At 39.2% G+C, this 72,089-nt stretch overlaps 2 protein-coding genes and 1 pseudogene across 2 annotated transcripts; 2 read left to right on the forward strand and 1 right to left on the reverse strand.

The window, feature by feature from the left end:
* Nucleotides 1-836: 836 nt before the first annotated feature.
* LOC137835375 (cyanidin 3-O-galactoside 2''-O-xylosyltransferase FGGT1) lies at nucleotides 837-2,705 on the forward strand. The gene has a single exon (XM_068643856.2). It carries the CDS (start codon nucleotides 1,000-1,002, stop codon nucleotides 2,425-2,427), a length of 1,428 nt encoding a protein of 475 aa, XP_068499957.1. The 5' UTR covers nucleotides 837-999; the 3' UTR covers nucleotides 2,428-2,705.
* A 26,024-nt stretch (nucleotides 2,706-28,729) lies between these two features.
* LOC137834262 (uncharacterized) lies at nucleotides 28,730-32,713 on the forward strand (annotated as a pseudogene).
* Nucleotides 32,714-42,354: 9,641 nt separating this feature from the next.
* Nucleotides 42,355-43,551, reverse strand: LOC150027559 (uncharacterized). Its single transcript, XM_090302917.1, has one exon. It carries the CDS (start codon nucleotides 43,549-43,551, stop codon nucleotides 42,355-42,357), a length of 1,197 nt encoding a protein of 398 aa, XP_090159043.1.
* Between the last annotated feature and the right edge of the window lie 28,538 nt (nucleotides 43,552-72,089).

Below are 72,089 nucleotides of genomic sequence, written 5' to 3' on the forward strand. Positions count from 1 at the left end.
TCAACCTGGATCAGGCCAAGTCAAAATACAACCCAAAATGCAATTTGGATAATCAAAAAATGTATCCAATCTATATCTAATCCATGTCCAATTAAATGGATTGGATTTAAAATCCAAAAATATTGATTTGGATTTGAGATAAATCCATTTAAATGGATTAAAATTAATATAAATTTGGATAATTATAGATTGAATTTTGTAATTTGGATTTTTGTCCACCCATACGAAATACCTCGCATTTATTAATTAGTTTTTTCTTGATAAATTTTTTTGAATTACTTTGTTTTTTACAATGCACATACCAGTACTAGCGTTATGTGCAAATTTTCTTTGAAAGTATAAAAGAAAAAAAATAACCGCTCCAAATTGTTGCTTTCTTTTAATATTTATCAATTTATCTTATAAAGAATAAAAGTAATGGAACCAATAGCGAGATCTTAAATCAGATAAAGAGTTCTTTAGCAACAAGTGTGACACTTGCCTTAATCTTAGATTGAGATATTAAGTCTGGTTTTTTAATTATGAATATTTCCATTATAATAATAAATAATTAAAAACAATATTAATAACAATAAATGAAATTATTAATAACTATAATCTTCTTTTATTTTACCACCAGTTACTTTTTAATTAAATAATTTCTCTTAATTTCTATCCTTTTTTTTGTTTCACTTGTGCGTACAAGTCAAAAGAATAAAAAAGTATGAATTTTGTGTGAAGTGAACTTGGTGCATCCATCTGATCTTCCAAAGAGCCTCTTCTAAGAAGGGTAACACAACATGGCTAGTTCTATCAAATACATTGACTATCTGTGTACGTGCTGGGTATTCTTTTCTTCGTCTCTTTCACATGAAGACACGGCACTACCAAACTAAGTACAATGATGACTTTGAGAATGTTGGTGACCTTAAATTACGAGGTATCTTTTGATATAGATTATAAATGGCCTAGCTTTCTCCACTTCATTCGAAGTGCGATCAGCAAATAACTCCAACAGCCATGGATGCTGCAAGTGCTGCTCCTTTGCATATAGCAATATTTCCTTGGTTTGCTATGGGACACCTCACCCCTAATCTTCACCTCTCCAACAAGTTAGCAGAGAGAGGCCACAGAATCTCCTTTATAGTCCCACAAAGAACACAAACCAAACTACACCACCTCAATCTCCACCCTCATCTCATCACCTTTATCCCCATCAAGCTTCCTCATGTTCATGGCCTTCCTCACCATGCTGAGACCACTTCAGACGTCCCCTTCTCTTTATTCCCACTTCTTACCACCGCCATGGATCGCACACAGAAGGACATTGAACTTCTCCTCAGGGATCTCAACCCGCAAATTGTTTTCTTCGATTTCCAACATTGGCTACCCAACTTGTCTCGGAGCCTAAGCATCAAGAGTGTCATGTACCTCATACTTCACCCATTATCCTCAGCATACCTTGTAGAAGATCCAAGACGAAGCCAAGGAAGAGAGTTAACTGAACTTGATCTAATGGAACCTCCTCCGGGGTTCCCTGATTCATGCATCAAGTTTCAGCCACATGAACTTCGGTGCCTCGTTGAAATAAGGAAATTGGAGTTTGGAAGTGGTGTTCTCCTGTACGATCGGGGATACAAAGGTTTCTGCTCGGCGGATGCAATTGGATTCAAAGGTTGCAGAGAAATTGACGGGCCATATGCTGAGTATCTTCAAACTGTGTATGGGAAGCCTGTTTTACTTTCGGGGCCACTTTTACCTGAGCCACCAAACACCACTTTAGAGGAAAAATGGGCTTCGTGGCTTGGGGGATTCAACCCGGGTTCCGTTATTTTCTGTGCTTATGGAAGCGAAAGCCCGTTACCACAAAATCAGCTCCAAGAGTTGTTGCTTGGTCTTGAATTAACAGGTTTTCCATTTCTCGCAGCACTTAAGCCCCCTGATGGATTTGAGTCTATTGAAGAAGCTCTGCCAGAAGGATTTGGAGAAAGGGTTAAAGGAAGAGGAATTGCATATGGAGGTTGGGTTCAGCAACAACTGATTTTGGGACACCCTTCTGTTGGGTGCTTCATAACACACTGTGGAGCTGCTTCTGTGACAGAAGCGCTTGTTAACAAGTGTGGGTTGGTGCTGCTACCACGGCTTGGTACTGATCATATCATGAATGCAAAGATGTTGAGTATGATCTTAAAGGTTGGAGTGCAAGTGGAGAAAGGTGAAGAAGATGGGTTGTTCACAAAAGAAAGTGTATGCAAAGCTGTGCAAACTGTTATGGAAGATGGGAATGTGGTTGGCAGAGAAGTCAGAGAAAATCATGCCAAACTCAGGAATTTCTTACTAAGTGACAATCTAGAATCGTCATGTGTTGATAGGTTCTGTCAACAACTACAAGATATTTGTTATAAGAGTCCTTATATCAACCCAACAATGAATTGCTCCTCTGCTTAGAGAACTTTCACCAACATAATTACAACTAATTCATCAAGTCTTCAGTCAATTCTCCCTTCTTATTGTTGTTTCCTTCCTTCCATTACAAGTTCACGGCCTCTCGGTTTGATGGACAAATGGAGTGTACCTACAAAATTCCCCATGATAAAGTCAGAATAAATTTTAGTCATGTAATCTCTAAAAAAAACACTTTCTTTACATATTTATGACATCTCTTATTTATAATGCAATGTATTGCGCCTCATGAATCTTATTGGAATTCTACTATTTATATTTTAATTACTAAATTCAGAACTTGTTATTACATTTTATTAATTACATAATTCAGAATTACTCTTGGACTTTGTTTATAATTATTTTGGGCCTTACTAAGATTTAGATTGAGCCTTGCTAGGGTGTTATGATCTTTGTGTACGAAGTTTTGTATCCAACAAGTTCTCTAACCGGAGTTGTTTGAGTACAAGAATATTTTTTAATGGAGGTTATTTAACGGAGGTAAGTATAATTTAGGAATTGTTTTAACAATTTTTTTTACCAAAGATTAATAATAAATTTAATTAAAGTTTGTTAAATTTTAAAGGTATATTTCAAAATTTCAAGAAAATTCTCTAAACTTTTAATTCACTTCTCATATTTTATTTCTTTTTTTTCTTCTCTTTACCCCTAAACGCTCTCATTTCCCTCTTTTTTTCTTCTCTTCCCTCTCATATATTAAATTGGCACGGGTAAAGAAATAGCGTGTGGGTCTCACTTACTGACGTGGAAATTTTTTAACAATTTGTTTGCTTCTTCATGAGTTTACTTAAAAATCTCAAGAAGTTGATAATAGCTATCACCTTTAGATGAAGAAGTTGAACTTACACTACTTGAGATAGAAGATTGTAGGCACAGATTAACCTTTGCATCTTCAAAGGAGGAGCTAGAGGAAGACACTTCATTATCCTCCCAAGCTATATAGGCTTTCTTTGTCTTGCCTCTTCTTTCTCCTTTCTTAAAATCTGTTGTCTCCTTAGCTTCACTGTTTGGACATTCTGCTTTGATATGTCCCTGCTCACCACATCCAAAGCATGTATACTTATTAGTATTGAAATCACTTAGTTTCTTGGAATTGTACCTTTTGGAAGATTGTTGTTTGTTGCTGTTCTTTATCAAGAATTTGTTAAACTTCTTTAACAGCAAGCTTAATGTATCTTCCTCACTATCACTTGAGTCTTGACACCTTCTATGTCCAGTTGTTTTTAGAGCTATGTCTTTACTGTGCTTGTCCTCATTCTCTTGGACAAACAATCAGTTCATTTATAATTCGTGCTCCCTCAGCTTACCAAATGTACCGTCCCGTATCAGGGCGTTGACTAAGTCAAAGTCAACGACTGGAAAGTCAAAGTCAACTCAAGGTGTCGCCCAGGTGTAGAGACGCCAAGAGGAAGCGTCGCCAAGATAGGACAAGGCGTCGCCAAGGCAAGGCGTCGCCTGGGTGGAGGCGTCGCCCAACCAGGGCGTAGCCAGATCAAACAGTGTAAAAGTAAGGCAATCACGGTATGGTTCCCCGATACCCATGGGTAGGAAAGACCATGGAGGGAGCGACGCCGTGGGAAAGCCTCATGACCCGATATCTCGGGAAAGTGATAAAGAGAAAAAAGAGGTGGCTTCAAGGCCATAGTGATGACCTCAGGGTAGGGCAGCCTGACTCGTGAAGTACCCCTGCCACCCCAGAGACGCTTTCGGGACATATACGACCCAAGAGGAAGGTCACGCCCGGGGTAAGCGGGTGCAGGGTACGAGAGAAAGGCAGATACGCTCTCAAAGTAAGTGGCTAGATACTTGGGGGCATGAGTTCGCACCCAAAAAGTCACCCCTAGCGCAGTAGCACTCCCAAGCAGGAGGACTCACACGTTGAGACGTCCCCAGATGGGCAGAAACGCCCCCAGATGGGGTCATGGCGTCGTGAGGCCCTCCACGTGTACGACAGCCATGCCGGAATAGAAACACCCCCTAGTCAGGTGCCAGGTAATTAAAGATATTCAATACAGTTTCCCTTTCGAGCATTCAGGTACTATTATGGCTCCCGAGCGTTTCAACGTCTTAAATGCGCTACGTTCCGTAATTAAGCGCTTTAATGATTGCGTTACGTTTGAGATTAAAAGCGCTTTAAGGCGCTTTAAATGCTGGGGCAGTTTAAATAGCGCTGGGGAATGTCGGAAAAAGGGTTGGAACCTTTGGCAAATTTACGAGAAACTCTCTGGTTGCTTGCCCGTGCTTTAAGGTTACGTACAAGTGACTGGAGAATATTTTTGCCTGAAGGAGACAACACACATACATATACACGGTTCTTTTACCACCTTCAGAGTGCCACACGCGGTGCTCAGATACGTGGGTGGACAGATTTTTGGTGTTTCTTGCTGGCTGACTTGAGCGTCGGAGTGCACACGGCCGCTAGGGCTCCTCTTTGTCCCTTTTTTTGCAGGAATCCGCGGGCAACCAGCGGGAAGGAGACCCCAGCTGACGGTTGAGGTCGTGCACGAAGACGTCCCGATCAACCGGACGGAACACCAAACAAAGAGGTTGTTGACATTGATGTTAGATCTTTTGATTCTGATATGGTAGTAACCTTTGGCTGCCATGTTCTGTTCAGACATTTGAGAATCTTTATACTTAGTTCTTCTTTCTCAAAGGTCTTCCCAAGGCTCATAAGATGATTCACAATGTAAGAGAATCTTTTCTGCACTTTAGTTATTGATTCCCCCTTCTGCATTTTGAACATTGCATACTCTTGAATGAGAGCATGCTTTCTTGCCCTCTTCACATCATGTGTTCCCTCATGTGTGACTTCAAGAATGTCCCACATTTCTTTTGTAGTTGCACATTGGGATATCCTGAAAAATTCATCACAACTCAAAGCAGAAGTTATTATATTCTTTGCAATCCAGTCAAACTTAGTTTTCTTACTCTCTGTCTCAGTCCATTCAGACCAAGGCTTATCAACAAACACATCATCTTTTTTTTTGTCCACTCTCTATAGCATCCCAAATTCCTTTATCTGTAGATTCAATAAAAAAATTCATTCTAACTTTCCAAAATTTATAGTTCACACCATTGAATAATGGTGGTCTATTGACACAAGCTCTCTCCCCAAAAGGTAACTTGTCAGCCATTAAAACAGATTTGAAAAACAGAACTTGAGAAAATTTCAAGAACCTAGCTCTTGATGCCAATTGTTAGGGTGAATTGTTTAAAGAAACTTTTTCGCGGATACTGGCTAAGAATGAAGATTAATGATGATTTAGAGATCAAAGAATCAGATCAGCCAAGAAAACAAATTTATTAAAACTGTTATCAGAAAAGCAATTGGTTGAAAATACGATTTAACCGATTGTTTATGGCAGCACAGATGAAATCACAAGTCAAACATATTTTAAATGAGTGAGAGAAAGAGAAGATCACAGAAACAATTATATTGGTTCACTCCTTACCAGAGCTACATCCAGTCCCCAGAAAACCCCTGGGTATTCCACTAGGTAACCAACAACAGATTACAACACACCACAACCACAAAGAGGTGATCTTGACCTCTCAAGAACACACACCCTCTTTGATTTCTAACACACACAGTCACAACAACTCTATGAATTTACAAATACACAGATTACAAGTATTCAAACTGAAAAACAATTACAAGAGAATATGGAACAGATTACACCTGATTACAGGAAATCACAGTTGCTCCTAATCCATTTTTTAACTAAAGCACAACTTAAGGCAATCTTGCTTTCTTGAATCCAACCTTTCACAAAAATTAATTCTGAATCACTTTTCTCTCTTTTGAAATAGGAAGGTAATCCCTGTTGAATCAAGTGTGTTCAAGCTTTGAAGAATCCAAATCCTTTGAGTTTGACGGAAGGCTTGATGTGCTTGCTGTTGCTAAGGTGTTTTAGAATAGGATATGAGGTAGATTATCTGTGTTAATCCACTCTTGATTGAATCCAAAGCTTAAGTATTCTCAAACCTTTTTAATTGAAAGTGTTTTTCAAACTAAGTGAAAAACAACCTGTTGTTTTGTCGAAACAACCAATTGTTTTATACATAGGTGTTTTGAAAAAGGTTGAAAACTGTTTTTGGTGGTTGACTTGCTGTCAAACCAAAAACAACCGATTGATTCGAGCATTCAATCGATTGTTTGTTTTGAAACCATAACAGAAAACTATTTTGTGCTTTGACTGAGCTTTAAATGATTTTATAACTGAATGCGCTCTTGTTTTAAATGCTTTGACCAATCTTTTAAAGCTATAAAGAGTTTGTTCAGATTATGTAACAAACAAAAACTGAGATTTAATCATAGAAAAAAAGATTTGAGTTTTTCACTGATTTTTCTTTTCAAGAGTTAAAGATTGCTTTGATCAAGAGAGAGTGGGATAGGATTTTCATCTTGTATTGGTTTCAGATCATTCTGTAACAAGTGTAATCCTTCTGTACTTTGTGTAAACTCTGGTGTGTGAAGCCGAGAAGTGTTGTGTGCTCTTGAGGTTGTCAAGATCAACATTCTTGGTGGTGTATGTGCTGAGCCAAAGGAAGTGTGTGTCTTGAGGGGATCAAGGTCACGTCTTTGGTGGTGTGTGTAAGTAATCTAGGTTTGATTGCTTAGTGGATTCCCCCAGTGGTTTCTGGGAAGACTGGATGTAGCTCTTGGTTTAAGAGTGAACCAGTATAAACTGTGTGTGCAATCTCTCTATCCCTTAAACTCTTTAATTCCAGTTTATATTTGTTAACTAGTATAAACAACCGATTGTTTCTGCGAAACAATCGATTGTTTTTCTGGTGTTGTGCTAAATTGCTTTGTGTTTTGGGCAAACTGAATTCTGAATCAAGTTTTCTTAAAGGAATTTCATTCTAGACTAAAAAGTTTGCGAAAACCCTCTTTAAACCATTCACCCCCCCTCTAGGTTAAAGCCATACATTCTAACAATCCCAACTTTATAGCTCATTAAACTAGTCATTTTAATCAGTTAAGCATGAACCAAAACAGTTTGTAAATAACTGAAAACAGATATAACAAATTTATGAAAAGCTGTTAAGAAATTCAAAAATCAATCGGTTGAAATGTCGATTTTAACCGGTTGAATTGGTTTGACAGTTAAGCCAACCAAAACCAAAACAGTTCAAAAACCCTTCACAAAGGCTGAGGGAAAAACAACCGATTAAAGAGAAATCAAAAGGTTGTTTTGCACTTAGCTTTGAAAAACATTTTTCTTTTTAAAACAAGATTAATTCAATTGTGAATTTGATTAAGAGTGGAATTAGAAAATTCTAAACTGCCTAGAACTAAACCTTAAACACAGCAACAAAGTCTTCAAGCTATCTTCATGGATTTGGAGGCATCACCGCTTCATTTTCAACATTAGAGCTTCATCAAAATCTTCTAGAAACTAGGGTAAATAAGGCAAAGGGCCGGTCATGGAAGTGTTTCTTGAAGCTAGGTTGAGATGGGTTTGGTACAAGCCCAAATTATGTTAAGTACACTCTAATCTATTGAAATCAAAAGTAGGGAAAATAGCTGGTGCTCAGGTCTAATTATGTGGGCTCGGCTCCTGGTCATCCTTCTGGAAGGTTAGGCTAGCTCATTGGTTGCTCTATCACTCAGGGTTCCATCTTCATTGACATTAATGAGGACCAAGGAGAGAGGGCGCCTACTACCCAAGCCCAACCCATGACCTCATCACCCACCATACCTCAGAGGATTACTAGGAGTAGAGCACAAACTTTGGGTGCTGAGCATCAGTTGGTTTCCTTTTTTGTAATTTCTGTAGAGTAGGTCTATATAGCATAAATAAGAGGTGAAGTTATAAGAATGGGCCTATGAGAAGTCCATTAGGGTAGGAAGGAAACCCTAGCTTCTAGAATGTTATGTGTGGTGCGACATTGACCAAAGTCTACCCTAAAAAACACACCACTTTTTCCCTTTCCCCTTCTACCCTCATTCCTTGTTTTCCAAGGCTCCTCTTCTTATAAATAGGAGGTCTCCCTCTTTGTATTTACAAGTTGAAATTAGTAGAAGAAGAATTACTCTGCACAATTTGTGTGAGGTGTTAGTGAGGTTTGAATCCCTCTTAGCATTTAGGTCTTATCTTGTGAGTATTGAGAGCTCTCAAGTGGCGGTTGTCTTCACTTATCTTGGAAGCCAATCACACTTCAAGTGGCATGTTCCATTTCTCAAATCCATCACATGAGCTTTTTCCTTCCTTCATCTATTCTTCCATTGTCATTTCATTTTTACTCTTTGTATCATGTTCTTGTTTGGTTTTCCTTGTTTCCATTCGACAATTCTATTTTGGTTTCTTTTCTTTGTTCTTTAATTCTGCACCTTCTAGCATCATTTTCACCTTATAATTGTCTTTTCCTTTTGCCTTTGTGAAATGAACCTTCACATCTACTTAACCTCTTGGTTAAGTTAATGTCCAGTGGGGATTTTCCTAAGGTTTTCACTCTTAAATTCCTAAAATCTCAATCTAAGTAAAGTGTCACACCATAAAAATAAACAATCCTAAACTCAACTCACATCATGTGTTATCAGAGCTTAGGTTCTTATGCTTAATTTGCTTGAGTTGATTTGGCAAGTTTACAATTTCTTTACATTCTAGCACCTTTAATTCTTGTATTTAAATTCAAGTACCTTTACTTTCTTGTCTTTAAATTCAAGTACCTTTAAATTCTTGTCATTATTTTCTTGCTTTTTATTTTCCAACACTTTAATTCTTGCAAAATATTTTTTCGGCCATTTTTAATATTCATAGCATTTTTCGTTTTGAATATGTTTCTTGTTATGTCTTTTATTGATCTTGCCTTTTACTTTGAGTCTTATGTTCATTAGTGTTCTAGGAGTCCTTGTTTTGATTCTACTTACTTGCTTTTAATTTTGAAGTTTGAAAGTAATTAGAAACTTGTTTTTAGTAAGAGTAGATTTAAAGTTCCAAACACATGATTTCAAGTGCTCAATTATCTTGAATCCAACCAATTTTTATTTTTTTTTTGTGAAAATTGAAATTCTTGGAAATTATGCATGATGCAAACTATGGTCATTTCTTTCCATAGGTCACCATTAGTATACAAAAAAAAAAAAAAAACAGCAAAGATATTTCAAAGCAAAACGCATCTCTAGGTCTCAATTGCAAAGAAAATCATTTTCCAAATATGGATTCAAATTGATTGGCAAATTGTTTTCAACCTTGTGGAATTTTTTATCCTTTTTCTTTAACAATTTCTAAAGAAAAAATTTCATAGTTAGAAGTTTAGTAAGTATCTTAGAGTCTTTTTGTGTGCCTTTTCTTGTTTGTCTTCCTTTTTCAAGTTTTGTCATATTCTCTTTTTCAAATTTTGTTTAGCCTTTCTTTTGTTTGAGCTTTTCTTGTTTGTCTTTTCTTTCCTTCTCCTTAAAATTTTTGTGGTGATTTTCCTTTGAGATCAAGTGTTGAAGGTTTTGACCTTTTTCATTTGATAGTATCTCATCCATAAGAGAGACCTTGATAAGTGGCGCCACCTTGAATTTTTTTTGTATTCCTAACTTCTTTTTCTCTAATTGTTTTTTATTTGTGTTTTGTTGTTTTTGTGGCTCATCTTTCAAGTGGAGAATCTTCTAAACCCCAATCTCCCCAAAAGGCTTTCCTTATGGGAGAATTGGCGGCGACAAAAAGAACTATAGCACAAAAGGATGAAGAGATGAGGCAAATGGAGGAAAGACTCCAAATGCTATAAGCAGCCTATGATAGACCTCAAAGAGGAAGAAGACATAATCCTAGGCATGAATCAAGAAGTTATCATCACTATGGTAGCCATGAAGAAGAGGAGGCATGGATGATGCATCATTTTAAGGAACACAAAGTGTGGGTTGCTTATTTTAAGGAACTTGAAACCATATTAACTAAAATTAACATGCATGAAAGTGAGGAGTCCAAAATGGCTCGCTTTGTAAGTGGGTTAAGAAGAGACATACAAGATGTGTTAGAACTCTATGAGTACTCTTCTTTATAAAAGTTGGTTCACCTTGCCATCAAGGTAGAATCCCAAATTTCAAAGAAAAACTCCTTCAAATATTCTCAATGCTTCTACCACTCATCTTGGATAAACAAAAAACGTCTTCTTCAAATTTTCCCTCAAATTTTGTCAAGGAGTCCACTTACAAACCGAGGGATCGTAGACCCTCCACTTTAACCCCTAAATCCCCTACTAAAACCTGATGTGATTCCAATAGCCACATAGAACAAGATTCTTGACACTTTGAGGAATCACCTTGAGCTGGAAAATATAGAGGCACTTTCTTAGAAGTTGGATCATGGTTCTAAAATCAAGAACTCACCAATAACAAGTACCAAATCCCAAACTCATTTGGATGAACCAAATATTGTCAAATTGAATCAACAAAGGAAAATAAAAAGAAGAGACCGAACAGAAATTGAATCAAAACAAAAGTACCGAACAGAATTAAGAAACAAACAGAAAATAGGTGCTGGAAAATTAGAGGAACCGAAACAACAACAACTCAAAACTCAAGGCAACATGAACAAATTGAAGAAGAAGAAAGGAAGGAGAAGAGATTGCTCATGAAGATGGAAGATAGGTTGGATGATCACGCCACTAGAAGTATGGATGCTCCTAGATGAGTGTGCAAGCCGCCACTTGAGGAAACCATGGTCCTTCAAGATAAGACTAGAGTAGAAGCTCAAAAGTTCTCCAAATGCTCACTCCAATTTTGAGTATAGTTTCTTTAGATGAATTCAAATCTGAATTTTACAAGGAAGGCACCTCTATTTATAGCCTAAGGTGCTGAAAAATGAAAGCTAAACAATTCAAAATTCCCTCCCAAAACCATCTAGAACCGGCGCTAATTTGCAAAGCAAGGAAGGTGTGATCCTTTCCTTCACTTTGGCACCCCCTATTCTACTCCTACACCTATCTACTAATACACCCCCCTAAAGCTCCTAACTAAAGCCTAAAAGATGCTATAACAAAAGAGGTTTCTAAGGTTTCCCTCTAAGCACCTTCAACTAAAGACACTACAAAAAGAGAAAATAAATGTCCTCTAGCTCCCAAGGCTTTGAACATGCTTCTTGTAATCCTTTGAGGTGGACTTTGACCTCTATGGGCGTCCTCCATTTGTGCCTCCACCTCTTCTTGAGCTTGATGAGTGGCCTCCATGTTCTCTTGGGCTTGATCTCCATCATACTCCCCGAGTTGGAGAGAATTCGACCACGAATTCTGGAGACCTACAGAAAAAGGAGTTAGATCGCTGACATTAAAAGTATGACTACCTAAGAATGTATCAGGCATATCTAACTCATAAGCATTGTCATTAATCCTCTTGAGGACTTGGAAAGGTCCATCCCCTCGAGGCATTAGTTTGGACTTCCTTTGAGTAGGAAAACGATCCTTCCTCAAGTGAAGCCAAACCCAATCGCCCTCATCAAACAACAATGCTTTTCTCCTTTTATTGGCAAGTTCAGCATACTTGCCAACCTTCTTCTCAATTCTCTTCTTGATGTCTTTATGCAAAGTTTTCACAAAAGAAGCCTTTTCATCCCCATCTTTGCACAAGACATCTTCAAGAAGGGGAATAGGAAGAAGATCAAGAGGTGTTAGGGGATTAAACCCATAGACCACCTCAAAAGGAGAATGGGAGGTGGTAGAATTTACTACTCGGTTATATGCAAACTCAACATGGGGTAGTAAATTCTCCCACACTCTAGGATTCCCCGAAATAAAGCATCTCAATAGTTGTCCCAAAGTTCTATTCACCACCTCGGTTTGACCATCAGTTTGTGGGTGGCAAGTGGTAGAAAATAAAAGCTTAGTTCCAAGCTTGCCCCACAAGGTCTTCCAAAAGTGACTCAAGAACTTAGGATCTCTATCGGACACTATAGACCTAGGAATCCCATGCAAGCGAACCACTTCTTGGAAGAAGAGGTTTGCAATGTGGCATGCATCATCCACTTTGTGGCAAGGAATAAAGTGAGCCATCTTTGAAAAACGATCCACTACCACAAAAATGGAGTCCTTTCCCTTTGATGTCTTGGGTAAGCCTAAGATGAAATCCATAGATATATCTACCCAAGGCATTGAAGGGATAGGAAGAGGAGTATAAAGACCATGGGGATGCATTTTAGATTTAGCTTTGCGGCAAGCTATGCATTTATCACACAAACTATGAACATGTTTATGCATATGAGGCCAAAAGAAATGTTCATGCAACACATCCAAAGTTTTAGCAACCCCAAAATGTCCCATTAAGCCCCCCTCATGAGCTTCTCTAACAAGAGATAATCTAATAGAGCATTGGGGAACACAAAGACGTTTTCCCTTAAAAAGAAAGCCATCTTGAATAAAAAAATCTTTGTGTCCTCCCTTAAGACACTCTTGATAGAGGAGAGAAAAATCAAGGTCATCATGATAAAGTTCCTTAATGTGATCAAAACCAAGATATTGAGAGGTTAAAAGATTTAGCAAGGTGTATCTTCTAGAAAGAGCATCCGCCACAATATTTATTTTGCCTTGCTTGTGTTTGATCACATAAGGAAATTGCTCAATGAATTCCACCCACTTAGCATGCCTCTTGTTAAGTTTGTTTTGGCTTTTCAAATATTTAAGAGATTCATGATCACTATGTATCACAAACTCTTTGGGAAAAAGATAGTGTTGCCAAGTAAACAAAGCCCTAACAAGTGCATATAATTCCTTATCATAGGTGGAATAGTTGAGATGACTTCCCTTCAATTTCTCACTAAAATAGGCTATGGGGTGGCCCTCTTGAAGGAGAACAGCCCCAATGCCTATGCTTGAAGCATCACACTCAATCTCAAATGTCTTAGTGAAATTAGGAAGGGCCAAGATGGGAGCATTAGTCAATTTTGCTTTCAAAGTATCAAAAGCATTTTGTTGTGCTTCTCCCCAATGAAAGACCACATCCTTTTTCACTATGTCATTGAGTGGTGCGGCAATGGTACCAAAGTTTGGGACAAATCTTCTATAGAAAGAAGCAAGCCCATGAAAACTTCGGACCTCATTCAAAGATTTCGGTGTAGGCCAATTTTGAATGGCCACCACCTTTGTTTTGTCCACATGGACCCCTTTACAACTCACAACAAACCCTAGGAATTCTATATGATCAAGAGCAAACATACATTTAGCAAGGTTAGCATACAAATGTTCCTTCCTAAGGGTTTCCAAAACTTGCCTAACATGCAACCTATTGTCATTCAAAGATAAGCTATAAATGAGAATGTCATCAAAGTAAACCACAACAAACTTACCAATGAAAGGTCTAAGAACATGATGCATGAGGCGCATGAAGGTACTTGGTGCATTAGTTAAACCAAAAGGCATAACTAACCACTCATATAAACCAAAGTTGGTCTTAAAAGCCGTCTTCCATTCATCACCCGGTTTGATACGGATTTGATTGTAGCCGCTTTTAAGATCAATCTTTGAAAAGATTTTAGAACCATGTAATTCATCCAACAAATCATCTAGTCTAGGTATGGGATGCCTATACTTAATTGTTATGTTATTTATGGCTCTACAATCCGAACACATTCGCCATGTGCCATCCTTTTTTGGCACTAAGATGATAGGCATAGCACAAGGACTCATGCTATCTTGCACCCACCCTTTCTCAATCAAAGCCTCAACTTGTTGGCGAATTTCCTTGGTTTCACTTGGATTGGTCCTATATGCGGGACGATTTGGTAAAGAAGAGCCCGGTATCAAATCAATTTGGTGCTCAATCCCTCTCAAAGGTGGAAGTCCATTTGGAGGATCTTGAAACACATCTTTGAACTCTTCTACCAAATTTTCCAAGCAATGAGGACTATCAACAAGTGATTCTATGCTAAGAGTTCTAGGGATGGCTAAAAAAAGAGGATGATGAGCCACTATTTCCCTTTCAATGTCACGCCTAGACACAAGGAGTGTAGGCTTAGAACTCTTATCTTTTTTATCTTTTTCACTCTCCCTCTTTTTCTTCATGATAACTTGGTCCTCATGGACTTCTCTTGGAGAGAGAGATTTTAAAATAACCTTGTGACCATGGAATTCAAAAGATAATTTGTTGGTAAAGCCATCATGTAAAACTTTTCTATCAAATTGCCAAGGCCTTCCCAAAAGAACATGAGTGGCTTCCATGGGCACAACATCACATAATACCTCATCTTTGTATTTTCCAATAGAGAAATGGATGAGGACTTGTTTATTAACAATTATTTCTCCTACTTCACTAAGCCATTGTAACTTGTAGGGCTTTGTATGAGAGATAGTAGGCAATCCAAGCTTATCTACTACTCTTGTACTAGCCACATTTGCACAACTACCCCCATCCACTATCAAGGAACAAATGTTGTTTTGAATAAGACATCTTGTATGGAAAATATTTTCCCTTTGACTTTCATCAAAAGGTTGTGAAACTTGTCCAAGAAGTCTTCTCACAACTAACAAGTCCCCTTCAAGTGGACATTCGCTCTCTTCCCCACTAGATGTATGAGAATGCAATGAATGCTTTGGAGAATCCGAATCATGCTCACTAACTACAATGCCCTCATGCATGTACATACTTCGTTTGGAAGGACAATTTGCAGCAATATGACCATAACCCATACATTTAAAGCATTTAGTGTTAGATGTTCTAGTGGAAGACTTAGGTCTAGAGGTTGATGGCTTAGATTCCTTGGGTTTGAAAGAAGAATCTTTGGAAGGATGTTTAGAAAAAGAAGTTTTGTTTCTCCAAGACTTGGAGTAGTATCCATCATTGGAAGCATTTTTAAAAGAGTTTTTCTTAGCAAGTTGGGCTTCCACCTTCATTGCAAGATGAACTAAAGAGCCCAATGATGAATACTCTTGTAACTCAACAATGTCTTGGATATCCTTCCTAAGACCACTCACAAACCTAGCAACCATGGCTTCTTCACTTTCTTCTAATTCAATTTTAAGCACAAGCGTCTCAAGCTCCTTATAATATTCATCCACATTTAGCGTGCCTTGTTGAAACCGTTGGAGTCTCAACATGAGGTCTTTCCTAAAATGTGGGGGCACAAACCTAGCGCGCATATGATCCTTTAAAGAGTTCCAAGAGTCCACGGGAGGACCCTTGTGATAGATAATGTCCTTTACAATCCCATGCCACCATTTCATGGCATAATCACTAAACTCTAGGGTGGCTAGCTTAAGCTTATGCTCATCTTGGATCTCATGGATCTCAAATATTTGTTCACACTTAGCCTCCCAATCTAAATACACATTTGGATCACTAGAACCATTAAAACAAGGTAGTTTGACCGAAGGAAGCTTGGACTTTGCATCATGGTAGAAGCCATTGCCGTAGTGAATTCTTTCCCCTTGGTGATGATGTCTTTGTCCATGGACTTGGGGTGGAGGTCTCCTTCTCCTATGCTCATCTTCACGGCCAACATCATTTGAAGAAGCTCTTGAAGATGGTCTATGAGAATGATGTCCATCATGGATAGAAGGAGATGGTCTAGTTTGTTGGACCTCCATCTTTTGCAATTTCTCCTCCAACCTTCTAATTGTTCTTTGAGCTTCATGTAATTCACTTTCTTTGAGCTTCATGTAATTCACCAAGAATTGAAGCTTTGGAAGGAGAATTCTGCTTGTAGGATGCAGAACTTGAAAATCCAGCCATTTGTAATTAAAAACAGCAAACACACAAAACAGCAAACAAGTTAAAAAAATTAGCAAAAACAGTGAGCTTTGCAATTGAAACTGCCGAAGTGAATTTAAGGCTGAAAAAGATATCACTCTCAAAGAAATAATGTTCTTGCTCCAATCTGATCTTGAGGCTTTGGAATCCTCAAATGAAATATGTCAAAGCAAGCACACCAATCTTAAGAGCAAACCACCACAAAACCAAAGAAACAATAAAGACAAACAAGAAAAGGTATAAGCAAGGAAAAGGTAATTGCAAAAGGAATACTATATGTAAGACAAACTCAAAGAATAAGAATGAAAGACAATCAAGAAAATAAAGAACTCAATGAGAAAAGTAGGCACACAAAAGAATACCTAAGGAAAAGCACTAGAGTAGATGAAGAAAACAAAAAATTTAGCTACTGGAAATTTTTTTTTTATGCAAACTGTGTTTGATATTCACTGATTTAACTGGAACGTTGTAGAGCGAACTGGATTATGAAATTTATACCACAGAAACTTCAAGATGTTAACTCAATAATGGCACTGGAATAAATTAAAAACAGTAAGCCAATTGAGAGAAATAAATTTTTTAAAATCACTGCTAGATTACCGTATTTTTTTCGGCAGGAATGTACACTTTTTTTATTTTATTTATCATTTTTTGTGTACTTCATATTTTTGAATGACTCTTTTTTCTATTCTTTTCTAACACTTTGAATATCTCAAATCCAGAATTTCAGAATTTTACAGTACGTAAATCAGTTGCAATAAGGAAAAACAGTAAGCACTTTTTCAGAAACAGAGGAATCCTAATAGGAATAAAAAACAGGATGATGAACTAGCAAAGACATAATAGAAAATGATGTATTGGAACTTGTATAGGTCTAGAATACAAGTATGAACTCAATTCTAAAAAGAAAATGCACAAAGGATCAACATCAATTCAGAATATTATAGGACACCAAAGCAAGAAACAATCAAAACAATAAAAGTACTACTAGAAGTAATGACATATATGGAATAACATGACTAAGACAAAACTTGACATGATTCAAAAATTAAAAGACACAACACAAATTGTAACAAATGAAAGGAAGCTTAAGGTAAACTCTAGGAAGGATAATGCCATTCCAAAAGAGCAACCATACTCATAAGAATTATGAGTGCCATAAACCTTTCCACAAACACTTGGAGCAAAAGAAAAACAGCAAGAATACTCAATTACAATTCTAAAACAGAAACTTAAATTGCAAGAAATTAAAAAGAGCTCTTGAAATAAAGTGCACACAACTCAACAATTAAACAAGAATGAACCTAAGACTCATGATACCACATGATGTGATTCCAATAGCCACATAGAACAAGATTCTTGACACTTTGAGGAATCACCTTGAGCTGGAAAATATAGAGGCACTTTCTTAGAAGTTGGATCATGGTTCTAAAATCAAGAACTCACCAATAACAAGTACCAAATCCCAAACTCATTTGGATGAACCAAATATTGTCAAATTGAATCAACAAAGGAAAATAAAAAGAAGAGACCGAACAGAAATTGAATCAAAACAAAAGTACCGAACAGAATTAAGAAACAAACAGAAAATAGGTGCTGGAAAATTAGAGGAACCGAAACAACAACAACTCAAAACTCAAGGCAACATGAACAAATTGAAGAAGAAGAAAGGAAGGAGAAGAGATTGCTCATGAAGATGGAAGATAGGTTGGATGATCACGCCACTAGAAGTATGGATGCTCCTAGATGAGTGTGCAAGCCGCCACTTGAGGAAACCATGGTCCTTCAAGATAAGACTAGAGTAGAAGCTCAAAAGTTCTCCAAATGCTCACTCCAATTTTGAGTATAGTTTCTTTAGATGAATTCAAATCTGAATTTTACAAGGAAGGCACCTCTATTTATAGCCTAAGGTGCTGAAAAATGAAAGCTAAACAATTCAAAATTCCCTCCCAAAACCATCTAGAACCGGCGCTAATTTGCAAAGCAAGGAAGGTGTGATCCTTTCCTTCACTTTGGCACCCCCTATTCTACTCCTACACCTATCTACTAATACACCCCCCTAAAGCTCCTAACTAAAGCCTAAAAGATGCTATAACAAAAGAGGTTTCTAAGGTTTCCCTCTAAGCACCTTCAACTAAAGACACTACAAAAAGAGAAAATAAATGTCCTCTAGCTCCCAAGGCTTTGAACATGCTTCTTGTAATCCTTTGAGGTGGACTTTGACCTCCATGGGCGTCCTCCATTTGTGCCTCCACCTCTTCTTGAGCTTGATGAGTGGCCTCCATGTTCTCTTGGGCTTGATCTCCATCAAAACCTCAAGTAGAAAATGCTTTAAATGTTTAGGTTTTGGTCACATTGCTTCTAATTGTCCTTTCAAACGCAATATGATGGTTCATGAAAGGGTGGTCTTAAGTGACTATAGTTCCCAAAGATCTAGGTCTCTCAACCCTTTAGATCCCCAAGTGAGGAAGAGAGTGAGAGTCCATGTGAAGGCGACTTATTAGTAGTGAGACGTATGCTAGGACAAGTTTTAAAGCCCTTTGATGAAAGTCAAAGAGAAAATATTTTCCATACTAGATGTCCCATTAATGATAAGTTGTGTTCTTTAATAGTGGATGGGGGGAGTTGTGCGAATGTGGCAAGCACAAGTGATGGATTTGTGTCTTCTTCTTTGCAGTTTTTGAGTGAATTTGCGGAAGCTCCATGGATTATGGTGGAACAAGGATCTCACGTAGAGAGCTGGACTCCTTGAAGGTGCATGCTAAGTATGAAGAGTGAGTGGTGAGGCCATCTCACTTGGAAGGTGACGGTTGGAAGATTAAGAGCCTATTCCTAAGAGGTTTTAGGCAAAGAGTGAGAATGGCACAAAATTGGCAGTATTTTTCACTAATGAATTAATCTTCAATTTACATGACCCAAGCTCCTATATATATAGCAAGAGTGGGCTGAATATGAAAAGAGAATTGGAGGGAAATTCAAATGTTGGCACATGGGAAGGTGGCTCCTAAATTCAGCACATGTGAGGTAGGTTCTAGAATTCTTCCATGTGCTAGGAGTTCTAGAACCTTACGCTCCACTTAGGCTAAATGTGGGCTGGACCTAAGTTTAATTAGGCGTAGGAAACTCTAATTAAACTTAGGTTAGCATTTTAGGTACCACTTTGCATGTTTCAACAAAAATACAAAAGAATTAAACTATGTTATTTTTGACAAAATGTAAAAACTATTCTACACTAGATTTTATGACATGTAGAATGCGTCCTCTTGACCCCTCTTTGACCATAACTCTAGTGGTTGCCTCAATTTGACATTTTGGTGGCCTTTCAATGGATTGGTGTCGGGGCCTCTTCCATCATCCCCTCCCTCTTGAAAAGGATTTGTCCTTAAATCCAAGGCTTCGTACTCGTCATTAGTAGGGGGATGTATGTGGCTGGATGGTGTCCATCATCTCCTCCTTCTTGAGAAAATCTATCCTCAGATCCACAGGGTCGATCTTGGATAGCAGCCTCTTGCTTTGACAAATATGCTCGTCCTCCCGGATCAAACGTCCATCTATGGGAATCATCAAACAAAGCAAATGAGTTAGTTTGAGCAGTTGAATAAAAATCAACTTTATGAAGTTGCCATTCCTCTTGTTTTTCTATTGCTTTTGGAAACTTCTCATAATATTTCTCTATTTGTTGTTGTATTTGTTCTTGAATCCTCTCATGCATTTTTTTAACAAAGTCATCTTTTGTAACTCCTTCCTTATGCACAAAGTTATGTGGATTAGGAAGGGGTAATAAATTTAAAGGAGTAAGAGGATCAAACTCATATACAACTTCAAATGAAGAAATATTAGTAATCTTGTGAACTACTTTATTGTTTGCATAATTATCCCTAGAGTTGTGATTGTCTCTCATGATTACTCTAGGCATAGTAGAAAGAGTTATATTTTCAACTTTATTTTGGCCATTCGTTTGAGGATGATAAGAAATTGAAAAGTTCAACTTAGTTCCAAGTTTTTCCAAAAGAATCCTCAAAAAATGGTTTTCAAATTTTGGTTCTCTATCTAACACTATGCTTGGAGATAAACCATGAAGTCTTACCACTTCTCTAAAGAAGAGCTTATCTATAACCATAAAAGTAGAATCAAAACCTTTTGTTGTCCTAGGAAGTTCTAATATAAAATCTATGCTTATCTCTTCCCATGGAGCACTTGCAAAGGGTGAAGGAGCATAGAGTTCATGAGACATTGCCTTAGAGTTAGTTTTAAAATGAGAAATGCATCTAGGGTAATCTCTTTGAACATCTTTTCTCATGGGTGACCAAAAGAATTTTCCTTTTAAAAGCTCTAGAGTTTTATCAACTCTAAATTGGCCCATGAGTTCTCCTTCATGAAGAATTTCTTTTTTATGTGTGAAGGTAGTTTCGTTGGTACGACCATTGATCATGGAAATTTTAGCACTTTGCAATGGTCGTCTCAATAAGACATGACAAGTTTCTTTAGGCACTACCTCACATAAATTTTTTATCTTTGTAGATGTCTATAGATAACTTGACCTTCACTTGTTGGTGATATCTTAGCACATATTCAAAATAATCTACTACATTTTTATCTATGCAATCCTCCTTTAAGGATTATTTTTTTACTATGCTTGCAAAGGGTGTTGTAAGATATTCCTCATTCTTTGTAGATCCCTTTTCTTCTTTTTCAAACATCCCCTCACTTGACTTTTCTATTTCTTTCTTCTTTTGTTTCTCATTTTCTTCACTCTCACTAGTTTCTTTTTCTTGGCTACTATTGTTAGCATTGTTCCTTAAGATCATAGATCTTTCATTGGAACAATGAGATGCTAAATGACTCTTGCCAAGATATTCTAAACATTGAATTATTCTAGCATGAGTGTGTGAGATATGCTCAGATAGGTTTTGGGAAAGTTCTAGAGATGTTTCTTTTATATGTTCTTCCCCTCTTTGGAACTCATCCTTGTCATAAGATACAGAGTATGAGCTTTGTTTTTGACTTGATTGTTTTCTCAAAATTTGTTTTTCCACTTTAATGCTAAGTTGAATCAAGTTATTTAAATCTCTATAAGATAAAAGTTCAACTTTGTTTCTTATCTCAAGTTTGAGACCACTTAAAAACCTAGCTATGGTGGTATGGTTGTCTTTGTTAATCCTTTCCCTTTTTATATATATCGCCATCTTTTGCCAATATTTTTCTACACTTAGATTTTTTTGATGAAGTCCTTGGAGTTTGTCCATTAACTTCCTTTTGTAGGATGAGGGAATATGGCGACATCTCAAGGCTCCCCTAAGATCATTCCAATATGTAATGGGAGGGTCCTTATGGAGATGTCTCTCTCTTTTTAGGGCAATCCACCAATTCATAGCATTTCCTTGAAAACTTAAGATAGCTAAGGGTACCTATCTTTCCTCACTTACTCTATGGCAAGCAAACATTTGTTATACCTTTATTTCCCAATCTAAATAGGTTTCTACATTTTCTTTCCCATGGAAATAAGGTAGATCTACCCTAACCTCCTTAGTGCTTTCTTGTTCTTTTCTTTCTCTTCTAGTTCTCCTAGGGGGTGGTTGATAATATTCATTTATCCTAAGACTTTCTTCCCCAAAAGATTCATGATTGTGAGAACTTTCTCTTCTAGTTCTCCTAGGGGGTGGTTGATAATATTCATTTATCCTAAGACTTTCTTCCCCAAAAGATTCATGATTGTGAGAACTAGATGCATGTGAATATATTTTTTTAGATTTTTGAAAGCTTTCATCCTTTTCTTTAGCCATTTTCAACTCTTTGATTTGTGCTCTATGTTCCAATTGTCTATATGAGAGTGATTGAAAGTCCTTGGCTAATTGTTTTAAAAGAGTTTTAATGGACTTTATATCACTTTCACTAGATTTAGAAGAGCGAGTTTACATGACTAAAGCTTTGTGTTAAAAGTATTTTACCTCAAGAAAGAAAAGGAAAGTAATGAAGGTAGCTTTCCAGGAAAGAGAGGTGGATCACTAGGATCTCTTAAGTACCAAGTCTTTCCTTGCCAAAACATATCCCTCAAGACTTCACACAATTCTTTTTCTAAGTAATTTACTTAGATCACAATTAGGTATGAAAAGTCAATTTGAATGCAAAGGAAAATAATGCAAAGCAATTAAACAATGCAAAACAAGTTTAACAATACAAAACAAGTAATTAAAGCAAAGCAATTAACTAAGCACAAATTAAAGATTGCTAACTACAAAGCTTTAAACTAGACGAATCCTAAGGTGAGGCTTCTAGACACTTGGAGTCATTGAAGACACACTCACCATGTACACGTGATTAATCCACTAATTAATGAAGGTTGAATTGTAATTACAACTCAAAGAAATACAAAGAAATTGAATTACACAAAATAAAATTCAGATTTCCTAATCTATGCACTCCTTGGCTTGTGATTGATCTTCCTTGTTGTGTTCTACAAAGTGTATGTATTTGTATTTGTATTTGTATTTGCTGAAGCTTCTTGCCTTAACCTCCTATGGTTAGCCAATTAAAATCTTCAAAACAGTACCTACTAAGTAGGGATAGACTCACCACAAGGTTAATTCCACTTAACAAGCACCAATTTGAATTTTGTTCTCCAATCAATTTAGAGGTCAAGAAATGAAAGCAAGAAACAATTCAAATTTAAAAAATAGGACAACAACAAATGGATTTGATTTATAGGACACAACTAGAAGGAGTATTGAATAATATTGGACAAGCAATAAAAAAAATAGGCACTCAACAAAAGGTAGCACACAAATGGAACCTAGAGAATGGCACTAGAATTGATTAGAAAAACCAAAACAGCACTACTGGAAATTTGAGGTCGAAAAAGCGTGACTTATAAAATTTATGCTGAGTTGGCTATTTGAAATTTGATTCTAAAATTTGAACCACAAACAATTCAAGGTCTTAGCAAACTTTTGGATCTGGAATCACACCAAAACTATGCACCAAATAATTGTGATAAATTTTTCAAAATTCTTATCCAACTACAGTATCTTTTGGCATAAGGATGCACACTTTATTTGTTTTATTTATCATTTTTCTCTATTTTGTCTTTTGATCTGATTCTTTTTTCTTGATTTTCTAATACATCAAACTGTATAGATCCACATTTTCATAATTTTTATTCAACGTATTTGAAATTCATAACAAAAAACAGCCAGCACAGAATTTTAAAAACAAAGTAATCCTAATTCCAGAATTTAAAAACAGAATGAAGAACTTCAAAAACACAATGGAGTGAATGTATATGAATTTGTATGGATCTAACATACAAATATGAGCTCAAACTAAAAAGAAAAATGCACCAAAGGATAAACAAACACAGAATTATAAATCTGGACTCAAATCAAATCAAGAAACCAAAATTATCAACAAAATGAGCACTACATGGTTTTGATGACAAATTAGGAGAAACATGACTTAAACAAAACACAATTGGATTCAGAAATTAAAATGACTCAAATGAACACAATATGAACCAATTAAAATTGCAATAAAGACTCAAATAAACCAAAAACAGAACAGCAACACAAACTACATGGAATCCTACACAAAATTGCACAAGGATTGCTCAAGAACAATTGAACAAGATGCACCGATTGGAATTTCCAAACAGCACACCAATTGAAAACGAAAATTAGAAAATAGAAAAACAATATGGAGGTGATGAACAACAAGAAATCCAGAATCAAACACAAAAATTAAAATGAAAAGAAGAAGGCACAATTAGCTCTTGAAGAACCATAACTCATGATACCAAATGATGGATTTGTGTCTTCTTCTTTGCGGTTTTTGAGTGAATTTGCGGAAGCTCCATGGATTGATGGTGGGACAAGGATCTCACATAGAGAGTTGGACTCCTTGAAGGTGCATGCTAAGTATGAAGAGTGAGTGGTGAGGCCATCTCACTTGGAAGGTGACGGTTGGAAGATTAAGAGCCTATTCCTAAGAGGTTTTAGGCAAAGCGTGAGAATGGCACAAAATTGGCAGTATTTTTCACTAATGAATTAATCTTCAATTTACATGACCCAAGCTCCTATATATATAGCAAGAGTGGGATGAATATGAAAAGAGAATTGGAGGGAAATTCAAATGTTGGCACATGGGAAGGTGGCTCCTAAATTCAGCACATGTGAGGTAGGTTCTAGAATTCTTCCATGTGCTAGGAGTTCTAGAACCTTACTCTCCACTTAGGCTAAATGTGGGCTGGACCTAAGTTTAATTAGGAGTAGGAAACTCTAATTAAACTTAGGTTAGCATTTTAGGTACCACTTTGCATGTTTCAACAAAAATACAAAAGAATTAAACTATGATATTTTTGACAAAAATGTAAAAACTATTCTACACTAGAGTTTATGACATGTAGAATGCGTCCTCTTGTCCTTCTTTGACCATAACTCTAGTGGTTGCCTCAATTTGACATTTTGGTGGCCTTTCAATGGATTGGTGTTGGGGCCTCTTCCATCAACAAGAGTGGTAGATAAACTTGGATTGTCTACTATTTCTCATGCTAAGCCCTATAAGCTTCAATGGTTAAGTGAAGAAGGGGAGATCATAGTAAATAAGCAAGTCCTCATAGCCTTTTCTATTGGAAAATACAAGGATGAGGTCTTGTGTGATGTTGTTGTTGAACAAGATGCTTTGATGTCTCCAAATCCTTGTGGAAAGCTTAAAGACCTTGCTGTTGTTGTGTGTTTGTGTGTGTCTAGTTGTTTGAAACTTTTTAATTCACTCCTTAAGTTGATCCAAGCTAAATTGAATCTTTAACATTTTGAAAAGATGGATTTTCTAAAAGGAAGTGAAATTTCAACAGGTTGAAATTTCGTTTTAACAGGTTGTTTGACACTTAGTGAAACACTCGTCCTTCACAGTTGGGCTCCCCATCCCGGTGTTTCCTCACGTCCTCACTGGAGTTGAGGGTGGAGGTCTCAACGAGGAGTTCAGCGGAGGCCCAGGGTAGAAGGCTTTGTAGTCTACGTTGGGAGGAGGATTGAAGGTGGTTTTTGTTCGAGCCATCTCGAAGAAAGCTAAAAAAGCAAGAAAAGAAAGGAAGAAAAAGAAGGTTAAGAAAAACCCCACACTCAAAGAAGAAACCCAAAAAAATTGAGGAACAGAGGGAGAAACAGAGAAAACCTAAAATGCAGGAATTTAAACAGTCCCAGGCAGTTATCAAGCAGCGAAATCAAGTAATAAGGGCGATCAACGGATAAAAATCATACCTTTGATTGATGAGAGTTGAAAGTTCTGGTTTTTTGGAGAAAGAGAGTTGGGAGCTTTCGAAGAAGAAGATGAAACGATCGAAGCGCGCGTTTTTGAATGCGCAACGTAAACAAAGAAGCGCAAGTGGTGTTAAGTCCTGACCGTTGATCAAGACACGTGTGCGCAGATTAAAGCAGGCACAGAGAAGTGTCACTTCAGTGCACTGTTCACGTCCCGTCACACAAATCCACGCAGGTCGCCAGAGGCGAGGACTTAGTCTCTTCGCTGAACAAGTTACAGCTCGAGACTGGGGGATGCTAGTAGACGTGGGGCCACGTAAGCTGGGTCCCACGAGCGACGTGGGCCAATGTGTTGCAGACAGCATGCCCGGGATACCGAGGAGTGGTCAAGCGTCGGTCACGTAAGAATGCCTCGCAAACCGTACGCCCAGAGGGTCGAGGAGTGGTCAGGCATCGAACATCAGGATGTGTTGACATGTCCTCGTACATCGGCGAGTCAAACAGGAGAGCTGGGCCACGAGAGGTGGATCCCAGACCATGCACCAATTATCAGTAGGGAGAAGCCTAGGTCACAAGAGGTCCATGCGTGTAGTGTGAATGACCCGTTCAAGCGTAACACAAGCAAAGAGCCCCTGGAAGAGCTAAGGCCTTTTAGGGTTACGTTCCAGGGGTAAGCTGCATGAATGGCATGGGAACAGCTAGGGCACTCCCAAGACGGGTGGCCCTAGATATTAGATGCATAAGTTGGTACCCAGGTGGTCATCCCGTCAGAGGTTGCACTTAGTAAGGGAGTCTTACGCGCTAGATTGCCCTAAGAGTGGGTGATAGCGGTGCTAAGGCACACCCTCAGTAACCCTAATTGCGGTTAGCGGAAACAGCAGAAACCCTAGTGTATATAAAGGGTAGTATCAAACCTAATAAGGTACGCAAGTTTTACGCAACATTGAGGCGAATACACACACGTTTTACACAGAAAGCTTTTTACAGCTTAGTTTTGGTTTTCCTAGCCCAGTACTGACTTGAGCGCCAGAGTGTAAACGACCTCTAGGGCGCCCTTTGTTAACTCAGTAGATTGAAGCATTGTCCAAACATATGTCGAAACTGCTTTAACAAGTACAAGTCATGTAGACTTCTAAGAGCCAAAATCAATCTGATATGTGATTTATGTGGAGCCAAAACAATCCATCTGTAGAGGAAGTCCACTACATGGGTAATCAAGGAAGGCAAGGTGGTTTCTCTAATAATTATCAGAATAATTGATAGGTGCCTTCATCCGGTTTGCATCTTTGCTTGAATTTTTGGAGGAACTGGGCATAAGCTAATGGAGGTAATGGATTAAGGAGAGCTCCAATGAAGCTATGGTTTCCTTGTAGGTGCATGAAGAGTAGGGAGAGTGATTGGTTGGGCCATATCACTTGAAGAGATGAAGAAGAATACCAAAGGTTTCTATCATAGAGAGGTTTAGACAAGAGAATGATTAGGCTAGCAATTTGTCAACTTAACACTCATAAAATTGATCTTATAAAACTTGAGCCAAACACCCCATTATATAGTAGATAGGGTTGGCCATTGCTTACAATAAAAGAGAGGGAAATTCAAACTAATTAGTGTTTGAATTAGGCGCCTAAATTAGAGTCACATGGCAAGCATGATCAAGTGTGCTCCATGTGACCTAATTAGGTCTAAAGGACTGACCTAGGGTAAATGTGAGTTGCAACGAAGCCCTAATTATACCCTAGGTAGGTTTCAAATGCCTAACACTAATTCACTTAAGAAAAATTACAAGTAAAATTCATACTTTAGTTTTAAGCAAAATTTAAATTCTACTCTAGAAAATTTTACACTAGGTTATGGCATTTTTTAACATATATAAAATTCTACACTAGGTTATGGCATTTTACCCAATCCTCTTGTATCCTCCTTGCCATAGCTCTAGTGACTGGTCCTGAGTTTGGGCCTCTGCCATCATCCCCTCAAATTGTTGAATCAAGTGTGTTCAAGCTTTGAAGAATCCAAATCCTTTGAGTTTGATGGAAGGCTGGATGTGCTTGCTGTTGCTGAGGTGCTTTAGAATAGGATCTGGGGTAGATTATATTTGTAATCCACTCTTTGTTGAATCTAAAGCTTAAGTGTTTTCAAATCTTTTAAGATTAAAGTGTTTTTCAAACTAAGTGAAAAACAACCTGTTGTTTTGTCGAAACAACCGATTGTTTTATACTTAGGTGTTTTTGAAAAAGTTTGAAAACTGTTTTGGATGGTTGACTTGCTGTCAAACCCAAACAACCGATTGATTCGATACTTCAACCGGTTGTTTGTTTGGAATCCAAACTGAAAAACAGTTTTGTTTGTTAGAAGAGCTTTAATTGATTTCATAACTGAATACGCTCATGCTTTAAATGCTTTGACCAACATTTGAATATAATAAATAGTTTGGTAATGTTTTACAAAAACAAGAAGACAGAAAAACAAATTTGAGTTTTAAAAGAGTTTTTGAAGCAAATTGAGTTTGAACTTGAGCTTTGGTTATTCAAGAAAGAAGTGGAATAGGATTACTATGTATTGATTTCAGTTCATTCTGTAACAGTGTAATTCGTTCTGAGAATTGTGTACATTCTGGTGTTGTAAAACCAAGAAAGGTTGTGTGCTCTTGAGGTTGTCAAGATCAACATTCTTGGTGGTGTATGTGCTGAGCCAAAGGAAGTGTGTGTCTTGAGGGGATCAAGGTCACTTCTTTGGTGGTGTGTGTATGTAATTTGGATTTGATTACCTAGTGGTTTCTGGGAAACTGGATGTAGCTCTTGGGTTAAGAGTGAACCAGTATAAATTGTTTGTGCAATTCTCTCTTCCTTAAACTCTTTAATTTCAGTTGTTGTTTTATTACTGGTATAAACAACCGATTGTTTCTACGAAACAACCGATTGTTTTTCTGTTGCTTTTCTGTTTTGAGCTTTATTCTTGGCAAACTGAATTTCTAAATCTGGTTTCTTGCAGAGAATTTCATTCTATCCTAAAAAGTTTGTGAAAACCCTCTTTAAAGCATTCACCCCCCTCTAGTTTAAAGCCATACATTCAAACAATTAGCATCAAGAGCTTGGTACTTGAAAAATACTCAAGTTTGATCCTAAAACTTTTTTCAATGGCTGGAAAACTATCTTTTGAGGAAGGTGCTTCAATCAACAAGCCACCTTTATTTTGTGGATTGAATTACAAGTATTGGGAGGCTAGAATGAAAATCTTTATTGAATCCATAGATCAAGGAATTTGGGATTCAAAAAAAAATGGCCCTTTCATTCCAAAGCTTTAAAAGAACGGATCTATTTTTAAAAAACCTTGGTCCCAATGGACCAATGAAGAATGTAAGATGGCCAAGCTTAATTGTGTTGCCCAAAATATAATAGCTTATGCACTGCATTCTAATGAATTTTTCAGGATATCAGAATGCAAATCTGCCAAAGAAATGTGGGACACTCTCAAAGCTACTCATGGAAACATCAATGAATCAAAGGAAGTAAAGACAAGAAGTCAAGCACGAAGGAAAAGGAGGCAAGAACGAAAAAGCCTCAACCTCTACTTCATGGCCAAAAAGGAAGATGATTCAAGCAGTGCAAGTTCCTCTAATTCTTCAAATGCTGAAAATTACAGTCAATTGCTTCAAGCTTTTCAAGAAACACATGAAGAAGCTAACCGATTGGCCCTCTTGAACAACCGGTTAAAGGGAATGAACAACTGGCTTGAAAACAGAGTCAAAACACTGGAAGAAGAATTGGAAAATTCAAAAACAGATTTTGAAAACCTTGAAATCGTTTACAAAAACTCTTCTTGCAAGTGTGATACTCTTATTTGTGAAAATTTTGAAAATCTTGAGAAGAAAGTTCATTATCTTGTTAAAACTGTGGATAAGCTTTCAAAAGGTCAATCCAACTTTGAGAATGTCTTGGCATCTCAAAATTGTGTTTTTGGAAAAGTAGGATTAGGTTTTAATCCACAGAACAAGCAAGATAAATTTTCAAAGTCATTTTCGAAACTGCCAGAAAAATAACTGATTGATGTGTCGAAACAACCGGTTGTTACATGTTTCTATTGCATGAATAGAGGTCATTCTGTCAGATTCTGTAAAATAAGAAAATATGCAGTTCCTAAAGGTTTTATGAAGTGGATTCCCAAATGTTGTAAAGCTTCAAATTATGAATGTAAACCAAATGGACCCACATTCATAAGGGGGCCAAATCTTTGTACTTGAAAATATACTTTGTAGGAAACCTTGAAGGAGAGCATGCAACAATGGTATCTGGACAGTGGGTGCTCAAAGCACATGACCGGGGATAAATCAAAGTTTCTAAGCATCTCCTTTAAGCAAGAAGGGCATGTAACCTATGGAGACAACAACAAGGGAAGGATTCTTGGAAGAGGATCCATAGGACACAAAGATATCTTGATCATCCATGATGTTCTTTATGTAGAAGGATTAAAGCACAATCTGCTAAGCATTAGTCAATTGTGTGACAAAGGATATCAAGTTATCTTCAAAACAAACTCCTGCGAAATTTGTCTTCCCAACACAAAAGAGGTAATGCTGATTGGTAAGAGAATCAATAATGTTTATCTCTTGGATATCTCTTCTCCTTGTTCAATTGGTTGCCTTCTTTCTAAGCATGTTGAGTCTTGGCTATGTGATGCGAACATCCAAGCCCAAGGGCGGCTAATCTTTTTGGAGGCCAACAGTTTAAAAAGACTAAGCTGATTACACGCACAACAAGATTGGAATATTAAAATAAAATAACATTATTATTTTATTTGGAGTTAGGATTTGAACTCAAGACCAAGTACAGAGTATCAACCTCTAGCTAAATGATCATTCTTGAAATATAAGGATTGTAGTATCGTCTTTTTTTCTTACAAACAAGAAAAGACCTCTAGCTAAATTTGTAATTTATACACTATTGGAACTCAGAATAGAAAATGAATATTTTGACAATTTTAGAGAGTGTTTCTCTGCTAGAGTTTTTTCCTACATCTTGCGATCTTATCAAACTTTGTTTGCGGCGCCTTCTTTTATTCAGGTTTCTATTGTTACTGTTTTGAATTTATTCTGTTCTGTAACCCTAAATTCCCAATTTTATTGTCATTTCTATTTGGATTCATATTAATTGGTATTCAGAGCAAATGTTTGAGTCATAATATAATTATGCATCCTGTATTTTATTTTTTTTCCTCATTACTGTTCACGGTACTGTTCACGTTACTGTTCATTTTTTTTTAAAAGAAGAAACAGAAAAAAAAGAAATAAAAAAAAGAAAAAAAAGGAAGAAGAGGAAAACAGAAATAGAAAAAAAAAGAACAAGAGGAAAACAGAAAAAAAAACAACTCTTATTCAGTGCATACTTGGTGTTTGTTAAAAGTTCTAAAAGTGACCTGTCTACATATTTTATTTTCTCTATATATTGTTTTGCTTGCTGGTTTTTAATTGTCTTGCTTGTTTGTTGATAGTGAAATTGTTCTTCACTATTTTGTTCTTTACTATTATTTTTAATTGATTCTGATTGCTACTTTTGAAAGTGATTCTGGATTATTGATTGCTTGATTCTTGTAAGAACCTTAAGTAGAGAAAGAGTGGTAAAAGGCAGTGTGATCATTAGAAATATAAAGCCTTATTGTGTGGAACACGAGTGTTGAGTGTAAACACGTGAGAAAGTGGTGTGAGGCCCAAGCTTATTGTTATTTGTAATCTGTTTACTTGAGCATGGCAGGGGAATCGTCAGATAGTGGACTTTCTCAACTACAGATGCAAGTCTTAACACAACACTTGGAAAGGATAATGAAACAACAAAGTGATGGACTCCATGAGAGGTTGGATCAAATGGAGCAAGCACAATAAGTAAATCCAGAAAATAGAGGGGGAGATAGGAGGAGGAGGAGAGAAAATGAGGGATAACAAAGAACTCTGAGAATTGGTGGAATAAAATTAAATATTCCAACATTCAATGGGAAAAGTGATCTTGATGCTTACTTGGAGTGGGAAATTAAAGTAGAGCATGTGTTTGCTTGTAATGAGTATAATGATGAGCAAAAGATGAAGTAGGCAGCAGCTGAATTTTCACATTATACCTTAACATGGTGGAATAAATACCAAAGGGAGAGAATTAGATATGAGGAACCCATGGTGAAGACTTGGACAGAAATGAAAAGGATTATGAGGAAGAGATATATTCTAGCAAGCTACAATAGGGATTTGCAACTCAAACTTCAAAGAATGACTCAAGGGAATAGAAGTGTGGAGGAGTATTTTAAAGAGACGGAGGTGATGATGATTAGAGCTGGAAAGAATGAAGAAAACGAAGCAATCATGGCAAGATTTTTGAATGGACTGAATCATGATATTAGGGATGTTGTGGAGCTGCAAGAGTATGTTGACATGAAAGAGTTGTTGCACAAGGCTAAACAAGTAGAACAACAACTCAAGAGGAAGGGAATCATGAGGAGTTCTAACAATAATAAAAATTTCAATTGGAAGGATAAGGTGATGAAGGATAAAGGAGTTCCCTCAAGTTCAGTCACATCTTCAAGTTGGAAGTCACCTCATAGATATAGTAATTCACCACCTAAAAGGAAAACAAGTGAGGTAAAATGTTTCAAATGCTTGGGAAGAGGACATTATGCTTCAGAATGTCCAACAAAAAAGAATATGATCAGTTTATCAAAGACACAAATAGTCAGTGAACCTTTAAGTGAAGAAGAGAAAGAAGAGGTAGAGGTGGAGTTGGATACATTGGAGGGTGATTTGTTGATGATTCGAAGGCTTTTAGGAAGCAAAATGCAAGCTTTGGACCAAACCCAAAGGGAAAATATTTTCCCTACTAGATGTTCCATTCAAGGGAAAATATGTTCACTCATAGTTGATGGAGGAAGTTGCACCAATGTAGCTAGCTCAAGACTAGTTACCAAATTGAATTTGGAGACAAAACCGCACCCAAGGCCATACAAGCTTCAATGGCTTAGTGAAGATGGAGAGATGACAGTGAGTAAGCAAGTGGAGGTGCACCTATCCATTGGACAATATAATGACAATGTCTTGTGTGATGTGGTTCCAATGGAGGCAACTCACATTTTGTTAGGGAGGTCGTGGCAGTTTGACACCAAGGCTATTCATGATGGTTTCACCAATAAAATCTCTTTCATGCAGAATAATAAGAAGATCATTCTCAAACCCTTATCTCCTAGAGAGGTGTGTGAGGATCAAATCAAATTGAGAGAAAAGAGAGTCCAAGAGAAAAGAGAGATGAGTGAAACACCTAAACAGAGCAAGAGTGAAACACTTAAAAGAGAGAAACACATGAGAGAAAAATGAGTGGATTACTAGAAGTGAATGAAGTGAAGCAGTTGCTACTTTCTGGCAAACCTCTTTATTTACCTTATTGCAAAAACAACACTTTGGTTGCTAACCATTCTAACCAAATTAATTTGCTTCCTAGTGTTGATTCTGTTTTGCAGGAAATCCAAACTCAAGTTGAAGAATGGATGAACAAAGGATTAGTGCAAGAGACCATGAGCCCATGTGCTGTTCCAGTAATTTTGGTGCCTAAAAATGATGGTTATTGGAGGATGTGCACAGATTGCAGAGCACTCAATGACATTACCATTAAGTATAAACACCATATTCCCAGGTTAGATGATTTAATGGATGAATTGTATGGTGGTTGTATATTTTCAAAAATTGACTTAAGAAGTGGTTACCATCAAATTAGGATTAGGAATGAGAATGAATGGAAAACTGTCTTTACAACAAAATATGGATTGTATGACTGGCGTGTGTTGCTATTTGGGCTAACAAATGCCTCAAGCATTTTTATGAGATTAATAAACTATGTTTTGAGAGAATTTTTGGGCGAATTTGTTGTGGTGTATTTTGATGACATCTTGATCTATAGCACTAGTTTGGAATTACATGAGGAACATTTGTGTGCTGTTTTAAATGTTCTTAGAACAGAAAATTTGTATGCTAATCTTGAGAAATGCACATTTTGTACTGAACAAATTGCATTCTTGTGTTTTGTGGTAAGTGCCAAAGGAGTTCATGTAGATTATGAAAAGGTGACAGCTATCCAAGAATTATGTTTACATCATGTTGAGTTTGCTTACAATATGGTTGTTGACAACACATCGAATTGTGATCCATTTGAAATTTTGTATGGATTAAATCCTTTAACTCCAATAGATTTGTTAACTATGCCTAACATTTCTGTTTTAAAGCATAAAGATACACAGGCTAAGGTTGACTATGTGAGAATGCAACATAAAAAGGTTGAAGCACAAGTTGAAGAAAAAGGTGAAGGTTATTCTAAACAAGTTAACAAAGGAAGAAAGAAAGTAATCTTTGATCCTGGAGATGGGGTCTGGGTACACATGAGGAAAGAAATGTTAACTAGACAAAGAAAATCCAAGCTCCAACCTAGACGGGATGGACCTTTTCAAGTGTTAGAAAAGATTAATGACAATGCCTACAAGATTGATCTTCTAAGTAAGTACAATATGAGTAGCACTTTTAATGTGTCTGATTTGTCTCCTTTTACTGCAGGTGATGAAGCTTTGGATTTAACTTCAAGTCTTTTTCAAGAGGGAGGGAATGATGCGGACATCCTCCAAGGTCTTTCTTAAGAGGGAGGGAATGATGCGGACATCCAAGCCCAAGGCGGCTAATCTTTTTGGAGGCCCACAGTTTAAAAAGACTAAGTTGATTACACGCACAACAAGATTGGAATATTAAAATAAAATAATATTATTATTTTATTTGGAGTTAGGATTTGAACTCAAGACCAAGTACAAAGTATCAACCTAACCATTAGGACAAATGGTCATTCTTGAAATATAAGGATTGTAGTATCGTCTTATTTTCTTACAAACAAGAAAAGACCTCTAGCTAAATTTGTAATTTATACACTGTTGGAACTCAGAATAGAAAACGAATATTTTGACAATTTTAGAGAGTGTTTCTCTGCTAGGGTTTTTCCCTGCATCTTGCTATCTTATCAAGAATCCACCAATTCTTGTGGCGATCATCCTTAGGCCTATCAAACTTTGTTTGTGGCGCCTTCCTTTATCTAGGTTTCTATTGTTACTGTTTTGAATTTATTCCGTTCCGTAACCCTAAATTCCCAATTTTATTGTCATTTCTATTTGGATTCATATTACCATGGCATAGAAGAATTGCTCACATTCACATGAATCACTTAAACAAATTAATATCTAAAGATCTTGTGATTGGGCTGCCCAAGCTCAAGTTTGAGAAGGACCATATTTGTGAAGCTTGCCTAAAGGGGAAACAAGTGAAAAACTCTTTTAAAATAAAAAAAATGTTGTTTCTTCTTTAAAACCTCTTGAGCTACTTCACATGGATCTTTTTGGACCTTCAAGAACCATGAGCCTTGGTGGCAACTACTATGCTCTTGTTATTGTGGATGATTTTTCTAGGTTCACTTGGGCTCTCTTTTTGGAATCAAAAAGTGATGCCTTCTCTGCATTCAAGAAGCTTGCTAGAAGATTGCAAAACACAAAGAACAACAACATAGGCTCAATAAGAAGTGATCATGGAGGGGAATTCCAAAATGAAAAGTTCAGCAAATTCTGTGAAAAGATGGGAATTATGCACAATTTCTCAGCTCCAAGAACTCCACAACAGAATGGTGTAGTGGAAAGGAAGAACAGATCCCTTGAAGAATTAGCTAGAACAATGCTAAGTGAATCTTCTCTTCCCAAGTATTTTTGGGTTGATGTTGTTAGCACCTCTTGTTATGTGATGAATAGAGTGCTAATAAGGCCAATCTTGAAGAGGACTCCCTATGAACTCTTCAATGAAAGGAAACCAAACATCAATCACCTCAGAGTTTTCAGTTGCAGCTATTTTATTCTAAACAATGGAAAGGAAAACCTAGGGAAATTTGATGAAAAAGATGATCATGGTATCTTCATTGGCTATTCCTTAAATATTCATGCATATAGGATCTACAACAAGAGGCTAATGACTGTAGAAGAGTCTGTTCACGTGGTTTTTGATGAAGTGGATCGCAAGAGCATTCAAATTTCAAAGAACAGTGATGAAGAGGATGAACAAAACATCGGTTTGGAGAAGTTGGACATCTGTGCAGAAAAACAACCGGTTGATTGCTCGAAACAACCGATTGAAATTATGCAGCAGAGTGAGTTGCCCAAAGAATGGAGGATTCCTAGAGATATGTCAGTGGAGAACATCATTGGGCAGATAAAGGAGGGTGTTTCTAGACGTAGCTCTATCTCAAACTTCTGCAGCCACGCTGCTTTTGTCTCTCAAATTGAACCAAATTCAATTGAGGAAGCTCTCAAGGATGAAAAGTGGGTTGAAGCTATGCATGAAGAGCTGAATCAGTTTGCAAGGAATGAGGTATGGTTTCTTATCCCTAAAACAGCTGAGATGAACATCATTGGATCGAAGTGGGTCTTCAGAAACAAACTGGATGAGGATGATATAATAACAAGGAACAAAGCAAGTCTAGTTGCCAAAGGCTACAATCAAGAGGAGGGAATTGACTATGGGAAACCTTTGCTCCTGTTGCAAGATTGGAAGCTATAAGGTTGTTGCTGGCTTTTGCATGTATGAGTGAATTTAAACTCTTTCAAATGGATTGAAAAAGTTTGAAAACTGTTTTGGATGGTTGACTTGCTGTCAAACCCAAACAACCGATTGATTCGATACTTCAACCGATTGTTTGTTTGGAATCCTAACTGAAAAACAGTTTTGTTTGTTAGAAGAGCTTTAATTGATTTCATAACTGAATACACTCCTGCTTTAAATACTTTGACAAAGATTTGAATATAATAAATAGTTTGTTAATGTTTTACAAAAGAACAAGAAGACAGAAAAACAGATTTGAGTTTTAAAAGATTTTTTGAAGCAAATTGAGTTTGAACTTGAGCTTTGGTTATTCAAGAGAGCGGTGGAATAGGATTACTCTGTATTGATTTCAGTTCATTCGGTAACAGTGTAATTCGTTATGAGAATAGTGTACATTCTGGTGTTGTAAAGCAAAGAAGGGTTGTGTGCTCTTGAGGTTGTCAAGATCAACATTCTTGGTGGTGTATGTGCTGAGCCATGCTCTTGAGGTTGTCAAGATCAACATTCTTGGTGGTGTATGTGCTGAGCCAAAGGAAGTGTGTGTCTTGAGGGGATCAAGGTCACTTCTTTGGTGGTGTGTGTATGTAATTTGGATTTGATTACCTAGTGGATTCCCCAATGGTTTCTGGGAAACTGAATGTAGCTCTTGGGTTAAGAGTGAACCAGTATAAATTGTTTGTGCAATTCTCTCTTCCTTAAACTCTTTAATTTCAGTTGTTGTTTTATTATTAGTATAAACAACCGATTGTTTCTACGAAACAACCGATTGTTTTTCTGTTGCTTTTCTGTTTTGAGCTTTGTTCTTGGCAAACTGAATTCCTAAATCTGGTTTCTTGCAGAGAATTTCATTTTATCCTAAAATGTTTGTGAAAACCCTCTTTAAAGCATTCACCCCCCTCTAGTTTAAAGTCATACATTCTAACACATATCACATGTCTTTGCCTTATCAATTGTGCTACCTACAAAAGGTATTAGATCTTTAACATTAAAGGAAACATGCGCTCCAAAATCCTCAGGCAGGTCTAGTTGATATGCATTATTATTTATTTTCTTAAGGACTTGGAAAGGACCATCTCCTCGGGGACTAAGCTTAGACTTCCTTTGGCTAGGAAATTTATCTCTTCTAAGGTAAAGCAAAACCCAATCTCCCTCTTTAAAATCATCTCTCTTTTTCCCTTATTTTTATGTTTTATATATTTCTTAGTTTGTTTCTATATTTGAGCTTTAATCCCCTAATGTTGATTTTAGGATTACACATTTTATGGGTTTCACTTTGTTTAGGATTTTTTTGAATTAGAAATTATGGTGACAAACCCAAAGAAGATTCCTATTGGACACGAACTTAACCAAGTGGTTAAGTATGTGTGAAGGTTCACTTCTAGAGGGCAAAGAGAAAAACACAATTATATGGTGTTGATGATGATGAGGTGCGGAAATAAAAACATAAAATGGAAAGAAACAAGATATAAGAACCCAAGGACATAAAAAGGAATGGAAATGACGCAAATAAGAAAGGAAAAAAATGAAGAGATGAAGAAAGCTTATGGAAAATGGAGCAAAGAATCACGCCACTTGGAATGGTGGATGGTTCCAAGATGAGTTGTGAGGAGCCGCCATTTGAGGTGCACTACACTCAAGATATGACCCAAGAACTTTAGGAGACAAAGCTCACTAATCACTCTAGCAGAATTTCTTTTCTATTCAATTTCAATTGTAAAAATACATGAGGCAATGCACCCTTTATATAGGAGAGAGTGACTTGGGGAGCAAGAGTGAGAGGGGTAGGGGTGCCATTTGTGAGAAACCTTATAGAAGGTAGGTCAAAGAATCCTTAAACCTAGGTGCACATGTCAAGAAAGGTAGGCTTGGCACAAAACCAATTTACTAAGCACACCCTACTGAAATTACTAAGCCCATCCTACTTTAACTTATTCTTCTATTTGGACCCCCAAGGTGAAACCAATTTATTTACAAAAATTTTGTCTTGTAAGAAGACCAGAAGAAAGAAAATTTGATGCTCTAGTTTATGCCCAGTTCTTCTTCTACTGAGGTCCTTCAGATATTTGGTGGGGTCTTGTCTTGTATGCTGAGATGAGTAATCAAAGTGTGAAGTGTCTCTTGTGTCCTTGGTCATCTGCTTGGCTAATTGGGTTATATCACCTAAAATCATTCCAATACGTCTCTCTCTCTAGGGTGATCCACCAATATATTGCATTTGATTGAAAACATAAGGTGGCTAGGGGTACCTTCCTTTCTCACTCACTCTATGGCAAACAAAAAGTTGCTCTACTTTCATTTCCCAATCTAGGTATACTTCAACATTATCCTTACCATATAAACAAGGTAGGTCAACCCTGGTTTCTATTGTTTAGCTTTCTCTCCTAGTTCTTCTAAGTGTAGGTTGATAGTAATAATAAATTCTAAGGCTCTCTTCCTTAGAACGAGAGTCACTTGAACTACAACTAGATGCATGAGATTTTTTAATTTTTTTATGTACATCTTTTTCTCTAACAAGTTTCAACTCTTCCTCTAAGATTGCTTAGATGGGAATCTTTTTCTTTCTTTTCTTCCATAACTTGATTTTCATATTGTAATTGTCTTAGTGTAAGTCATGGGATGTCTCTATCCATTTGTTTCAAAAGAGATTTAGTATAGCTCAAATCACTTTCACTAAGATTGGAAGTATGTTTAGACATGTTAAAGTTTGTGTTAAAAGTAATTTCCAAAGAGAAAAATAGGCTTATTGAAGTTGGTAATTTCCAAGAAAAAGTAGGTGGATCACTAGGATCTCTTAAGTACTAAGTCTTTTCTTGCCAGAGATTATCCCACAACACTTCACAAACCTTTTTGATGGATTTCCTATGAGCTCTTCTTGGATGTTGTTGATGAAGGTGCGGAAGCTTAATGGAAGAGATGGACAAGGTCCTCCTAAGAGGTGTGGTGACCTTGAAGGTGCATGAAGAGTGTGGAAATAGGGAGGTTCGGCCAGCCCCTTTGAAGGTGGTGAAATGAAGATTAAAACCTAAAAGCTAGGCAAGGAGTAATGTATGGCACTAAATTGGCAGCATAACAATACTCTATTCAATCTTTAAAATACAAGGTGTAGGCTCCTCCTTTTATAGGCTAAGGAGGACCATAATGCAACCCTAATGCTAATCAAAATGAAATGCAAATTACACCACATGGAGCACATGGAGCACATGGTCGGCCATGTGAGGAAACATTCAAGAACGGGAACAAAATCTAGGGTAAATCACATGGGAACAAGTTTATGCTATTTACACTACACTTAATACTAAGCTACCCTTAATGGGCCTTCATGTAGCATATACATGTTGCTTTCTCTCCCATCCGTGGCTTGGCCCAAGGCTCCCATCCGTAGCTTGGTCATGGACCTAGTAAGAGGTCCTAGACGCTCTCCTCCTCCTTCTAGACGCTCCCCCTCTAGACGCTCTTCTCCTTGTGCTAGACGCTCCCCACTTGGCTCTAGACGCTCTAAATTTGGCTCTTGTCTTTCATGGGGTGTTGAGCTTGGCCCTCTTCCATCATCCCTCCCCCTTGGAAAGGATTTGTCATTGGTACCTACAAATGGAGATAGATCAATTACATTAAAAGTATCATGTACTCCATATTCAAGAGGTAGGTCCAATTTGTATGCATTGTTGTTGACTCTCTTGAGGACTTGAAAGGGTCCATCACCTCGGGGACTTAGTTTGGACTTCCTTTGAGTTGGAAATCGGTCTTTTCAAAGGTGAAGCCAAACTAAGTCTCCTTCCTCAAAAATTATTTCTTTCTTCCCTTTATTGTTGTATTTTGTATACTTTTCATTTTGTTGTTGTATTTGGATTTTAATCTTCTCATGCATTTTCTTCACAAAATCGGCTTTGATTACTCCTTCCTTATGCACAAATTCTTGTGGATTAGGAAGAGGTAACAAATCCATAGGTGTGAGAGGATTAAATCCACATAGCACTTCAAAAGGAGAAGCATTAGTAGTCTTGTGGACTACTCTATTGTAAGCAAACTCAATGTGGGCAAGATACTCATACCAAGATTTATGGTTTCCCTTCATGATAGCCCTAAGCATATTCCTAAGAGATCTATTGACTACTTCGGTTTGGCCATCCGTTTAAGGATGACAAGAAGTTCAAAATTGTAGTCGTGTTCCAAGTTTGCCCCAAAGAGTTTTCCAAAAGTGTCTTATGAACTTGGGATCTCTATCGGATCCTATACTTCGAGGTAGACCATGGAGTCTCACCACTTCTCTAAAGAAGAGTCTAGAAATATTTTGACCATCATCTACCTTGTGGCAAGGAATAAAATGGGACATTTTGCTAAAACGGTCCACTACCACAATGATAGAGTCATGGCCTCTTGCTGTCCTAGGGAGTCCTAAAATGAAGTCCATGCTAATGTCTTCCCAAGGAGCATTTGCAATCAGCAAGGGGGTGTAGAGTTCATGAGGCATTGTTCTAGACTTTGCTTTTAAACATGATATGCATCTAGAGCAATGTCTTTGGACATCTTTCCTCATGTGTGGCCAATAAAATTTTTCTTTCGAAAGATCTAGAGTTTTATCAACTCCAAAATGGCCCATGAGTCCCCCTTCATGTGATTCCTTGACAAGGAGCTTCCTATGTGTGCCTTGGGGAATGCAAAGTTTTCCTTCTGTAAAAAGATATCCCTCGGCCACATAGTAACCTCCTTGTGCCCTACGTTGACATTGGGCATAGATGGATGAAAATTCTTGATCCTCTTGATAAAGCTCTCTTATGTGATCAAATCCAAGAATTTGGGCACCTAATTTTGAAAAGAGTACATGCCGCATTGAAAGAGCATCGGCCACTATGTTGGTGCTTCCTTTCTTGTATTTGATTACATAAGGAAATTGTTCAAGAAACTCCATCCATTTAGCATGTCTCTTGTGGAGCTTACGTTGGCCCTTTAAATACTTTAAAGACTCGTGATCACTATGGATTACAAATTCTTTGGACACAAGGTAGTGTTCCCAAGTATTTAGGGCTCGCACAAGAGCATAAATCTTTTTTGTCATAGGTAGGATAGTTGAGGGTGGCACCATGGAGTTTTTCACTAAAATATGCAATAGGGTGTCCACCTTGCAACAAAACCGCACATATGCCTACTCCCGATGCATCACATTCTATCTCAAAAGTTTTGGAAAAATTTGGGAGAGCTAGAATTGGTGCATTAGTGAGTTGAGCCTTTAGCCTTTGGAAGGCTTGCTCATGCTATCACTCCAACAAAATGCAACATCTTTTTTAACAAGTTCATTTAAAGGGGAAGCTAAGCTTGAAAAATTAGGCATAAACCTTCTATAAAAACTAGCTAACCCATGGAAACTTCTTACATCACTTACATTTTGCGGAGTGGGCCACTCTTGGATGGCTTTGATCTTCTCGGGGTCAACATGCACCCCCCTTTTGTTAACTATGAAACCTAGGAAAACTACACTATCTACACAAAAGGTGCACTTATCCCTATTGGCAAATAAACTATTGTTCCTAAGCACTAGAAGAACTTCCCTAAGGTGACTTAGATGGTTTCTAGGATTTTGCTATACACTAAGATATCATCAAAGTAAACTACTACGTATTTACCTATACAATCCCTCAAGGTATGATTCATGAGCCTCATGAATGTACTAGGGGCACTAGTGAGCCCAAATGGCATCACCAACCACTCATATAATCCAAACTTGGTCTTAAAAGCGGTTTTCCACTCATCACCCTCTTTGAGTCGAATTTGGTGATACCCACTTTTAAGGTCAATTTTAGAAAATATGGTTGACCCATGTAACTCATCAAGCATGTCATCAAGCCTTGGGATTGGATGCCTATACTTGATGGTGATGTTGTTGATTGCTCTACAATCACAACACATACACCATTTTCCATCTTTTTTTGGCACCAACAAAACAGGTACAGCCCAAGGGCTTAGGCTCTTTTGAACCCAACCCTTCTCCAACAAGTCTTGAACTTGTGACTCTATCTCCTTGGTTTCCTCGGGGTTAGTTCTATAAGCGGGCCTATTTGGTAGGCTTGCCCCCAGAATGAAGTCAATTTGATGTTCTATACCTCTAATGGGAGGGAGTCCAATGGGTCCCTCATTAGAGAATATATCTTCAAATTCACTTAAAAGTTTTTCCACTTGAGGAGGTAGACTCATGAGTTCATTACTTGTGGCAGTGCATGCAAGTGTTCCTTTACAAAAGATTAGGCTTGGTTGTTCAACAAGAAGCAAATTTTTTCAAGATGTTTTCAAAAGGCTTTTCTTGTTGAGCAACCTTGTGGGAAGGAACACTCTTCTCCCACGCCTTTCTATCCCTAAGGATTTTCTCTTTCTCTAGCACTCTTTTTTTTTTCCTCATCCCTCTTATGTTTCATTTGTATTTGGTCTTTCACCACTTGAGAGTGTGGTAAAGGACTAAGTACAAACTTCCTATGCTTATGGGTGAAGGAAATCTCGTTAGTGAGACCATCATGCAAGGTTTTCTTGTCAAATTGCCATGGTCTCCCTAATAAGATGTGGCAAGCTTCCATAGGTACTACATCACATAAAACTTTGTCTTTGTAGTTCCCTATGGAAAACTTGATTTCCACTTGCTTATCTACATTTAGTTCCCCATTTTCATTAATCCATTGTAATTTGTAAGGTTTTGGGTGAGGAACTACTTGTAGATTAAGCTTATCAACCATTCTAGCACTACAACAATTGCAACTAGATCCACTATCCACAATGAGGGAACATATATTTTCTAAAACATTACATCTTGTATGAAAGATGTTCTCCCTTTGTGTTTCCATGGATGTGTTAGGTTGATTATTGAGGGTTCTCCTAATAATTAGCAATTTTCCCTCTAATGGAGCTACCCTTTCATCCTCTCCCCTTTCCTCTCTCTTACTTGACTCATCCTCACCACTAGTGTATTCGTCTACACCTTTTAGAAACAAAGTCCTTTGGTTTGGGCATTGTGCTTGCACATGCCCTCTTCCATAGCACTTAAAACACTTAACGTCCCTAGTTCGAATGGGTGGGGTAGAGGTATCTTTTGCTAAGGGCTTGGTAGTTTCTTTTGGTTTTTCTCTAGATGTACTACCCTCCCTCGTATAGTCTTTCTTGGGATAAAAGCTAGAGTATGAACACACCCTTTGACTTGAAGTATTGCGCAAATTTTGTTGTTCAACTTTAATGCAAAGTTGAACCAAGTCATTCAAGTCTTGGTAGGGAAGGAGTTCTACCCTATCTTTTATCTCAAGAGAAAGACCACTAAGGAATCTTGCTCTGGTGGTGTCCTCCTCTTTTCTAATGGATGCTCTCATCATATAGAGTTCCATTTTCTGCCTATACTCCTCTACACTCATATTCTTTTGTTGGAGTCTTTGGAGCTTATCCATTAACTCCCCATGGTAGTATGAGGGTATGTGTCGACGTCTTAGGGCTCCCCTAAGGTCATTCCAATACTCAATGGGAGGTTCCCTATGAAGACGTCTTTCTCTTTCCAGAGAGGTCCACCAATACATGGAATTCCCTTGGAAGCTAAGGGTGGCTAAGGGTACCTTGCGTTCTTCACTCACCCTATGGCAAGCAAAGAGTTGCTCTACTTTCATTTTCCAATCTAGGTAGATTTCTACATTCTCCTTACCATGGAAATGAGGTAGGTCTACCCTAACCTCCCTTGGGCCCTCTTGCTCCCTTTGCCTATTTCTTCTAGGGGGTGGTTGGTAATAGTCATTGATTCTAAGGCTTCCCTCCCCTAAAGACTCATCTTCTTTTGAATGAGATGCATGAGTATGAGATTTTTTTGAATTTTGTGATTTCTCTTCCTTTGCTCTAGTTAGTTCATTGATTTTAGACTTGTTCTCCAATTGTCTATAGGAAATTAATTGAACATCCTTGTCAAGTTGTTTTAAAAGGGATTTGATGGATTTCACATCACTTTCCATAGACTTTGAAGAATGAGAAGACATGACTAGAGTTTTGTGTCAAGAAATGTTTTACCTTGAGAAAAATGAGGGAAGTTAAAGAAGGTAGTTTTCCAGGTAAGAGAGGTGAGTCACAATGGACTACTTAAATACCAATTCTTGCTTTAGCCAAAAACTATCCCTCAATGTCTTCACATAAATCTTTCTCTTGGTAAACCACTTAAAACACAATTAAGTTGGAGAAATCAAATTTTTAATGCAAGAAAACAATGCAAACTATCTAATCAACCAAGCAAAATTAACAAAGCTTCAACAATACAAAACAGTTTGATAAGCGTAGCTAATTAAGGCAAAAAGATGCAATTAAAACAATTAACAAAAACTAGGCTAGATAGTTCTAAACTAGTCGTCCCTAGGTGAGGCTTCTTGGACACTTGGAGCCCTTGAAGACACACTCACCGTCTAATTATGTAATTAAACAAGTAATTAATAAAAGTTAAGTTGCAAAGAAATTAGATGGAACTCCCTTTGTTGATTTTCTATTAGCACTTCCTTTGTTGTCTCCTCTTTGTTGGGCCTTCCAATGTATGTGGTGTATTTAGAAAGTGTTTGTTTCTGCTCCTTGCCTTTGTTCCTGTTGGAATTAGGTAATTAATTCTTCAATCCAGCACCTATTAAGCAAACTAGACTCCCCTCAAGTCAATTCCAACTCAATCAAGTACCAATTGATAATTAATCCACCACCAAGCTTAGAGGTCAAAGAATTAAAGCAAGAAACAAATTAATTTGAAAAACAGTACCACACAAATGGAATTGTTCCGTCCGGTTGACCAGGACGTCTTCGTGCGCGACCTCAACCGTCAGCTAGGGTCTCCTTCCCACTGGTTACCTGTGGAATCCTGCAAAAAAGAGGACAAAGGGGCGCCCTAGCGGCCGTTTGCACATTGACGCTCAAGTCAGCCAGCAAGAAACACCAAAACTGTTCACATACGTCTCTGAGCACCGTGTATGGAACTCTGAAGGTGGTAAAATGGACTGTGTATTGTGTGTGTGTTCTCCCCCTCAGGCAAAGATATTCCACAGTCACTTGTACGTAACCTTGAAGCACGAGCAAGCAACTAGAGAGTTCTGGTAAATCTGCCAAAAGTTCGAACCACGTTTCCAACATTCTCCGCGCTATTTAAACTACCCAAGCATTAAAGCGCCTTAAAGCGCCTTTAATTACAAATGTAACGCACTCAATCAGCGTATTTAATTTATAAAACGTAGCGCATTTAAGACGTTGAAACGCTTGGGAGCCATTATAGTACCTGAATGCTCGAAAGGGAAACTGTATTGAATGACTTTAATTACCTGGCACCTGACTAAAGGGTGTTTCCATTCTGACATGGCTGTTGTACACGTGAAGGGCCTCACGACGCCGTGACCCCATCTGGGGCGTTTCGGCCCACCTGGGGACGTTTCTACGGGTGAGTCCTCCTGCTTGGGAGTGCTACTGCGCTAGGGGTGACTTTTTGGGTGCCAACTCATGCCCCCAATTATCTAGTCACTTACTCTGAGAGCGTATCTGCCTTCCTCTCGTACCCTGCACCCGGTTACCCTGGGCGTGACCTTCCTTTTGGGTCGTATCTGTCCCGAAGGCGTCTCTGGGGCGGCAGGGGTACTTCACGAGTCAGGTTGCCCTACACTGATGCTATCACTATGGCCTTGAAGCCACCTTTTCCTTCTCTTTATCGCTTCCCCGAGCTATCGGGACTTGAGGCCTTCCCACGGCGTCGCTCCCTCCATGGTCTTTCCTACCCATGGGTATCGGGGAACCACACTGTGATTGCCTTGCTTTAGCACTGTTTGATCTGGCGACGCCCTGGTTGGGCGACGCCTTCACCTAGGCGACGCCTTGTCTTGGCGACGCTTCCTCTTGGCGATGCTGGCACTTGGCGTCTCTCCACCTAGGCGACGCCCTGCGTTGACTTTGACTCTCCAGTCGTTGACTTTGACCTTGACTTGGTCAACGCCCGGATACGGGACGGTACAGGAATTAAATGTGACAACTAGAAAGAGTTTCAATGAAATATTAGACAAGCAAATAAAAGGTACTCAAAGAAAGGATGGCACACAAAATGGAACCTAAGGAATAGCACTAGATTTGATTTCAAAATAAAAAACAACACCACTGAAACAAGTTGTTGTGGTCCAGAAAGCATGATTTTCACAGATTTATGCTGAGCTGGCCTTTTAATATTTGCTTCTGAAAATTGATATTCAAACAGATCAAGATCTCAACAAATTTTTGGCGTTGGTTTCTTATGTGTAAATTAATTTTCATAAGCAAAATCAGCCAAAACAGAATGGTGTAAAACAGAGGATTTTGTAAATCTGGAAATAAAAACAGAAAGATATACCAAAAGAAACACAATGGAATTAGTGAAAGGAATTTGTGTGGATCTAACACAAAAATATGAACTCAAACTAAAAATAAAAAGAACCAAAGGATAAAAAACACAGCAGATTCAGCTCAAGCATTTATACCAAAAACAAGAAACAAATAAGCCAAAAAAAGTACTACTAGGATTTGATGACATTTTTGGAAGAAACATGACTAGACAAAACACATATAGATTCAGAAATTAAAAGACTCAAATGAACACAATATGAACCAATTAAAATTGCAATAAGGACTCAAATACCTAAAATAAAAACAGCAACACAAACTATATGGAATCCTACCAAAAATTGCACAAAGATTGCTCAAGAACAATTGAACAAGATGCACCGATTGGAAAATTCCAAACAACACACCAATTCAAAACGAAAATTAAAACAGCAAGACAGTATGGAATTAAGATGAACAACTAGGAAATAAGAAGAACTCAAAAGAAAAGACACAAAGAGATACCCATCTTTGAAGAACCATAGCTCATGATACCAAATGATGGATTTCCTATGAGCTCTTCTTGGATGTTGTTGATGAAGGTGCGGAAGCTTAATGGAAGAGATGGACAAGGTCCTCCTAAGAGGTGTGGTGACCTTGAAGGTGCATGAAGAGTGTGGAAATAGGGAGGTTCGGCCAGCCCCTTTGAAGGTGGTGAAATGAAGATTAAAACCTAGAAGCTAGGCAAGGAGTAATGTATGGCACTAAATTGGCAGCATAACAATACTCTATTCAATCTTTAAAATACAAGGTGTAGGCTCCTCCTTTTATAGGCTAAGGAGGACCATAATGCAACCCTAATGCTAATCAAAATGAAATGCAAATTACACCACATGGAGCACATGGCCGGCCATGTGAGGAAACATTCTAGAACGTGAACAAAATCTAGGGTAAATCACATGGAAACAAGTTTATGCTATTTACACTACACTTAATACTAAGCTACCCTTCATGGGTCTTCATGTAGCATATACATGTTGCTTTCTCTCCCATCCGTGGCTTGGCCCAAGGCTCCCATCGGTAGTGTTCCGTCCGGTTGAGCTAGGACGTCTTCGTGCGCGACCTCAACCGTCGGCTAGGGACTCCTTCCCACTGGTCACCTGTGAATTCCTGCAAGGAAGGAAAAAAGGGGTGCCCTAGCGGCCGTTTGCACTCCGACGCTCAAGTCAGCCAGCAAGAAACACCAAAAACTGTGCACCTCCGTATCGGAGCACCGCGTATGGCACTCTGAAGGTGGTAAAAGGAAACTGTGTCTAGTGTATATTTCTCCTTCTAGCAAAAATCTTTCCCTAGTCCCGTGTGCGTAACCTCAAGGCTCGAGCAAGCAACTAGAGAGTTTCTCGGAAATTTGCCAAAAGTTCCAACCCTGTTTCCAACATTCTCAGCGCCATTTAAACTGCCCAAGCATTTAAAGCGCTTTTAATCACAAAACGTAACGCACTTAATTCACGCGTTTAATTAGAAAACGTAACTCATTTAAGACGTTGAAACGCTTGGGAGCCTTTATAGTACCTTAAATGCTCGAAACAGAAACCGTATTGAATGACTTTAATTACCTGGTACCTGACTAAATGGCGTTTCTATTCTGACCTGGCTGTCGCACACGTGGAGGGCCTCACGACGCCATGACCCCATCTGGGGACGTTTCTGCCCATCTGGGGACGTTTCTACGTGTGAGTCCTCCTACTTGGGAGTGCTACCGCGCAAGGGGTGACTTTTTGGGTGCCAACTCATGCCCCCAATGATGAGAATCAACTAAAGGTGGCTTTTAATAATGAAGAACAAGATCATTCGCCTTCACATTTAAAGTTTTTCTTGTTAATCTTTGCAAAAGATAAAGCCCAAGCCCAAGAAGGCCAAAGCCCACAAAAGCCCAAAGACCATCCCATGAAGGGCAAGGCCAAGTTTTAAATAAATATTGTTTAGAAAGGTGCTTAGAGGGAAACATTAGAAACCTCTATTGTTAAAGCATCTTTTAGTCTTTAGTTAAGAGTCTTAGGGGGGGTGTGTTAGTAGATAGGTGTAGGAGTAAATAAGGAGGTGCCAAAGTGAGAGAAAGGATCACACCTTCCTCATGCTTTGTTTTAGGCGCAAATTCTAGAAGCTTTTTGGGAGGGAGTTTTTGAATTTGTGTAGCTTACATTTCAGTACCTTAGGCTATAAATAGAGGTGCTCTCTTTGTAAAATTCAGATTGGAATTAATCTAAGAAAACTCTACTCAAATTTTGAGTGAACTTTAGAGAGCTTTTGGAGCCTTCTTCTCTAGTCTTATCTTGATGGATCATTGGAGTCCTCAAGTGGCGGCATCACTCTCATCTAGGAGCATTCCACACTTCTAGTGGCGAGATCATCCAACATTCTTCCATCTTCATGAGCATTCTCTTCTCCTTCCTTTCTTCTCTTTCAATTGTTCATGTTGTCTTGTGTTCTTGAGTTGTTTGGTTCAGTTTTTCTGTTTTTCCAGCACCTATATTCTGTTCTTGTCTTTTAATTTCAATTTTGTTCGGTTCATATGTTTGCTTATTCAATTCTGTTCGATCCTTTCAATTTTACCTCTCTTTGTTGGTTCAATTTGACAATATGTGGAGCATCCAAATGAGTTTGGGATTTGGTACTAATTTTTGGTGAGTTCTTGTCTTAGAACAATGATCCAACTCTAAGAAAAGTGCCTCTATAATGTCCAGCTCAAGGTGATTCCTAAGAATGTCAAGAATCATTCTCTATATGGCTAGTGGAATCACATCATGTGGTATCATGAGTCTTAGGTTCTTCTTGTTTAATTGTTGAGTTGTGTGCACTTTATTTCAAGAGCTCTTTTAATTTCTTGCAATTTAAGTTTCTGTTTTAGAATTTTAATTGAGTATTCTTGCTGTTTTTCTTTTACACCAAGTGCTTGTGAAAAGGTTTATGGCACTCATAATTCTTATGAGTATGGTTGCTCTTTTGGAATGGCATTATCCTTCCTAGAGTTTACCTTAAGCTTCCTTTCACTTGTTGTTAAAATTTGTGATGTGTCTTTTAATTTTGTAATCATGTCAAGTTTTGTCTTAGTCATGTTATTCCATATTTGTCATTACTTCTAGTAGTACTTTTATTGCTTTGATTGTTTCTTGCTTTGGTGTCATATAATTTTCTGAATTGATGTTGATCCTTTGTGCATTTTCTTTTTTAGAATTGAGTTCATACTTGTATTCTAGACCTATACAAGTTCCAATACATCATTTTTCATTATGTCTTTGCTAGTTCATAATTCTGTTTTTTGTTCCTATTAGGATTCCTCTGTTTCTGAAAAAAGTGCTTACTGTTTTTCCTTATTGCAATTGATTTACTTACTGGAAAATTCTGAAATTCTGGATTTGAGATATTCAAAGTGTTAGAAAAGAATAGAAAAAAGAATCATTCAAAAATACGAAGTACACAAAAAATGATAAATAAAATAAAAAAAGTGTACATTTCTGCCGAAAAGAATACGGTAATCTGGCAGTGATTTTTAAAAATTTATTTCTCTCAATTGGCTTACTCTTGGCGAAGCTGGCACTTGGCGTCTCTTCACCTAGGCGACGCCTTATGTTGACTTTGACTCCAGGCGTTGACTTTGACTTTGACTTTGTCAACGCCCAGATACGGGACGGTACACAAGCCCCCCAGTCTTAAGCCGAAGACTTGTCTTCAGCGCAAAGACTAAAGCCTCGCCCACACCGTCCACGTGTCACCCTGATGATGTGTCATTCCCTGCTGACTCAACCATCCTCGAATTGTTGACGTGACACTCTCTGAACCCTAGGGGCACTCTTAATGGCTGATTGGACATCCTCTGGAGCGGGGAGAAACACCTTTTGGGCTACGCTTAATCGCGCGCCACGTGGCTCATCGCACGGCCAGCCTCTAGAGTCCCTTGCGCTTCCCTCGGGCGCTTAATCCTTTGACACGTGGCACGATCTCACGGCTCCTGATTAGCGTCTCTTGGGCTGCAAATGTAACGTTTAAGTTACCCCAAACCCCGCGCTCACACCCACTGTTTCATCCATTCTCTCTGCATCTCCGCACTGTTCATCACCTTCAAGCCTTTCTCTGCAACTTCTGCTCTTTCCTTCGTGCTTTCCTTCCTCTCCCACTTCGACATCAAAGGTATGATTTCTGCATCTCCACGACTCTTCTTCTTCGTCGCATTGCATCACTGTATATTGAACTGCCTGGGACTGTTTTATGTTTACGCATTACTGTGTTCTTCCGCTCCTCCGTTCTTCTCTGTTCCCTTCCCCTTCTTTCTGGGTTTTCTCACGTGGGTAGTATTTCCTGGAGTTTTACCCCCTTTTCGGTCTTGGCATCACTTTGTTAAAACCTTTTTTCCTTTCTTCTTTCTCCAGCTATTTATTCACACCATGACGCGCCCGAATGCAAAGTCTGGTTCTCCTCCCAAGACCCCCAAGTCCAATTATAAAGCTTTCTATACCTGGGCCCCCGACGAGCTTTTGAACGAGTGCACCAGCCTGACATCCTTTCAGGACCTGGAGAATCATCGTGGGGATCCCCACTTGTATAACTTTAACGCCTTCTGCCGCACTCATGACGCGCACATCTCCGTTCGTCCTGGCCGACCGGGGGAGCCTGTGTGCGTGGATGACAGACCTAGAAAGGGGGATCCTTTCTTCTTCATGTACCAGATGGTATTTAAACGCATTGGGGTGCGTCTCCCCTTCACGCCCTTTGAGAGGGAACTCCTCACTGAGATTAACACAGCCCCCGCCCAACTCCACCCCAACAGCTGGGCATTTGTAAGGGGTTTCCAAATTCTATGCGGGTACCTGGGCATCCTTCCCTCTGTGGATGTCTTCTTGCATTTCTTCGAAGTGAAGAAACAGGGGAAGAGTTTCTGGGTAAGCTTCTCCGGCATCGCGGGCAGGATCATCCTCACCCTCTTCCAGAACTCTTACAAAAACTGGAAAGGTAAATTCTTTAGGGTGTGCTGTGCCAAACACGACCCCACAGCCTTAGACGGCTTTCCCCTATACTGGACGGAGCACCCCAAACTGCTCAAGCCTAAGGCCCTGGATGAGTTATCCCCCGCTGATAGGGAGATATGCAAAGCCCTGGCTGGTCTGGGAATCGTCTTCGATACGTTGAAGCTTATTGCGAGCGAATACAACGCCCACTCCCTGACCACCTACTTTGGTAGGGAGATTCCTCCCTCATTATCTTTCGTTATTTGTATTTTGCTGCTTCATGTTTGCTCTTCTGGCCTCTTCCCTCTGTTTTCCATTGTGCCATGTGACTTACGCCTCATGCATCTACGCGTTTGTGGTTCTGTATGATTGCTTTGGCTTTGATTTCTACTGCTGGGTTTATTTGAATGTAGGGTCAGTGATGGGTGCTTCCAAAAGGATGATGCTGGCGAAAGCGATAAAGGACGCTCGTGCTGCCAAAGCGGGCGCTTCCTCCGCCCCTGCTGCTAACCTGAACCCCCCATCAACCTTGCCTCTGCCACCGCTGACCACTACTGAAACTCCACTAGGCTCATCTTCACCGTCCCCACATAGCCCTGAGGCGCTTCAAACTCCTGGCTCTCCTCTGCCCATTGCCTCCGTTCCTCTGGCCGTGGCCTCATCGCCGGCCCCAACCCCCCTCGACAAAGGGAAACGGGTCTTGGAGGTCATATCCGACGATGAGGACTCGGCGGGCGTGGCACCCTTCAAGAGGAGGAAATCTGCAAGGGTCCCTCTCCCACCAGCGGCGTCGCCCCAGGGAGAGGACTCTTTCAGGGACAACCCTCCAAGTGCTACCTCCCTTCCCCCCACCACTGTCCAAGAAGATATGGGCGAAGGCGCCGAGTTTGCTCCACCTCCACCACCGGTAGAGGTCTCTGCTTCTCCTGCCCCCGTCGCTGCCGCCCCCGATTTTATCGCGATCCCTCCTCCAATTATGCACCTAATGAGGGGCTTCAGTGGTGGAACGATGCCAGAGGGCTCCGACAGGAAAGAGGGCATGCCTTTCTACTTGGGGGCGTTTTTGGCGGTGGCCCTTGAATGGCGCGCCCAGGCCAGGAACGCTGTTCTGCAGACTCAAACCCTCCAGGCCTTGGAAACAAGGGTGGCTGCCCTGGAGGAGGAAAAGAAAACCCTGGAATGCCAAAACAAGGCCTACCAAAACACTCTGAAGCAGGCTCAAGAGGCCAAGGAAAAAGCTGAAAAACAACTGGCAGAGGCGATGGGGTTCCAGGCTGACTTCTAAGCTCGGGAAGTCGCCCTCCAAGTTCAGATAACGAGCCTTCAAGACTTAGTCGAAGCTGACGCGGAAGTTCAAAAGGACTTGAAGGACCGTTGCTGTGAGCAGGCTGACAAGATGGAGCGGATGGAGGGGGAAATGGCTACCCAGGCCAAAGCTATGGGCCTTCTCCAGGTTGACTACGACAAACTGCAGGTCGAGGTCAGTCGACTTCGTGTGGAGAAGGAGGCTTTGGAGAAGCAGGTAGCTTCTGGGGACGCCACCATTGAGGAGCTAGAGAAGGACAAAAAGACCCTCATCCAGGACATGGCGGGCACTTTCGAGGAGGGATTCCAGGAGGCTCTAGCCCAAGCTGATGTGATTCCACTAATCAACAAAGAGAGGTAAAATTGAAAGGACCAAACAGAATTGAATAAGCAAACATATGAACCGAATAAAAGTGTAATTAAAAGACAAGAACAGAACATAGGTGCTGGAAAAAAATAGAAAAGCCGAACCAAACAACTCAAGAACACAAGACAACATGAACAATTGAAAGAGAAGGAAGGAAGGAGAAGAGAGTGCTCATGAAGATGGAAGGATGTTGGATGATCTCGCCACTAGAAGTGTGGAATGCTCCTAGATAAGAGTGATGCCGCCACTTGAGGACTCCATTGATCCAATCTGAATTTTACAAAGAGAGCACCTCTATTTATAGCCTATGGTGCTAAAAATGCAAGCTAAACAATTTCAAAATTCCCTCCTAAAACATTCTAGAACCGGCGCCTATTCCATGCATGAGGAAGGTGTGATGGAGGAGGGCCAAGCACACCTACCCAAGGAAGCCAAGGAGAGCGTCTAGACCAAGACCAAGACCAAGGTGAGCGTCTAGGACGTGAAAGTAAGCGTCTAGGACGTGAAGGTGAGCGTCTAGGCCGTGAAGGAGGGAGGCTATCCATGGAGCTAGACCGTCTAGGACCCCTTACAAGATCAATGGCCAAACATATTCAAACACAAGCAAATGAGGCCACGGATGGAAGAGAGAAGGCTTTGTATATGTTTGCATAAAGGCCCATTGGGGGTACTTAGTAGATAGGATAGTGTAGGAAGCATTTTTGATGGAAACCTTCTAGAAACTAGGTTAGTGTGGCCGGTCATGGATTGGCACATGGCTTAGCATTTAGATTTAATTTTGGTTTTCTTTTCCTTGTAATGTAGCTTATCATTTACGTCCCAAACTAGCCTATAAATAGGAAGGCTAGCTCATTGTATTTGTCAAGTTTATTTGAGTATTGTTATGCTGCCCATTTTGTGCACTAGCTTTACTTCTCCTAGAAATCTAGGCTATAAACTTCACTCCCTCCACCTTTCTTCATAGAGCTGGCCGAACCTCTCTAATCCATACTCATCATGCACCTTCAAAGCCATCACAACTCCTAGGAGGGCTTTGTTTCACTCACCCATTGCTTCCGCCCCATTTTTTCACTACTTTGATTCAAGAAGAACACATGAAATGCCATCATTTGGTATCATGAGCTTTTGGTTCTTCAAGATGAGTAGCTTGTCTTTTTAATTTCAGTTCTTCTTTATTTCATCTTTGTCATTTCAATTCCTTACTTGTCTTGCTGTTTTTATATTTTAATTTGTTCTTGGTGTGTTTTGTGGAAGATCTAACCCAAGCACTCTTGTTCATTTGATCTTGAACAAGTTCTTGTGCAATTTGTGATAGGATTCCATACACCTTTGTGTTGCTATTTTGTTTTAGGCTTTGAGTCTTTATTGCTTTCATTATTTTGCTTCATATTATGCTTTGAGTCTTTAATTTTCTGAATCTATACATGTTTTGTCAAGTCATGTTCATCCATATTGTCATCAATTCTTAGTAGTCCTATTTTTTTTGGCTTGATTGTTTCTTGTTTTGGGTCTTTTTATATTGCTTTAATCTGCTGTTATTTTGATCCTTTGGTGCTTTTTATTTTTAGTTTGAGTTCATAATTGTGTCTTAGTTCATACACAATTTCCTTTCTCACTTTTTTTCCATTGTGTTAATTTGGTTATCTTGCTGTTTTCTTCCAGTTTTCCAGATTTCCCCTGTATCTTCTCTCTGTTCTGGGCTGTTTTGTTTACAGAATTTTTTTCACCCATAGGAAAATTCTGAATTTCTGGAAAATGCAAGTTTAAGGTGTTATAGAAAGGACAAAAAAAGAATGAGGTCAAAAGAAGCAACAGAAAAAAAATGATAAATCTCACAAAATCAGAGTGCGAATCTTGAGCGTTCCAGCTGGCCTAACTGCACACCAAATTTGCAAAAATTATTAAAAACAAATGGTGCATGCGTTTTAGGTGATTCCAAAGCCAAAATTTAGCTAAGATCCTGAATTTTCTTGTATCCAAATTTCAGAAACAAATCTTACAATTACAGCTCAGCATAAATCGGGGAACAAACACGTTTTTCTGGCCCACAACATTTTCCAGTGGTGCTGTTTTTTTTTATTTGGTCATCTACTCTAGTGCTTTTCTTTAGGAATTCCTTTTGTGTGCCAACTTTTATTGAGTACCTTTAATTGTTTGCTTTAATTTCTTGAATCTCTTTCTAAGTTGTCATATTATAAATCCTTTTGGTGGTACTGTTTTCTTTCAATTAAATTTGTTTCTTGCTTTTGTTTCTTGACCTCTCTTTTGTGGGTGCTGGAAATTAATTCTCTCTTGGTGCTTATGTGCATGGAAATTGACTTGGTTTAAGGTTAAGCCCTTGTGAATAGGTGCTGGAAATTGGAGAATTAAAGCCAACTTTCTAAGGAGGAGACAAAGCTAAGGCGAAACAAGCTTCTTGAAACAAACACTACAAACACCTAGAAGATCAACAATCAAGACAACAAAGAAAGTGCACTAACCAAAAAGAGGAACAACAAAGGGGGTTTTCTTATCTCCTTTACAACTTGGTTTATTGTTAATTACCTCTTTTAAATTACGTTTTAGACGGTGAGTGTGTCTTCAAGGGCTCAAAGTGTCCAAGAAGCCTCACCTAGGGCCGAATAGCATAGTAAATTTTGCTTAGTAATTTGTGCTTGTTTAAACTTGTTTTTCTTTGTTTCGGTAGAAACGTTTTGCATGTTTAGCTTTGTTTAACTTTGTCCTATACCGACTAGTTTTGCTGCATATCTAGCTTACATAGTTTTCTTGCTTTTTGATTTCTCAACTTCTTGTGTTCTAAGTGTTCTACTAAGAGAAAATTTTGTGTGAAGTCATTGGAGGAAAAGTTTTTGGCAAGGAAAAGGCTTGGTACTTAAGTAGTCCATTGTGACTCACCTCCCTTACCTGGAAAACTCCCTTCTCTAACTTTCCTAAACTTTCTCCAAGTAAAACACCTATATACACAAAGTTTTAGCCATGTCTTCTTCCTCTCACTCTCCAAAGTCTATAGAAAGTGAAGTAAAATCTTTGAAAACTCTTTTAAAAGAAGTATCCCAAGCGGTACAATTGATCTCTTTTAGACAATTGGAGAATGAGAACAAAATCAATGAGTTGGCTAAAGCTCAAGAAGAGAAGTCACAAAAATCAAAAAAAACTCATGCATCCCATTCTCAAAGTATTGAATCTCTAGGGGAGGGAAGCCGTAGAATCAATGATTATTACCAACCACCCCCTAGAAGAACTAGGCAAAGGGAACAAGAGGTGCCAAGGGAAACAAGAGTAGACCTACCTCATTTCCATGGAAAGGAAAATGTAGAAGTATATCTAGATTGGGAGATGAAGGTAGAGCAACTTTTTGCTTGCCATAGGGTAAGTGAGGAACGAAAAGTACCCTTAGCCACCCTTAGTTTCCAAGGGAATGCCATGTATTGGTGGACCTCTCTTGAAAGAGATAGACGTCTTCATAGGGAACCTTCCATTACATATTGGAATGACCTTAGGGGAGCCCTAAGACGTCGACATATACCCTCTTACTACCATAGGGAGTTGATGGACAAGCTCCAAAGACTCCAACAAAGAAATATGAGCGTAGAGGAGTATAGACAAAAGATGGAGCTGTATATGATGAGAGCCTCTATTAGAGAGGAAGAGGAAACCACCATTGCTAGGTTCCTTAGTGGCCTATCACTTGAGATAAGAGATAGAGTAGAGCTCTTACCTTATCAAGACTTGAATGATTTGGTTCAACTTTGCATTAAAGTTGAGCAACAAAACTTGCGCAAAACCTCAAGTCAAAAGGTGAGCCCCTATTCTAGCTTTTATCCCAAGAAAGAGTTTAGAAGGGAGGGTAGTACATCCAAGGAAAAACCAAAAGAACCTACCAATCCCTTCACCAAAGAAACCTCAACCCCACCCATCCGAGCTAGAGATGTCAAGTGTTTTAAGTGCTATGGTAGGGGGCATGTGCAAGCACAATGTCCAAACCAAAGGACTTTGTTTTTAAAAGGTGTAGACGAGTACACTAGTGGCGAGGATGAGCCTAGTGAGAAAGAGGAAGGGGGAGAGGATGAGAGGGTAGCTCCACTAGAGGGAGAATTGCTTATGATTAGGAGAACCCTCAACAATCACCCTAGCACATCCATGGAAACACAAAGGGAGAACATCTTTCATACAAGATGCAATGTTTTAGAAAATATATGTTCTCTCATTGTGGATAGTGGATCTAGTTGTAATTGTTGTAGTGCTAGGATGGTTAAAAAGCTTAAGCTACAAGTAGTTCCTCACCCAAAACCTTACAAACTTCAATGGCTTAATGAAAATGGGGAACTACATGTAGACAAGCAAGTGGAAATCAAGTATTCCATAGGGAACTACAAAGACAAAGTTTTATGTGATGTAGTGCCTATGGAAGCTTGCCATATCTTATTAGGGAGGCCATGGCAATTTGACAAGAAAACCTTGCATGATGGTCTCACTAACGAGATTTCCTTCACCCATAAATATAAGAAGTTTGTACTTAGTCCTTTACCACATTCTCAAGTGGTGAAAGACCAAATACAAATGAAACAAAAGAGGGATGAGGAAAACAAAAAAAAAAAGAGCTAGAAAAAGAGAAAATCCTTAGGGATAGAAAGGCGTGGGAGAAGAGTGTTCCTTCCCACAAGGTTGGTCAACAAGAAAAACCTCTTGAAAATGTTTTTGAAAACTTGCTTCTTGTTGAACAGCCAAGCCTTATCTTGTGTAAAGGAGCACTTGCATGCACTGCCACAAGTAGTGAACTCATGGTTTTACCTCCTCAAGTAGAAAACCTTTTGAGTGAATTTGAAGATCTATCTCCCAAGAAGGACCCATTGGGCTTCCTCCTCTTAGGGGGATAGAACATCAAATTGACTTTATACCGGGGGCAAGCCTACCAAATAGGCCTGCTTATAGAACCAACCCCGAGGAAACAAAGGAGATAGAATCACAAGTTCAAGACTTGTTGGAGAAGGGTTGGGTTCAAAAGAGCCTAAGCCCTTGTGCTGTACCTGTCTTGTTGGTGCCAAAAAAAGATGGAAAATGGCGTATGTGTTGTGATTGTAGAGCAATCAACAACATCACCATCAAGTATAGGCATCCAATTCCGAGGCTTGACGATATGCTTGATGAATTGCATGGGTCAACTCTATTCTCCAAGATTGACCTTAAAAGTGGATATCACCAAATTCGAATCAAGGAGGGTGATGAGTGGAAAACCGCTTTTAAGACCAAATTTGGATTATACGAGTGGTTGGTGATGCCCTTTGGGCTTACTAATGCTCCAAGCACATTCATGAGGCTTATGAATCACACCTTGAGGGATTGTATAGGTAAATATGTAGTAGTTTACTTTGATGATATCTTAGTCTATAGTAAAAGCCTAGAAGACCATCTAAGTCACCTTAGGGAAGTTCTTCTAGTTCTTAGGAAAAATAGTCTTTTTGCCAATAGGGATAAGTGTACCTTTTGTGTAGATAGTGTAGTTTTCTTAGGTTTCATAGTTAACAAAAAGGGGGTGCATGTAGATCCCGAGAAAATCAAAGCCATCCGCGAGTGGCCAACTCCACAAAATGTAAGTGATGTAAGAAGTTTTCATGGGTTAGCTAGCTTCTATAGAAGGTTTGTACCTAATTTTTCTAGTCTAGCTTCTCCCTTGAATGAACTTGTAAAAAAAGATGTTGCATTTTGTTGGAATGAAAAGCATGAGCAAGCCTTTCAAAGGCTCAAAGCTCAACTCACCAATGCACCCATTCTATCTCTTCCAAATTTTTCCAAAACTTTTGAGATAGAGTGTGATGCATCGGGGGTAGGCATAGGTGCGGTTTTGTTGCAAGGTGGACACCCCATTGCTTATTTTAGTGAAAAACTCCATGGTGCCACCCTCAACTACCCCACCTATGACAAAGAGCTCTATGCTCTTGTGCGAGCCCTAAAGACTTGGGAACACTACCTTGTGTCCAAAGAATTTGTTATCCATAGTGATCACGAGTCTTTAAAATATTTAAAGGGCCAACACAAGCTCAACAAGAGACATGCTAAATGGATGGAATTTCTTGAACAATTTCCTTATGTAATCAAATACAAGAAAGGAAGCACCAATATAGTGGCCGATGCTCTTTCAAGACGGCACACTCTCTTTTCAAAACTAGGTGCCCAAATTCTTGGATTTGACCACATAAGAGAGCTTTACCAAGAAGATCAAGAACTCTCATCCATCTATGCCCAATGTCTACATAGAGCGCAAGGAGGTTACTATGTGTCCGAGGGATATCTTTTTAAAGAATGAAAACTTTGCATTCCCCAAGGAACACATAGAAAACTCCTTGTCAAAGAATCACATGAAGGGGGACTCATGGGCCATTTTGGAGTTGATAAAACTCTAGATCTTTTAAAAGCCAAATTTTGTTGGCCACACATGAGGAAAGATGTCCAACGACATTGTTCTAGATGTATCTCATGTTTAAAAGCAAAGTCTAGAACAATGCCGCATGGACTCTACACCCCTTTGCCGATTGCAAATGCTCCTTGGGAAGACATTAGCATGGATTTCATTTTAGGACTTCCTAGGACTGCAAGAGGCCATGACTCTATCTTTGTGGTAGTGGACCGTTTTAGCAAAATGTCCCACTTTATTCCATGCCACAAAGTGGATGATGCTCAAAATATTTCTAAACTCTTCTTTAGAGAAGTGGTGAGACTCCATGGTCTCCCTAGAAGTATATTGTCCGATCGAGATCCCAAGTTTATAAGCCACTTTTGGAAAACTCTTTGGGGTAAACTTGGAACAAGACTACAATTTTCAACTTCTTGTCATCCTCAAACGGATGGTCAAACCGAAGTAGTCAATAGATCTCTTGGAACTATGCTTAGGGCTATCATGAAGGGAAGCCACAAATCTTGGGATGAGTACCTTCCCCACATTGAATTTACTTACAATAGAGTAGTTCACAAGACTACTAATGCTTCTCCTTTTGAGGTAGTATATGGTTTTAACCCTCTCACGCCCATGGATTTGATCCCCCTTCCTAATCCACAAGATTTTGTGCATAAGGAAGGAGTACTCAAAGCTGATTTTATCAAGAAAATGCATGAGAAGATTAAAATTCAAATACAACAACAAAATGAGAAGTACACAAAATACAACAACAAAGGGAAGAGAGAAATAATTTTTGAGGAAGGAGACTTAGTTTGGCTTCACCTTCGCAAAGATAGATTTCCAACTCAAAGGAAGTCCAAACTAAGTCCCCGAGGTGATGGACCTTTCCAAGTTCTCAAGCGAGTCAACAACAATGCTTATAAATTGGACCTACCTCTTGAATATGGAGTACATGACACTTTTAATGTAATTGATCTTTCTCCATATGTAGGTACCAATGACGATGACGAGCTGGATTTGAGGACAAATCCTTTCCAAGGAGGAGGGGATGATGGAGGAGGGCCAAGCACACCTACCCAAGGAAGCCAAGGAGAGCGTCTAGACCAAGACCAAGACCAAGGTGAGCGTCTAGGACGTGAAAGTAAGCGTCTAGGACGTGAAGGTGAGCGTCTAGGCCGTGAAGGAGGGAGGCTATCCATGGAGCTAGACCGTCTAGGACCCCTTACAAGATCAATGGCCAAACATATTCAAACACAAGCAAATGAGGCCACGGATGGAAGAGAGAAGGCTTTGTATATGTTTGCATAAAGGCCCATTGGGGGTACTTAGTAGATAGGATAGTGTAGGAAGCATTTTTGATGGAAACCTTCTAGAAACTAGGTTAGTGTGGCCGGTCATGGATTGGCACATGGCTTAGCATTTAGATTTAATTTTGGTTTTCTTTTCCTTGTAATGTAGCTTATCATTTACGTCCCAAACTAGCCTATAAATAGGAAGGCTAGCTCATTGTATTTGTCAAGTTTATTAGAGTATTGTTATGCTGCCCATTTTGTGCACTAGCTTTACTTCTCCTAGAAATCTAGGCTATAAACTTCACTCCCTTCGCCTTTCTTCATAGAGCTGGCCGAACCTCTCTAATCCATACTCATCATGCACCTTCAAAGCCATCACAACTCCTAGGAGGGCTTTGTTTCACTCACCCATTGCTTCCGCCCCATTTTTTCACTACTTTGATTCAAGAAGAACACATGAAATGCCATCATTTGGTGACTCTTTCCTTCACTTTGACACCTCCTATTCTACTCCTACACCTATCTACTAATACACCCCCCTAAAGCTCCTAACTAAAGCCTAAAAGATGCTAAAACAAAAGAGGTTTCTAATGTTTCCCTCTAAGCACCTTCAACTAAAGAAATTACAAAAAGAGAAAATAAATGTCCTCTAGCTCCCAAAGCTTTGAACATGCTTCTTGTAATCCTTTGAGGTGGACTTTGACCTCCATGGGCGTCTTCTATTTGTGCCTCCACCTCGTCTTGATCTAATGTTGATTGGCCTCCATGTCCCAAAGTTCTATTCACCACCTCGGTTTGACCGTCAGTTTGTGGGTGGCAAGTGGTAGAAAATAAAAGCTTAGTTCCAAGCTTGCCCCACAAGGTCTTCCAAAAGTGACTCAAGAACTTAGGATCTCTATCGGACACTATAGACCTAGGAATCCCATGCAAGCGAACCACTTCTTGGAAGAAGAGGTTTGCAATATGGCATGCATCATCCACTTTTAGGCAAGGAATAAAGTGAGCCATCTTTGAAAAACGATCCACTACCACAAAAATGGAGTCCTTTCCTTTTGATGTCTTGGGTAAGCCTAAGATGAAATCCATAGATATATCTACCCAAGGCATTGAAGGGATAGGAAGAGGAGTATAAAGACCATGGGGATGCATTTTAGACTTAGCTTTGCGGCAAGCTATGCATTTATCACACAAACTATGAACATGTTTATGCATATGAGGCCAAAAGAAATGTTCATGCATCACATCCAAAGTTTTAGCAACCCCAAAATGTCCCATTAAACCCCCCTCATGAGCTTCTCTAACAAGAGATAATCTAATAGAGCATTGGGGAACACAAAGACGTTTTCCTTTAAAAAGAAAGTCATCTTGGATAAAAAAAGTCTTTGTGTCCTCCCTTAAGACACTCTTGATAAAAGAGAGAAAAATCAAGGTCATCATGATAGAGTTCCTTAATGTGATCAAAACCAAGATATTGAGAGGTTAAAAGATTTAGCAAGGTGTATCTTCTAGAAAGAGCATCCGCCACAATATTTATTTTGCCTTGCTTGTGTTTGATCACATAAGGAAATTGCTCAATGAATTCCACCCACTTAGCATGCCTCTTGTTAAGTTTGTTTTGGCTTTTCAAATATTTAAGAGATTCATGATCACTATGTATCACAAACTCTTTGGGAAAAAGATAGTGTTGCCAAGTAAACAAAGCCCTAACAAGTGCATATAATTCCTTATCATAGGTGGAATAGTTGAGATGACTTCCCTTCAATTTCTCACTAAAATAGGCTATGGGGTGGCCCTCTTGAAGGAGAACAGCCCCAATACCTATACTTGAAGCATCACACTCAATCTCAAATGTCTTAGTGAAATTAGGAAGGGCCAAGATGGGAGCATTAATCATTTTTTCTTCCTATGCTCATCTTCACGGCCAACATCATTTGAAGAAGCTCTTGAAGATGGTCTATGAGAATGATGTCCATCATGGATAGAAGGAGATGGTCTAGCTTGTTGGACCTCCATCTTTTGCATTTTCTCCTCCAACCGTCTAATTGTTCTTTGAGCTTCATGTAATTCACCAAGAATTGAAGCTTTGGAAGGAGAATTCTGCTTGTAGGATGCATCACTTGAAAATCCAGCCATTTGTAATTAAAAACAGCAAACACACAAAACAGCAAACAAGTTAAAAAAATTAGCAAAAACAGTGAGCTTGGCAATTGAAACTGCCGAAGTGAAATGTGGTAGAAAAAGAGGTCACTCTCAAAGAAATAATGTTCTTGCACCAATCTGATCTTGAGACCTTGGAATCCTCAAATGAAAGATGTCAAAGCAAGCACACCAATCTCAAAAGCAACCACCACAAAACCAATGAAACAATAAAGACAAACAAGAAAAGGTATAAGCAAGGAAAGGTAATTGCAAAAGGAATACTATATGTAAGACAAACTCAAAGAGTAAGAATGAAAGACAATCAAGAAAATAAAGAACTCAATGAGAAAAGTAGGCACACAAAAGAATACTTAAGGAAAAGCACTAGAGTAGATGAAGAAAACAAAAAATTAGCTACTGGAAAATTTATTTTTTAAAAAAAAATGCAAACTGTGCTTGATATTCACTGATTTAACTGGAATGATGTAGAGCGAACTGGATTAGGAAATTTAAACCACAGAAACTTCAAGATGTTAACTCAATAATGGCACTGGAATCAATTAAAAACAGTAAGCCAATTAATTGAGATAAAGTTTTTAAAATCGCTGCCAGATTACCGTATTCTTTTCGGCAGAATTGTACACTTTTTTTATTTTATTTATCATTTTTTGTGTACTTTGAATTTTTGAATGATTCTTTTTTCTACTCTTTTCTAACACTTTGAATATCACAAATCCAGAATTTCAGAATTTTAAAGTGAGTAAATCAATTGCAATAAGGAAAAACAGTAAGCACTTTTTTTCAGAAACAGAGGAATCCTAATTGGAACAAAAAACAGAATTATGAACTAGCAAAGACATAATGGAAAATGATGTATTGGAACTTGTATAGGTCTAGAATACAAGTATGAACTCAATTCTAAAAAGAAAATGCACAAAGGATCAATATCAATTCAGAAAATTATATGACACTAAAGCAAGAAACAATCAAAAACAATAAAAGTACTACTAGAAGTAATGACAATTATGGAATAACATGACTAAGACAAAACTTGACATGATTATTAAAAGACACAACACAAATTTTAACAATAAGTGAAAGGAAGCTTAAGGTAAACTCTAGGAAGGATAATGCCATTCCAAAAGAGCAACCATACTCATAAGAAGAATGAGTGCCATAAACCTTTTCACAAGCACTTGGTGTAAAAGAAAAACAGCAAGAATACTCAAGTAAAATTCTAAAACAGAAACTTAAATTGAAAGAAAATTAAAGAGCTCTTGAAATTAAAGTGCACACAACTCAACAATTAAACAAGAATGAACCTAAGACTCATGATACCACATGATGTGATTCCACTAGCCATATAGAGAATGATTCTTGACATTCTTAGGAATCACCTTGAGTTGGACATTATAGAGGCACTTTTCTTAGAGTTGGATCATTGTTCTAAGACAAGAACTCACCAAAAACTAGTACCAAATCCCAAACTCATTTGGATGCTCCACATATTGTCAAATTGAATCAACAAAGAGAGGTAAAATTGAAAGGACCGAACAGAATTGAATAAGCAAACATATGAACCGAACAAAAGTGTAATTAAAAGACAAGAACAGAACATAGGTGCTGGAAAAAAATAGAAAAGCCGAACCAAACAACTCAAGAACACAAGACAACATGAACAATTGAAAGAGAAGGAAGGAAGGAGAAGAGAGTGCTCATGAAGATGGAAGGATGTTGGATGATCTCGCCACTAGAAGTGTGGAATGCTCCTAGATAAGAGTGATGCCGCCACTTGAGGACTCCATTGATCCATCAAGATAAGACTAGAGAAGAAGGCTCCAAAAGCTCTCCAAAGTTCACTCAAAATTTGAGTAGAGTTTTCTTAGATTAATTCCAATCTGGATTTTACAAAGAGAGCACCTCTATTTATAGCCTAAGGTGCTGAAAATGCAAGCTAAACAATTTCAAAATTCCCTCTTAAAACATTCTAGAACCGGCGCCTATTCCATGCATGAGGAAGGTGTGACTCTTTCCTACACCTATCTACTAATACACCCCCCTAAAGCTCCTAACTAAAGCCTAAAAGATGCTAAAACAAAAGAGGTTTCTAATGTTTCCCTCTAAGCACCTCCAACTAAAGAAATTACAAAAAGAGAAAATAAATGTCCTCTAGCTCCCAAAGCTTTGAACATGCTTCTTGTAATCCTTTGAGGTGGACTTTGACCTCCATGGGCGTCTTCTATTTGTGCCTCCACCTCGTCTTGATCTTGTTGATTGGCCTCCATGTCCTCTTGAGCTTGATCTCCATCACAAGCTGTCTGCATGAATCCGGGGATCGACATTTCCAACTGCTATTCCACTCACCACATTGTTGATGGAAAAGTCGTGCCCCTGGAAATGGACGATTGAACCGCCACCCTCGATCATCACTTTATTCCTTTACACTTGTTCTAACCTTCTTTGACAAACTTGTAATTCTTTGAATCGTCTGCACATTTGTTACAACTTTGGGTTTTTGCATGATTACCTTCGTGCCGTCGAGATATAAAATTCCGCCTGTGTGATTTTACTTTCGTTCTTTGCCTTCACGTGCTTTGGTTGTTTTTCCTGTACTATACCCGTTTCTTTCACTTCGTTGGGCGGCCTTGTATGCCCGGGGAAGGTCACGCGTCGATGCCCACGCCCATGGAGAGGCTTACCTAACGGGATCGTATCGTCCACAGGGTGTCTAACACCAAAGCGATCCGTCCCTTGATTCTTAATACCCGAAGCCCACGCCTAAGGAGAGGCCTGCTACAGCAGTGTCGTATCGTCCCCGGGTGTCTAAAACGCCGAGTGCTATAGGGGGGGCCGTTCCCACCATGGTCTTTCCTTCCCATAGGTATCGAGGAACACCCTGCCAGTGATTCGCTGGCGTTTGGCGATCTCGTCTCCCTCCACAGTCTTTCCTACCCGTGGGTATCGGGGAGGCGACGCCAGTAACTAGCTTTGCCTTCTTCGATTTTTTCTCCCTCCACAGTCTTTCCTACCTGTGGGTATCGGGGAGGCGGCACTGCTGATATTTGGGTTGGCGACGCCCGCAACGTCTCATGTTGGCGTTGCCCTTTGCGTCTTTCCTGGCGACGCCTGAGGACACGAAGAGCTCAAGGTTTCGCCCGTGTCATCCACGTGGCGCTTCTTGTATGGCTGATGGGACGTTCAGTGATTCGTCTTGGCCCTGACTCCTACTGTGCCCCTGACCCACTCTCGACGGCGCATCGTACCCTTGGGCACTCTGTCGATACGACGTTTTCTGAGTTTAGCCAGTGGTGCCAAGGCCATCCTTCCATCTTCTGCCACGTGGCTCAATCGTGCGGTTCATCCATTCGCATCGTTTAGCACTATAACTGCAATACTTCCATTTGCGTCGTTTGGCGCTCTAACCGCAATATTTGATTCTTTAAAGCTTTGAAACTGTCCTCATCATTTCAGCGTTTTTCGTAACCTACTTGCACCCTTTCTCTTCTCGCGAAGAGTTTCTCCAGTGTTCGTTCTCACCAGCGCTTTACCCTTGCCAAAACTTCAAACCTCCCTGATTCTGTTCAAGAATGTCTTCCCGTGCTACTCCCCCCAGGGTCAACCCCAAGGACCTGTATCCTTGGGCTTCGAGGGAGCTTCTTGACGAATGCTCCTACTTACTCTCCACCAGGGCCATAAGGGAACACAAAGGGGATCCCTGCTCCTATGATCACCGTGCCTTCGCGAGGAGGCATGACGACGACATTGTTGTGCTCCCTTGCACTCTAGGGGAGCCAGTATGTGGAGATGAACGGGCCAATGACGGGGTCCCCTTCTTTTACTTCTATCAGGTGGTTTTCAAAACCATCGGCGTGCGCCTGCCCTTCTCCAGGTTTGAGAAGGAACTGCTGACGGAGATCAATGCCGCTCCGGCCCAGTTATACCCCAACAGCTGGGCTTTTGTCAAAGCCTTTGACATCCTTTTCGGGTTTCTGGGTTGTGCACCCTCGGTTGACCTCTTTCTTCACTTCTTTGAGGTGAAGAGGCAAAGGCGCAACCTTTGGGTAACTCTCAGTAACGTTCCTGGCAGAGTTCTCCTGACCCCTTTCCAAAACTCGTTCACTGGGTGGAAAGGCCGGTTCTTCAAGATTTGTTGTTCTGACCTCGTTCCCTCCGCCCTGGATGGTTTTCCACTGTACTAGGTGAGGGAGACGAGGGCCCTTAAATCCAAACCCTTCAAGAAGCTGGCCCCAAATGACCAGGTGGTTTGCCGGATTCTCGCTGAGGCGGGAGGTTTTGACTCGGCAACCTTGATCAGTTTGGAGTTCAACGCTGGAGCTCTCGAAAAGTATATAGGTATGAGTCGCTGCCCTAGAAACTTCCGCCTTTATCGTCTTCAATCTGGGTGTGTTTTGCTTCATGGTGTCCCTGACACGTTCATCTTCCTTGGTGCAGGTTCGAAAATAAATCAAGAGTAGAGGACACGACTTACCCGAGCTCTGCGGGCTGAGAGCGGGGCTTCGTCTTCTTCCCGTGCTGACTCTGATGGCCACTGAGAAGTGGTTTGTTTGTGCTTTTGTATGAGTTGTAATGTTTGCCCTATTCGCATTACTCCCATTTGTATCGAACACTGCTTGTAATATCAATTTTACTATACCATACTTGGTTTTTGTAACGCCGTTTTACTTTGCATACGCCTCATATATTGTGCGCTTCTCCTTCGTCATGTTTCTCTGCGGCGCCTGCACTCAGGCGACACCTTTCTTCTTGGCGACGCCTTCTCTCTTGGCGACGCCTTCTCTCTTGGCGACGCCTTCTCTCTTGGCGACGCTTTCTTTCCTGGCGACGCCTTCTTTCTTGGCGACGCTTTCTTTCCTGGCGACGCCTTTTTTCTTGGCGACGCCTTCTTTCTTGGCGACACTTTCTTTCTTGGCGACGCCTTCTTTTATGGCGACGCCTTCTTTCTTGGCGACGCCTTCGCTACTTCAAACGGAGAAAAATAAAGACTAAGAACCAAGGCACGGCTTTTCTCAAACTTGTTTTCTTTTCTTCTTTTATTTGGGTGACCTCATTAAAAAACCCCGGAAAGGGAAAAAGAGTGTCCCCTTTAACAAGATTGTTACATAGCTGCTTTACATAAGTCAACTAAAATAAAACTTCAGGTTGGCTGCATTCCAACTGCGCGGGATGGGACCTCCTTCCAAGGTCTCTAGGCTGTATGAACCGTTGCGCTTAGCCTCGGTAACTCTGAAGGGTCCGGTCCACTTGGGAGACAGCTTATTCTCCATCTCATATGGGTGGGCTTTCCTCATAACTAGGTCGCCCATCTGAAACTGTCGCGGCTTTACCTTAGAGCTATATTGCCGCTCCACTCTTCTCTTCACCGCTTCAGCTTTTATTCTGGCTTCTTCCCTGGCTTTGTCTAGTAGATCCAGGTTTACCCGCCTCTCTTCGTTGGATTCCTCCACCACAAAGTTCTGAAAACGTGGTGAGCTTTCATGTATTTCTACCGGGATCATCGCGTCCGACCCGTACACCAAACTGAAAGGCGTCTCCATGGTAGAAGATTGGGGCGTGGTGTGGTATGCCCATACGATCCTTGGAACTTCCTCCGCCCACGCCCCTTTGGCCTTCTCTAACCTTCTCTTTAACCCCCTCAGCAAGACTTTGTTGGTGGACTCCACTTGCCCGTTGGTCTGGGGGTGTTCGACTGATGCGAACACTTGCTTGATACCTATTTCAGCGCACAGATTTCTCAGCTGCTGACTGGCAAACTGGGTCTCGTTATCGGATATCAAGCGCCTAGGTACGCCAAAGCGGCACACAATGTTCTTCCACACAAAATGTTGTACCTTGTGCGCAGTGATCTGTGCCACGGGCTTTGCCTCTATCCACTTGGTGAAGTATTCGATGGCAACGATCAAGTACTTCATCTGCCTGATCGCCAGTGGGAATGGGCCCAGGATGTCGATTCCCCATGTATGGAAAGGCCACGGGCTGTATATGGATCGCAATTCTTCTGGCGGCGCCTTGTGCCAGTCAGCGTGCTTTTGGCATTGCCTGCAGCGCTGGGCGTGTCGCGCGCAGTCCTCTTTTACTGTTGGCCAGAAGAAACCCGCGCGTATCACCTGGAGGCTAAAGACCTTCCCCCTATGTGGCTCCCGCAAATGCCTTCGTGGAGCTCCGCCATTATCCTGGTACACTCGTCGCCACTCACACACGTTAGGATAGGGTGAGTGAACCCGTGCCTGAACAACATTCCATCCACAAGAGTATATCTCGCGGCATTTCTTTTGACCTTCTTACCCTCTTCCGGCTCCCCTGGGAGAGTCCCATCCGCCAGGTACCGTTTGTATGGCGTCATCCAGGTGTCTCCTTCGGCTAGGACACATACCTGCATTTGCCTTCCTTCTTCAGGCATACCCGCATACATGCTGATGCGGGGCGTCTTCAGCGTATCTTGGGTCAAAGAACGATGATTCCTTGGACTCTCTCGTGTTGTACAGATCTGGAGGACATCCACCCTGTTATCTTCCACGAATTTACGCGGAGCCTTGAGCGTCTCTTGGATCACTGACCTCTGTCTACCCCCCGCATAAGGGTTTCCCAACGAACTTCTGAGGTACGCACGTTCAGATTGTCTTCTTTACGCTTGCGAGGTCTTGAGTATACTGAGAGAGAACTGGTTCACGGTTCCTTAGAGTTCTTGAGTGTTACTCTTAGTAATTGGTGGTTCAGTCACTGACTTGGGCGTTGGAGTGCGATCGGCCGCAGCGACGCCGTTTCGTCTTTTGCAGGTTCTTTAGGTGGATAGCGGCGAAGGACGGAGGCAAACACGGCGCATACGTCGATCCAAGTTTGACGAGGCAAAGCTCCAGCATTCTGGTCAACAGGCAGGACCATTAAGCAATTTAAACTTTTCTTTTGAATTTCATGTCATCTTTTTCTTATGTTCTTAGTGTTCTAGGAGTCTTTAAATCCATTCTACTTATTTTGATTTTTTAATTGGGAAGAACTAAAAATCAATTATAATTTGTTTGAGTAAAGGTTGATTTAGTTCCAAACAAATAATTCAAGTGATCATATGAATTGAATCCCAAGCTATTTGTGAAAATTGAAAAGTGAAGTAAAATATGCATGACAAAAATGTGGAAGTATTGAATCCATAAGAATAAATAAAAAGAAACAATTTGAGTGTATTCACATTTCAAAGTTACATTACTAAAGATGATTCTTTTTATGTGTCAAATTGTTTTCATATTTGTAGAATTTTATCCTTCTTGCTTTTACAATTTCTAAGAAAATCAAAACTTCATAGTTAAAAGTTTAAGTAAGTTTCTTTGAATCTTAAACATGTTAGGATTTTTTCTTCACCTAAATTCCAATTTGGTTTAGCTTTCTTTCTTTCAACTCTTCTTGCTTGTCTTTAAATTTCTTAAAGTTTTGTTGAAGTCCTTGTATGAGTAAGTGATAAGAGTTTTTGTTAGAATGGATGGCTTTAAACTAGAGGGGGGTGAATTGTTTAAAGAGGATTTTCGTATACTTTTAAAACAAGAATGAATTTATCTCTGGAAACAATTGATAAGAAATTCAGTTTACCAAAAACAGCAAACAAAAACAGCAGAACCAGAAAAACAATCGGTTGTTTCACAGAAACAATCGGTTGTTTATACCAGCAAACAAAAAACAAAACTGAATTTAAAGAGTTAAGGATAGAGAGATTGCACACAGATGTTTATACTGGTTCACTCCAAATCCAGAGCTACATCCAGTCTTCTCGGAAACCCTGAGGAAATCCACTGAGCAATCACAACTTGATCACTTACACAACAACCAAGAGAATGACCTTGAACACCTCAAGACACACACTCATCTTGGCCAACACACCAACACCAAGATTGTTGATCTTGATCCCCTCAAGAACACACAGCCAATCTCAGCAAACACAGAAACAAAACTTGTTTCACAGAGTTCAAGGATTACACTTGTTACAGAAGATAATCTGAAATCAATACAAGCAGAATCCTATTCCACAAACTTTGATCAATCACAAACTTTTAGCAATCTCAACTCTTTGAAAAACTCAAAAACTATTTTCAAAATCAGATTCAGATTCTTACTCTATATTGTTTTTCTGAATTTATTCAAAGATATAGTTTGTTAATCTTAACAAACTCTTAAATTGCATTAAAAGATTGGTCAAAGCATTTAATGACTGGAGCATAAGCATTAAATCATTTAAAGCTCAGTCAAAGATAAAACAGTTTTTCTGTTATGGTTCCAAAACAAACAATCGGTTGTTTCTTCGAATCAATCGGTTGTTTTGGTTCTTAACAGTTCAACCATTTTAAAAACAGTTTTCAATCTTTTTCTCAAAACATCTAAGTATATATAATCGGTTGTTTCGACAAAACAATTGGTTGTTTTAACTTAGTTTGAAAACATTTTACTTTCACAAAGATTGAGATGCTTATGCTTTAGATTCGATCAAGGGGTGGATTACAATACTCAAACTACCCCATAACTATACTAAACCAGCACAGCAACACCAAGCACAGCCAAGGCTTCAACATCCTTCAAAGGATTTGGATTCTTCAAAGCTTGAACACCACTTGGTTCAACAGTTTTGACCTCTTTCACTTGAAGTTTTCTACCAAGTGCAGACCCTTTGGAGTGTTGATAAAATCTTTCTTGAGTGAATTTAACATTTTTTTCATCCTTTACTAAATAGTCAAGCGATAAACGTGTGAGTGCATTATTTTTTGTTTTAACTAATTATTTTTTTTGTTGTGCACAATTATGCATCACTTATCTTCATGGAAATCTTCCAAACCACCTTCTCCTCAAAAGCCAAACCTTTTGGTGGAACTTGAGGAGACCAAAAGGAGCTTAATGCAAAAGGAATAAGATGTGAGGAAACTCATCACAAGGATGTAAAGGCTAGAAGATACACAAGACAGACAAAATCGAGAGCGAAGATGGGAGTCTAGAAGAGCTACTAGACATTACATGCACTATGGAAGCCAAGAAGAAGAAGAAGAATGAGGAGTGCAGAATTACGAAACTAGGAGTCATCATCAACACCAACCAAAAAAGATCATTCCTTTTGTAAAATTACATAGTTTTAATTGGAATAGTAACCCAGATGTATATCTAGGATGGGAAGCTAAAGTAGATCAAATATTTAATGTGTATGAGGTCGAAGAGGACCAAAAGGTTAAGTTAACTTCCCTAGAATTTGAGGACTATGCCATGCAATGGTGGCATC

The sequence above is a fragment of the Phaseolus vulgaris genome, chromosome 5, assembly GCF_051622355.1.
Source record: "Phaseolus vulgaris cultivar YP4 chromosome 5, ASM5162235v1, whole genome shotgun sequence".
NCBI lineage: Eukaryota > Viridiplantae > Streptophyta > Magnoliopsida > Fabales > Fabaceae > Phaseolus > Phaseolus vulgaris.

Excerpts from the sequence above, each read along its gene's own strand:
- LOC137835375 (XM_068643856.2), top strand. The coding sequence starts at position 1,000 with ATGGATGCTGCAAGTGCTGCTCCTTTGCATATAGCAATATTTCCTTGG.
- LOC150027559 (XM_090302917.1), bottom strand. The coding sequence starts at position 43,551 with ATGTATTGGTGGACCTCTCTGGAAAGAGAAAGACGTCTTCATAGGGAA.